The following is a 72,089-nucleotide window of genomic DNA, read 5'->3' as shown; positions in this document are numbered from 1 at the left end:
TAAAGTTGACCATACAGAAAAGACAGTAAAAAAATCATGAACAGAAATTTCAATAAATATGGATAACATGAAAAGGCCAAATGTAAGATTTGTTGGAATAGTCAAAGAGATGTAATATAGAGATGCAAACCAAAGGAATGCACAATCTTTTCAGTGACATAATATCAGAAAAATCCCCAAATCTAAAGATTAAAATGAAGGGACTGGGGCTGGGGCTCAGTGGTAGCACACTTTCCTGGCATGTTTGAGGAATTGGGTTTGAGTCTCAGCACCACATATAAATAAATAAAATAAAGGTCTATCACCAACTAAAAAAATATTTTTTTAAAAAAGATTGAAATGAAAAATCAACTAAAAGAGGCTGATAGGACCCCAAATGTACAAAATTAGAGACCCACACCAAGAAACATTACAATGAGAATGACTAACATACAAAATAAGGATATAATTTTAAAGGCTGAGAGAGAAAAAAATCAAATTACAAATGGGGGAAACCAATTCAGATCTCAGCTGATTTCTCAATGCAGACTCTCAATGCCAGGAGGTCCTAGAATAACATATACCAAGCTCTAAAAGAAAATGGATGCCAACTGAAAATTTAATGTACAGCAAAATTAAGTTTCAGATTTGAAGATGAAATAAAAACATTTCATAATAAATAAAAATTAAAAGAATTTAAAACCAGAAGTCTGCACTAAAGAACATTCTCAGCAAAATATTCCATGAGGAGGAAATGAAAAAAAAAAAAAAAAAAAGAAAAGAAGCAAAGGGAGGAACTACACTAAAGGAAAAGTCAATCAAAGGAGAAACTAAGTCAAGTTAAAAGCCAAAACTAAACCAAAAATAACCAGAAATACAAATCGTATCTCCATAATAACTCTGAATGTTTATGGCCTAAACTCATCAATCAAAATACATAGACTAGCAGATTGTATTTTTTAAAAAAAGACCCAACAATATGCTGTCTTCAAGGGACTCACCACCTAGGAAAAGACACCCACAGACTGAAGGTAAAAGAATGGGAAAAAACATATCACTCACATGGACTGTATAAACAAGCAGGGGTTTCCATATTCATATCAGATAAAGTGGACTTCAAGCCAAAGTTAGTCAGAAGGACATTTCATACTGCTTAATGAAATCATAAATTAACAAGACATAGCAATTATAAATATATGTGCCCCAAACAATGGAGCATCTACCTACATCAAACAAATCCTTCTCAATTTCAAGAATCAAATAGACCATAACACAATAATACTGGGTGACTTTAATATACTTCTCTCACCATTGGATACATCTTCCAAACAAAAACTAAACAAAGAAACTGTAGAACTAAATATTACAATCAATAATTTAGACTTAATGGACATATAAAAGAGAATTTCATCCATCATTGAGCAAATACACTTTTTTCTCTATTTTCTCTAAAATAGACCATATGGCACAAAGTAACTCTTAGCAAATTAAAAAATAGAAATACAACCCTGCATTCTATCAGATCATAATGAAATAAAACTATAAATCAATGATAAAATAAAAAATAGAAGCTACTCCAACACCTGGAGATTAAATAACATGCTATTGAATGACAAATTGAGAGCAGAAGACATTAGGGAGGAAATAAAAAAATACTTAGAGGTAGATGAGAACACTGATACAAGATATCAAAATCTATAAGACACTATGAAAGCAGTGCTAAGAGAAAAGTTCAAGGCATTGAGCTCATTCATTAAAATAATAAAAAGCCAACAAATAAATGACTTAACATTACATCTCAAAGTCCTAGGGGAAAAAAAAAGAACAAATCAACACCAAAAGCAATAGAAGACAGGAAAGAATTAAAATGAGAGCTGAAATCAATGAAGTTGAAACAAAAGAAACAATTCAAAAAATTGACAAAACTAAAAATTGGTTCTTTGAAAAATAAATTAGATTGATAAACCCTTAGCTACACTAGCAAAGAGAGAGAAAACCCAAATTACTAAAATTCATGATGAAAAAGGAAATAAAGGAATCACTAAACCAAATTATAAATTCAATAGAAAGCATCATCAACAGTCTAGACCACTTGGAGACAGAACCTCAGGCAATGAAGACAAAATATATACTCTTGAAAATAAAGTTGACCATACAGAAAAGATGGTAAAAAATCATGAACAGAAATTTCAAGAAATATGGGATAGCATGTCTGTCAAGACAGACACTACTGAAATACAGAAGATAATTAGAAACTATTTTGAAAACTTATACTTCAATAAAATAGAAAATCTCAAAGACATTGACAAATTTCTAGAAATGTATGAACTGTCCAGACTAAATCAAGAGGACATACACAATTTAAAAAGATCAATTTCAAGCAATGAAATAGAAGATGCCATCAAAATCTTACCAACCAAGAAAAACCCTGGAACAGACAGACTCTCAGCTGGGTTCTACAAGACCTTCAGAGAATTAACACAAAACTTCTCAAATTATACCATGAAATAGAAAAGGAAGGAACCCTTCTGAACTCATTCTACCAGGCTAATATCACCCTGATATCAAACCAGACAAACACACATCAAGGAAAGAAAACTTCAGACCAATATCTCTGATGAACAAACATGCAAAAATTCTCAATAAAATTCTGGCAAATTAAAAAACATATTAAAAAGATAATGCACCATGATCAAGTGGTGTTCATCCCAGGGATGCAAGGTTAGTTCAACATATGGAAATCAATAAACTTCATCACATCAATAGACTTAAAGATGAGAATCATATGCTCATCTCAGTAGATGCAGAAAAAGCATTTGACAAAATAGAGCACCTCTTAATACTTGGGAATCAACCTAACAAAAGAGGTGAAAGACTTCTACAATGAAAACTACAGAGAACTAAAGAAAAAAATTGAAGAAGGCCTTAAAATATGGAAAGACCTCACATGCTCTTGGATAGATAGAGTTAATATCGACAAAATGGCTATACATGTTTCTGCTTCTTCTATTTCTATGAAGAACATAGAAAAAAGTAATGAAAGTCATTTAGAAAACCCAGAATAGCTAAAGAAATCCTTAGCAAGGAAAGTGAAGTGAGATGAATCATAATACCAGTCCTTGAATTATACTACAGAGCTATGGTAACAAAAACAGAATGGTATTGGCACCAAAACAGACATGTAGACCAATGGTACAGAATAGAAGATACAGAGAGAAGCCCACATAAATACAGTTATCTCGTATTAGATAAAGGCACCAAAAAACACATTGGAGAAAAATAGCCTCTTCAACAAATGGTGATGGGAAAACTGGAAATCCATATGTAGCAAAATGAAATTAAGTGTCTATCTTACGTCCTGCACAAAAATCAACTCAAGTAGATCAAAGACTTAGGCACTAGAACAGAGACATTGTGCCTAACAGAGGAAAAAGTAGGACCAAATCTCCACCATGTCAGCTTAGAAACTGACTTCCTTAATCAGACTCCTAAAGTGCAAGAAGTGAAATCAAAAATCAATAAATGGGACAGATTCAAACTAAAAAGCTTCTTCTCAACAAAGGAAAGAATCAATAACATGAAGAAAGAGCCTACAGAACAGGAGAAAATCTTTACACTACCTCAGAGCACAAATCTCCAGGATATATAGAACTCAAAAAAAACCAAATAACCCAGTCAACAAATGGGCTAAGGAACTGAACAGAAGAAACATAATCGATCAATAAACATATGAAAAAATGTTCATCAATCCCTATCAATTAGAGAAATGCAAATCAAAACTACTCTAATATTTCATCTCACTTCAGTCAGAATGGCAATTATCAAGAATATAAGCAACAACAAGTGTTGCCAAGGATGCCAGGGAAAAGGTACACTCATACATTGCTGTGGGGCAGCAAATTGGTGCAACCACTCTGGAAAGCAGTATGGAGATTCCTCAGAAAACTTGGAATGGAACCACCCAGTTATCCCACTCCTTGGTTTATAACCAAAGGATTTAAAATCAGCATATTACAATGACACGGCCTCATCAATGTTTATAGCAGTTTAGTTCACAATAGTTAAAGTATGGAACCAACCTAGATGCTCTTCAACAGATGAATGGATAAAGAAAATGTGGTACATATGTACAATGAAATATTACTCATCCTTAAATAAGAATGAAATTATGGCATTGCAGGTAAATGGATGGAGCTGGAGAATATCAAGCTAAGCAAAATAAGCCAAACCCAATAAACCAAAGGCCAAATGTTTTCTCTAATAAATGGATGCTAATCCATAATGGGAGTGGTTGGATAGAGAAGAATGAAGGAACTTTGAATTGTGCAGAGGGGAGTGAGGGGAGGAGAGGAGGTGTGGGGATAGGAAGGACGGTGGAATGAGACAAATATTATTACCCTGTATACATGTATGATGACATTACCACAGTGACTCTATACCATGTTCAGCAACAGGAAGGAGAAGTTGCGCTCCATGTGTGCACAATGTGTCAAAATGCATTCTACTGTCATGTATAACTAATTAGAACAAATATTAAAAAAAGAAAAGAAAAAACAACCAAATAAAAGTAATAAAACTGATATATTTCCTTTTTACTATACCTACTTCCAAAGTTAAAAAGCATTTTTAATGTAAAACTTTTTCTTATTCTTAACTGATATAATAGAAAATAGTTTGTTAAAAATAATGGAACATGGGGCTGGGGTTGTGGCTCAATAGCAGAGTGCTTGCCTAGCATGTGTGAGGCACTGGGTTCAATCCTCAGCACCATATAAAAATAAATAAATAAATAAGGGTTTAAAAGTAAAATAACAAAAAGTTATTTAAAAAATAGTGGAACAGTATATCCAGTCATGTATTCTTCTATATATATTACATATGTAAACTTAATTATATGCTCATATATAGGCAATATGAATGATAATAATGATACAAGAGATGAGAGGGAGATATTAGGGTTATTTAATTATCATAGGGTATGCACATCTCCCATGAAATGGTATTATAGTGTTATGTGGGCTTGGATCAGCTGTGAATGTACACTGCAAACTCTAGAGCAACCTCTAAAAATATGTAAAAAAAGTGATAAAAATGGAACATATAAAATACTCAGTTAAGACTATAAAAGGCACCAAGAGAATGAAAGGCAAATAAATAAATAAATAAATAACAAGGACAAAAAGTAGAAAACTGGGGGCTGGGGCTGGGGCTCAGTGGTAGTGCACTTGCCTGTTGTGTGAGACATGGGTTCGATTCTCAGTACTGCATATAAACAAAATAAAGGTCTATCACAACCAAAAATTTTTAAAAAATATTTATTTTTTAGTTGTTGTTGGATACAATACTTTTATTTTATTTACTTATTTTTATGTGGTGCTGAGGATCGAACCCAGGGCCTCGCACATGCTAGGTGAGCGCTCTACTGCTGAGCCACAACCCCAGCCTCCCCAAAATTTTTTTAAAAATAGAAAACTGTAACAAACCTGGTATATGTTAAAAAATTTGGTATATGTTAATCTAACTGCTTCAATAATCACTTTGTCAATGGTCTAAATGCAAAAATGAAAAGATAGAAACTGTCAGGGTGGATTAAAAAAACAAGATCCAACTATATATTGTTTAAAAAAAACCCACTCTAAATGTAAGGACATGTATAGATTAAGAGTAAATTGATAGAGAAATATATACTATGCTAACACTAATCAAAAGAAAGTGGAAATAACTATATTTACTTAAAATGAAATAGCCATCAAAGAGAGGAAATTTATCAGGAGTAAAAAGTAGCATTACATAATGATGAAGGGGTTATTTCTCCAGAAAGACATAATGATCCTACAGTATATGTACTTAAAAACAGAGCATCAAAATATATGAGGCAAAAACTGATAATACTGCAAAGGAAAATAAATAAGTCCACTGTCTTAACTGGGGACTACAATACCCTTCTATCAAAAATGGAGAGAAAAATCAGTAAGAACATAGTTGAATTCAATGACACCAACCATCCAGCAACTGGGTAAAAATGACATCTATAGACTACTTCTTTTTTTATTTATATATGACAGCAGAATGCATTACAATTCTACACATATAGAGCACAATTTTTCATCTCTGGTTGTATATACAAAGTATATTCACACTAATTCGTGTCTTCATACATGATCTCCATCATGTGGGATTAGGCCCCAACTTCCTTAATAAGACTCCTGAGGCATAAGAATTAAAATCAAGAATCAATAAATGGGATGGACTTAAACTAAAAAGTTTCTTCTCAGCAAAAGAGACAATCTGTGAGGTGAATAGAGAGCCTACATCTTGGGAGCAAATCTTTACCCCTCACACATCAGAGCACTAATTTCTAGGGTATATAAAATACTCAAAAGCTAAGCATCAAAAAAACAAATATCCCAGTCAATAAATGGGCCAAGGACCTGAACAGACACTTCTCAGAAGATGATATACAATCAATCAACAAATACATGAAAAAATGTTCATCAACACTAGCAATTAGAGAAATGCAGATCAAAACTACTCAAAATCAAAATCAAAACTACTAGATTTCGTGTCAGTCCAGTCAGAATGGCAGCTATTATGAAGACAAACAACATTAAGAGTTGATGAGGATGTGGGGGAAAAGGTAGACTACCACTTTTAACAGCTTCAGAATACATGTTCCTCTTAAACTCAAATGGAAGAGTCACCAAGACAGACCACATAATGATAGTTGGATAATCCCCAAATACATAGACATTAAAAAACATACATCTAGGCTAGGGGTAGAGCTCAGTGATAGAGTACTTGCCTAGCATATATAAGGCGCTGAATTCAAACCCCAGTGCTGAAAATGGTTGGTTTTATTTAATTACTGAAAATGTGTTTTCTTTTAACAGTGGTGAGGATCGAACTGAGGATTTCCTGTCTGCTAAGTAAACACTCAACCACTGAGCCTAAACATGACTGGGAAGGAACACCACCAATACCTACAATAAAACTTCCAATTAATACATGAGTCAAGAAAGAAATATCAAGAGAAAATTTAAAATATTTTAAACTAAATGAAAATGAAAACTTATCAAAAGTTGTGGTATGCAGCCAAAGCAGTGATTAGAAGTAAATGTACAGCACTGAATATATATATGAGAGAGAATATATATATATAGTGTGTATATATATATATATATATATATATATATACACATATAACATATATATATATATATATATATATATATATATATATATATGAAAGAAAGATCTAAAATTAATCATCTTAGCTTCCACCTTAGAAAAACAGAAAAAGAAGAATAAATAAATTAAACACAAAATAAGCAGAAGAAGATAATAAAAATTAGAGCATAAATCAAATCAATGAAATTGAAAACAGGAAATGGAGGAAAACAGTGTTACCAAAAGTTGGTTCTTGGAGAAGATCAATAAAATCAATACACCTGCCTATTCAGGCTAACTGAGAAAAAATTAAAAGGCCACAAATTTCTAATAATATAAATGAAAGATGGGAACATCAGTATGGATCCCATGCACATCAAAGAGGTAATAAAGGAATATTATGAATGTCTTTATGCTCATATATTTGATAATCAATATAAACCAATTTCTTGAAAGACATAATCTGCTAAAATTCACACAAGGAAAAAAATAATCTTAATAGAATTTTATTTATTAAAGAATTAAATCAATAATTGATAACTTTCCAAAAAGAAAGCACCAGGCCCAGATGGATTCAGTGGTAAATTTTGCCCAACATTAAGGAAGAAATCATAACAAATATTTACAAGATATTTCAGAAGACAAAAACAGAGAGAATATTTCTTAACTTATTCTGGGAGACCAGTATCACCCCATACCAAAATCAGAAACATTACAAGAAAAGAAGAAATGACAGACCACTTATTGCTCATGAACACATACACAAAAATCCTCAATAAAGTATTATCAAAATAAATCCAACAATGCAGAAAAAGAATTATACAACAAAATCAAGTGGGGTTTATCCCAAGTATGCAAGGATAGTTCAACATTCAAACATCAATTTAAGTAACTGATGGCATCAATGCACAAAACAGAAAAATCACCTTATCATATTGACAGATACAGAAAAAAACACTTGACAAAATCTAAAGCCCACTCATGATTTTTAAAAAATCTTAGTAAGCCTGGCATGGTGGTGCATGCCTCTAATCCTAGCACCCCAGGATGCTGTCAGGATAATCGCAAGTTCAAAGCTAGCTTCAGCAACTTAGTGAACCCTGTCTCTAAATAAAATATCTGAAAAGGGCTGGGATGTGCCTCAGTGGTTACGCACCTCTGGATTAAATTCCCAGTACAAAAAAAAAAAAAAAAAAAAACAAAAACACAACTCAGTAAACTAATAATAAAGGGAAACTTCCTTAATTGATAGAGATTATCTCCCCAAACCCTATAGCGAACATCATACTTAAGGGTGATGAACCTGAAACTTTCTCATTAAGATCAGAAACAAGGCAAGGACGTCTTCTTTCACCATTACTTTCCAACATCATATGGAAGCCTAAGCTAATATAATAAGACAAGAAAAGGAAAAAAAATTATAGAGATTGAGAAGGAACAAGATGATATAATTATCCATGTAGAAAATCCAAAATATTCAACAACAATAAAAACTGTCCTGGAATTAATAAGTGATTATAACAAGGTAGCTAGATACAGGATTAATATTCAAAAGTCAATTTTTTTCCTATTTGACAGCAATGAAAAAGTAGAATTTGAAATTAAAAACACACTACCCGGGGCTGGGGTTGTGGCTCAGTGGTAGAGTGCTCACCTAGCACATGCAAGATGCTGGGTTCGATCCTCAGCATCACATAAAAATAAATAAAATAAAGTTATTGTGTCTAACTACTATATCTATATCTATATCAATCAATAGACAGATAGATATATCACAAAACAAAACACACTACCTGCTGTGGAGATGGAGTTTAGTAGTAGAGTGCTTAACCAGCATATATGAGACTCTAAATTCAATCCCCAGCACCACAAAAAGAAAGAAAGGCAGAAAGAAAAACACACCAGGTAGCATGGTGAACACCTGTAATCCCAGGAGGACTGCAAGTTTGAGGTTAGTTTCAGCAACTAAGCAAGACCCTGTCTCAAATAAAAGGTTAAAAATGGTTAGGGATGTAGCTCCGGGATAGAGCGTCCCTGGGTTCAATCCCCAATACTGGGGCAGGGGAAGCTATTTACACTAGCACCCCTCCCCCCGCAATAGAAATCTAACAAAATATGTGTAGGATTATATGAGGAAAACTGCAAAATACTTATGAAAGAAATCAAAGAGCTAAATAAATGGAGAGGTATCCCAAGTTCATGGATAGGAAAGACTCAATATTGTCAATATATCAAGTTCTTCTCAGCTTAATCTATAGATTCAATGCAATCCCAATCAAAATTCCAGCAGGTGCTGGGTGTGATGGCACACTCCTGTAATCCCAGCAGCATGAGAGGCTGAGGCAGGAGTATTGCAAGTTCAAAGCCATCCTCAGCAACTTAGCAAGGCCCTAAGCAACTTAGTGAGACCTTGTCTCTAAATAAAATATAAAAAAGGGCTGGGGATGTGACTCAGTGATTATGTGCCCTTGGGTTTAATCGCTAGTATAAAAAAAAAATCCAGCAGGTAATTTTGTAGATATTGACAAACTGATTCTAAAGTTTTTGTGAAACAACAAAGGACCCAGAATAAACAACACAATATCAAAAGTGACAATGAAAATTGAATGATGGAGGGCTGGGGATGTGGCTCAAGCAGTAACACTCTCTCCTGGCATGTGCGGGGCGCTGGGTTAGATCCTTAGCACCACATAAAAATAAAATAAAAGATGTCATATCCACCAAAAAATAAAAAATAAATATTAAAAAATTCTCTCTCTCTCTCTCTCTCTCTCTCTCTCTCTCTCTCTCTCAAATAAAGAAAGAAAACTGAATGATGGAAACCACCTGACTTCAAGACTTACTATAAAGCTAAATTAACAAAGATAGTACAGTACTAGCAAAATAATAGACAAACAGATCACTGGATCACAAAATATAGCTCAGAAATAAATTCACATAAAAATGACATTTGACAAAGGAACATAAGCAATACAATGGAGAAAAGACAATCTTTTAAAAAAACATGCAGGAACAACTGGACATCCACATGCAAAAAAAATTAAAATGTAGACAAAAACATTACATTCTTCACAAAAATTAACTCAAAATGGATTACAGGCCTAAATATAAAACGCAAAAATTCCTAGAACAAAATTCTTAGAAGATAACATAGGAGAAAATCTAATACATGACTCTAAAGGCAAGATTGATGGAAGAAGAAATAACAGATAGCCTGAACTTCATTACAATTAAAAATTTTGCTCTGTGAAATATTTTCAAGTGAACAAAAAGGCAAGTCACAGACCAGAAGAAAAATAATTGCAAAAGACACACATGACAAATGACTCTTATTCAAAATATACAAAGAACTCTAAAACTCAACAACAAAAAAGGGTCAAAGACCTTAACAGATAACGCCCCAAGGAAGGTGCATTTGTATGGCAAATAAGCATATAAAATGATGTACATCATATGTCATCACAGAAATGCAAATTAAAACAACAAGGAGAAACCACTATAACCTATTAGAATCGCGAAAATCCAGAACACTGACACCACTAAATGCTGTTGAGCATTTGGAGCAACAGGAACTCTGATACATTGATGTTGGGATGACAGGATTATACAGCCACTTGGAAGACAGGTTGTCATATTCGTAACATATAATCTAGCAATTGTACTTCTTTTTTTATATTTATTTTTTAGGTATAGATGGACACAACACAATGCCTTTATTTTTATGTGGTGCTGAGGATCGAACCCATGTCCCTCTCATTTTAGGCAAGTGCTCTACCGCTGAGCCACAATCCCAGCCCCATAGCAATTATACTTCTTAAACACAAAGAAGGTGAAAAAAATGTCCACACAAAAACCTGAACATGGGGCTGGAGTTGTGGCTCAGCGGTAGAGTGTTCATCTAGTATATGCAAGGCCCTGGGTTCGATCCTCAGCACCACATAAAAATAAATAAATAAAATAAAGGTATTATATCCAACTATACCTAAAAAATAAATATATAAAAAAATCTGAACATGGAAGTTTGTGAAAGCTTTATTCATAACTGCCAAAGCTTCAGTAGGCAAAGGAATAAATAAACTATAACACATTCACACAATAATATTACTCAGTGCTAAACAGAAATGCACTACGAAGCCACAAATACTGAAGAATCTTAATTAAATATGTATTACTAAGTGAAAGAAATCCATCTGAAATCAGGTTACATATTATGTGATTTTAACTATATGACAGATGGAAACGTCAAAATTACGGAGACAGTGAAAAGGGTTGGGGGAAATGTTGGGGAAAACAGAACACAAAGAATTTAGGGGGCAGTGAAAACATTTTGTATCATACTATAATTGTAGATATATGTTATTATACATTTATACAGACCTACAGAATGTACAACACCAATAATGAATACTAATGTAAATTACAGGCTTTTGATGATAATGTGCCAATGCAGGTTGATCAACTGTAACAAGTGTTATGGAAGACGGTGATAATAGGGGAAGACATGCACAAGTAGGGGTAGAGGATATATAGGATATCACTATAACTTTCCCTCAATTTTTCTGTGAAGCCAAAACTGTTCTAAAAATAAAATTCTTTTTTTAAGCTAATTACAACCTATATAAAGAGTAATGAAAAAGAACACTTTGCCCTGAAGTGTATGGAACACAATACAAAGCTACATTCAGAGGCAATTTTATAACCTTAAAATGTCTTCACTAAAAATGAGATTAAAATAAAGGATCTTAGGGGATTGGGTTGTGGCTCAATAGTAGAGTGCTCGCCTAGCTTTTATGAGGCGCTGAGTTCAATTTTCAGCACCACATAAAATAAATAAATAAAATAAAGGTATTGTGTCCAACTACAACTAAAAATTTTAAAATTAAAATGAAGGATCTTAGAAAAAATTAGAAATGAGACAGTAAACAATCAGATGAGCAGGCCAAATTAAAGAATTACAAGAGCATTCCTCAATAACAACTAATTTGAAAAACCTTAAAATGGGTGATTACCAAGCAATACAAATTACCACAATTGAACCCAGAAAAAGTATAAAAGTTGAATACTCCAATTACCATAGAATAGAGACATGACTATAAATCAATCATATAATACTACATCATATAACAAAATAGTTTCACAGACAAATTAGCTATTCAGCTTTAAAAAAGGAGATAACTCTAAAGTTACTTAAATTATTTCATACTATAGAAAAACATAAAATGCTCCCTAATTTATTTTGAGGAATCTAGTGTAACTTTAAATATCAATAGCTGATTAATACAGTAGGGGGAAAAAATCCTACATACCAATCTCACTCTTAAGAGATCAAATATACAAATAAATGGAACATAATAGTGTATCAAAAAATAACATACTTTCATCAAATAGTTATTTGGAAAGATCCTGTTAATATTTTAATAGTCATCCTATCAAAAATTTTTTTATTAATTTGCAATAGATTGATATCTTTACAACATGGGGTTCTCCCATCCTGAAACATAAATTCTCAAGTTACTTAAGCCTTTAATGTCTTTCAATATTTCACATTTTCCCACAAGTCACATATATTTTTCATTTAGCATATTCCTAAGTACTTGATATTGGCATCTTTGGATGAATTCCTTTTTTTCTGTTTTATTACTGGTATAGAAGAAAAATATGTTTTATATGTTAATCTGCTTAGCCACCTTGCTGTGCCATCTAACAGTTTGTCATATCTTTTTCTTTTTGGTATTGGGAATTGAACCTAGGGGTGCTTTACCACTGAGTTACATCCCCAGCCCTTTTTCTTTTTTGAGATAGGATCTCACTAAGTTGCTTAGGGCCTAAATTGCTGAGAACAGCCTTGAACCTGCAATCCTCCTGCCTCAACCTCCCAAGTTGCTGGGATTACAGGTATGCATCACCATGCCCAGCTTCACTTTATTTTTTAGAAAGAAAATCACATTGTTTGAAAATGGCATTTTCATTTCTTATTTCCTTAATGCTTTTTCTTCTTGTTTTATTGCATTGAGTAGGAAATCTAACACCATGTTGAACATTAGCAATGTTGTCTTTTCCCTAACAATATTAGGATTGCTTGCATTCTATTACTAAGTACAAAGTATACTATAGATTTCTGATAAATGCATTTTATCAAACTATTTATCTATTCCCATTTTGCTAAAAGTATGTGTGTGCATTTATATGGTACTGGGGACTGAACCCAAGGCCTTACACATGCTAAGCAAACATGCTAATGTTGAACTACTTTCCCAGCCCTTTTCAATTTTATTCTGAGACAGAGACCCACTAAGTTGTTCAGGCTGGCCTTGAATTTGCAGTTCTCCTGCCCCTGCCTCCTAATAAGTTTTTTGAAATCAAAGTAGATATTGAATTTTTATTTAAAACATTTTTTTTTCTATCCACTGAGTCAGTAATACAGTATTAAATGTTTAATTTATTAATATGATGACTGTTGAAGGCTTGGTACCAGTTGGTGGCGCTATTAGGAGGTGGTGGAAACTTGGAGGGAAAGCCTCCTTGGAGGGAAAGCCTCCTTGGAGGAAGTAGGTCACTGTGAAGAACATATTTTTGTCCCTGCCTTCTTGGCAGCCATGAGATGAGCAGTTTTGCTCCATCATTCACTCCCAGCAAAATGTTCTGTTTCAGTACAAGTCCGCAGCAATGGGGCCAGCCAAATAACTATAGACTGAAACCATGAGCCAATCTTTCTTTCTGCTTTTCTCATTTTGTCACAGCAAGGGAAAGCTGACTAACACAATGATTTATAGTAACAGATTATCTTTCTTTTTTTGTTGTTTGCTTGTTTGATACTTGGAATTAAACCCAGGGGTGCTGTACAACTGAGCTACATCCCCCAATTTTTTTAGATTCTGAGACATGGTCAAGTTGAGGTTGGTCTTGAATTTGTAATCTTCCTGCATTAATTAGCCTCTCAAGTTGCTGGGATTATGGGTGGGCATCACCACGTCCAGCAGTAATAGGTTTTTTTTGGTACCAAGGATTGAACTCAGGGGCATTTGACCCCTGAGCCACATCCTCAGCCCTATTTTGTATTTTATTTAGACACAGAGTCTCACTGAGTTGCTTAGCATTTCGCTTTTGCTGAGGCTGGCTTTGAACTCATGATTCTCCTCCTGCCTCAGCCTCCTGAGCAGCTGGGATTACAGACATGTGCCCCGATGTCCATCAGTAATACGTTTTCTGATGTTAAATCATTTCCGGGACAAATCTTTTCTTGTTCTAGATATAGGATTGAATTTACTAATAGAGCTTTGTATCTACCTTAGTTTGGCCTAATTTTCTCTCTGCTAGCTATCTTTGTCAAGTTTTGGTATTAGGATATTAACACTGTAAAGTCAAATGAACACCCCCCATGCTAAAATATAAAAACCACAATAGTAAAACAGGCAAGTGAAAATTGCGCAGCTTGACAGCAGCATTCCAGGTAGAGAAGACAACATATGCAGACACCAGGATGAAAAAAAGCACAGGTTATGCCTATAGAACAGGATTTAAATATTCTTAAGCTAGAATAATTAACAAGTAGGTTTTGGCTTAAATTGGTAACAATTTAATCTTCAAAGCACAATTCTTCTGCCAAAACATTTTAATTTACTCTGAATTTTATAGAGACTAGAATCCAAATTCTTGAATTCAAGATCCTTCCTTCTTTAACCTGTTTTGTTTTACAGTGCAGCCTGTACTTCCTTGTCTGTGATGTTTCTTTTGCCTATAATACTGTCTTGGGACATCCAAATCCTACCCACCTTTCAAGGCCCAAATAACTGTGAAAATGTCTCGAGTCCAAATGAATTACGTTTAAATACATTTGATCTACAGCTGTTTATTGTTAGTTCTTGGTTTGCCCACTTCTTAAGACTCAGCTGAATGAGGTTGGTTAGTGTCACCCCTAAAATTCATGTCCTGCCTAGAACTCTTTATTGAAACAGGGTCACTGCAAATATAAGTAGTTATGACCAAGTCATATGGGAGTAAGGGCCTGCTATCCAATAGGACTGATGTCCTTATAAGAAAAGACACAGAACCAGAAGCAAAAGCTGACAATAGAAGGAGAGTGGAGTGGTGCAGTTAAAAGTCAAAGAACATAAATGACTGTTGGCTACCACCAGAAGCTAGGAAGGGACAAAGGAATCTACTCAGAATCTCAAAGGAAGCATGACCATGCTTGTGCCTTGATTCCAGAAAGCCAGAAAACAAATATGTTAAGTCATTCAGTATGTGGTACTTTCTTATGGCAATCTCAGAAAATTAGTATAAAGACAATTATTTCTTCTACGTTTTTTCCTAGCCCCATGTCCAGTGCGCAGTCCAGGTTGATGCAGGCTCAGTGCCTCCTATGGTAAACAAATGGCTGGGCTGGGTATGTGGCTCAAGTGGTAGTGCGCTCGCCTGGCATGCGTGTGGCCCGGGTTCGATCCTCAGCACCACATACAAAGATGTTGTGTCCGCCGAAAACTAAAAAATAAATATTTTTTTTTTTTTTAAAATGGCTGTTTGCACCAGTGGTAATGAATTACCAGACGCTTAGAAGCTTCTACTACTCTGAGATGACAGGATGACAGGAAGCCAATGCGCAATGTAAGTTGGCCATCCTATGGGGCTACAGGATAAACAATAAGAAATTACATACAGAGAAGGTGGAGCAAAGTGGAAAACTAGGGCAGCTGAGGTTAGGGAGTCTCAATTCGAGTGGATTTCCGCGGGGTCACGAGAAAGGTCCTGCGGCTCTCCGAGACCCCACGGAGAGATCCAGGCCACCACTCCACTCCCTATGACTATGGACAGAGAAGTACGAGCCGAGGTTCCGGTCTCCGGAATCGCCCCTACGGTCCCTGACAGAACACTCTGATTCCTTCCGACCCTGCGAACAGAACTCTCGCCGCTCCCGTTGCGTCGTGTTGTTACGTGGGGCGGGACTTCCTGTCCACGCCCCGGAAACCAGAAGAGGATCTTGTCCGCCGGAAAGAGAGGAGTTATTACCGAGACTCTACAGCGGGTCGTTGGCTGCAACTGTAGTGTAGAGTAAGGCTAGCTTCTGGTAACCGGCGAGAGGAGTGACCCTGGCGTCCTATCAGGAAGGTTGGCTGCCTTATCGGGTTTTAGGGGAGTAGAGGTGAGGGGAGTGGGTAGGTTAAGTACCACCAGCCAACTGGGCCTCATGTTTGGTGCGCTGTCCTCGTTTTCACCACATCTTTTGAAAACTGAGGTTGGTTGCACTTGGAACTGTGATAGGAATCAATATGGAAGGGAGAAATACGCACTCACACAGAAAAAAAAAATTAAAAAATAGTTAAAGCCGTTCGCGGTGTCGCATGCTTGTATCCTAGCTACTTTGTAGGCTGAGGCAGGAAGATCGCAAGTTGAGGCCAGCCTCAGCGAGACCCTGTCTCGAAATTTTTAAATGGGCTGGAGGTGTAGTTCAGTGGTAGATTCCTTGCCCAGCCCATGCGAGGCCTGAGTTCACTCCCTGTACCCGAAAATAATAATAATTATAACAATAATACTTTTTTAGAAAAGGAGAAAAATCAGTTTTCACATATGCAACGCGCATATGGGCCTGTAGAAACTCAGGTAGTGACTCCTGCGTGAACAGCAGTACCTGTTGGACTAATTTTAAGCACTCAGATGTAAGTTGAATTTTTTTTTTTTTAATATTTACTTTTTAGGTGTAGATGGACACAACACAATGCGTTTATTTTTATGTGGTGCTGAGGATCAAACCGGGTTCTGCCCGTGCTAGGTGAGCACTCTACCGCTGAGCCACAATCCCAGCCCAATAGAATATCTAATGAGCCATAAATAACAATTTTTTTTTCTTTTGGTGCTGGGGATGGAACCTAGGGCCTTGCCCGTACAAGGCAAGCACTCAACCAACTGAGCTATATCCCCAGCCCCCAAGTTGAATTTTTAAGCTTCCTAAATCTGCCTGTAAGTCGGTAAGTCGTTTGATATTAGAGGTGGAACAAAGCCATCTTAATTATTCCTGTTATTTCAGCTTAGAATGAAGCATAAGGAGAGGACACAGATGGAAAGTCACATTTGGTTCATTACAAAGCCTGATCTGAAAGTACAATTTCTCATTTCCAATTAAGAAGCCTTTTTTTCTTCACTGTGCTCTGAATTGCTAATGATTTGTCTTTTGGTCAGAAGTGAAAGGTGTGGAGTGAAGAGAATGGTGATATATGTTCAGATACAGTATGAATCCATCAAAGGAAATAAGTCGTATGTGTCAGGAGAACTGTCAATCATCTGTCTTTGATATTCTATAGATGCTGATAAGGCTGTGAATCTTTTTGTTATTCTATAGATGTTGATGAGGCTGTCATGTCACTTCTGTCATATCCCATTTAGCAGTATATATGTTATAACAGTGTGAAGATGGGACTTTCATTACTTGTTTCAGACTTCTGTCTAGGAAGTACTGGAGATCAACAAGATATGTGTTTGTCATAGAAGACTTAGAGCTGACTACTTGTCTGTCCTTTTGCTGTGACTATTTGCTTAAAAGAACCTGTAGAAGTTTACACAAAATTCTATGTGAATGAGACCATCTATAAAGAACTTGTAAGTTATTCGCAATCTGAGTGAGGTGTTGTAGAGTATACTACACTTAAACCTCTGCTGTCTTTTACAGTAATATGACATTTGGTCTTTGTGCAGTTCAAATGTGTTTTTGCATTATTGCTGTCTTCTTTCTCATATCAGAAATGTAAATGTGGTGCAGGAAAATGGCAAGCCTGTGGAGAAAGTAAGGGAGCGTAAGATGTCCAGAAAACAAATTGTACCTCAGCAAATATTGAAAAACTCTTAGCAAATGGAAAATCGTAACTACTAATGAACTAATTCAACTGGATGTTCATTGTGGGGGAGCCATGGCTACTTTATACAAACAAATTTCAACCTTTTTGGTCTTAAGATGCCTTTAAAAATTATTGAGGACTCCAAAGAGCTTTTGTTTTTGTGGGTTATTTCTATCCATATTTATGGTATTAGAAAGTAAAAGATGAGAAATGTTTGAAAACAAGAATATACAAGCATACACTTTATTAGTCGTCAGTGATAAATGTTCTCACACATCAGATAGCCTTCAGTTAAATTGCTGTTACTCATGGAATGAGAAGGAAAAGGGCAAGTAATGTCTTAGTATTCTTATGAAAACAGTTTTGACCTAACACCTGAAGGGCTTTCAGAGGTCCTCAGAGGGACATATTTTAAGAAAACTGCTTTATGCAAATGTTTCAAAACTTTTTATATTATTTACATAAATGATTGTATTTGATTATGACATGAACAGAAGTATCATATAAAATGCAATAACAAGCAGTCTTGTGTCTCCAGAAACTGTATAATTGAAGGCACAAGGAACACAAATAGGTATACATTTTGTGTTCTTTTTTATCGTGTTGGGTTTTCTTGGAGGGTGAGAGAGGTTGAACCCAGGGCCTTGCACAAGCTAGGCAGGCACTCTACCACTCAGCTTTAACCCCAGCCTTGACTGCTTTTTTTATATGGCTTCAGACAGTGGTTGAGACCAACTCCTGGAGAATCAAGGGCTGAGAAGACCACCAGTTCATTGGCTTTGGCAGTTTTTATTTTTGCTCATTCCCTTGGCCAGTTAACTCTTGCTCACCTTCCTTGCCAATAACCACTAGTGTGTTACAGCCTCCCTCTTCCATGTTCTTTCTCTCTATCCAAAACTAATGATTTTTCAATGGATAAGTTCTGCACGAAAACATTCACTATTAAATATAATTGTTATGTAAAATAGGGTAAATGGTATTTAAAATTTCTGGATGTTAGGCTGGAGATATAGCTCAGTGGGGGAGTACTTGCCTAACATGGGCAAGACCCTACATTTGATCCCCAGCCAAAAAACAAAACTATATATTACATAGAAATCCTGGATAAATAGTTATATATGGTTATTTTGTGGGAAAATGGCTTATGGTCCTTTGAAAAGCTGAGAAAACATATATTTCTGATTTAAAATAATGGAACACAGGATCCCACTAACTGAAAATTTTAGACATCCATCCTCCTCCCCTTTTTTTTATAGTTGTAGATGGACAGAATGCCTTTATTTTATTTTATTTTTATCCATTCCCTTTTTAGAAAGGTTGAGATTTTAATAATGATAAGTGCCCTCATTTGATTAAAATTTTTTTTGTTAGTTGTTGATGGAATTTTATTTTATTCATTTAAATAAATATATGTGGTGCTGAGACTAGAACCCAGTGCCTCACACATGCTAGGCAAGTGCTCTACCACTGAGCCACAACCCCAGCCCTTCATTTGGTTTTTTTTTTAAAGAGAGAGAATTTTAATATTTATTTTTTTAGTTTTCAGCAGACACAACATCTTTTATTTGTTTTTTTTTTTTTTTTTTTTGAGAGAAAGAGAGAATTTTTAATATTTATTATTTATTTTTTTTAGTTTTCGGTGAACACAACATCTTTGTTTGTCTGTGGTGCTGAGGATCGAACCCAGACGCACACATGCCAGGCCAAGGCGCTACCGCTTGAGCCACATCCCCAGCCCAACATCTTTTATTTGTATGTGGTGCTGAGGATCGAACCTGGGCCACACGCATGCCAGGCGAGCACGCTACTGCTTGAGCCACATCCCCAGCCCCCCTTCATTTGATTTTTACCCTACAAAAATATATATATAAATTTGGCCAAAGTTGTTTAGAGAAGGACTGTTAGTTAGGTACTGACAATATCTTTTTTTTTTTTTTTTTAACCCCAGTACTTAAACCCTAGGTGCTTTACCACTGAACTGCATCTCAGCTCTTATTTTTTTAATTAATATTTTTATTTTTAAAAATTAATACAGATTCTCAGAAAAGTTGCCAAGACTAGCCTGGAACTTGAATCCTCCTGGCTCAGCCTCCCAAGTTGCTGGGAATAGAGGTGTACACTACTGTATCTGGCTGCTACTGAGCTACTTTAATTGTTGCTTTGTATCATTTGTGAAGGAGTCTTTCCCATGAGTTTTAAAGATACTTGACATTTGAGAAGGAATCACCTATGATATTTATAAATACCTAAATTTGTTATTACCTCTACAGGGTATAATTTTCTCTGTAAAATTCTTAGATTCTGCATCTAGCTTAGAGTCACATAATTGTGTTGTGCTATAAATACCAGAGAAACAGTCAAACTTAGTGACCAAGTGGGCAACTTCTATGCACCAACCATCTAGGGATTATGTGCCAAATGTTTAATTCAGAACATTGAAAATACACACAGGTAGGTCTTTGGGCTATCTTAGAATAGTTAAAACTATATTAAATGTGAGTGCTCAAGTTATCTTACAGTAATGGGAAGAATGTTCTAAACTACATGCCATCTTTCCCACTACCTGGATTCTTCTATGCCCCTTCCCAGTCTTCCCAGATTCGAAGTCACCACAATGTGCAATTACCGATGGGACTTTTGTGTCTGATGTCATGGGTGTTTTGAGACAGAAGAAAGGTTGAAAATGACTGTTCCATGTTGTTAACCTCACACTCTCCACCCACGGATTTGAAGGATGCTTTGCTTTCCGTTGAAGAGGCTTTTACTTTGATCTGGAACAGGCTTTGATGTCTCTTGTCTTTTCAGGTATATGAGCTCTCTGAAAGCTGAAAGCAGTTGTTTCCATATTCTTTATCATTCAGAGATCATGGAGGCACAGCCCTTGCCTTTTGAGCTGCTTATAGTCAAGTGGAACAGAGAAGCCAGTTTAGCCATTGCATTTTTTGTTTGTTTTTGTGGTGGTGGTGCTAGGGATTGAATCTGAGGCCTTGCACATGCTTGGCAAGTGCTATACCACTGGGCTACCTTCCCAAACCTTTTTATTTTTTAAATATTTAAATTTTAGTTGTAGGTGGACACAATACCTTAATTTTATTTTTATGTGGTGTTGCTGTTTCGAACAGCACATGAGGATCGTGCCCAGTGCCTCGTGTGCTAGACGAGTGTTCTACCACTGAGCTACAACCCCAGCCCTTCCAATCCTTTTTATTTTATTTTGATACAGGGTCTTGCTAAACTGCTGAGGCTGGCCTTGAACTTGCAATCCTTCTGCCTTACTCTCCTGAGCCACTGGAATTACAGGCATACACCATTGCAATCCAGCTCCCACTTAAGTATTCCAAAGTAGGTGAGTATGTGGTACTCAACTCAGTTTGGGAGAGAGAGGAATTAGGCAGTACTTCCCAGAGGTGATTTTTGAGTTATACAGGCAGTAAGTAGACAAGGATGGGAGTTCCATTTTGAATGCCTAGGAATTTGTGACTGGTTTGTAGATTGTAAATGGTACAAAGGATTGTAATCAAGTATTTTAACAGGTTTTTCAAAGTGTTTTCCTTCTTCTGGATAATGCTTTTGTTTTTTTCCTTCTCTGTTTTACTCCTTTACCCCTTGATTAGAAGGATGTTTGGAATGTGAAAGGAAATAGAAGGGTAGGAATCTGGGTGACAGAATAATAGGTTTACCAAGAAGTAATGCAGATCCATCTCTAAAAACTGTGTTCCTGCTTTACTAAAATGCAGTTCTTTTGGTTGGTTACTTTCCTATTGAATATGTTATATTCCTGTTGCCAATCCAGACTGCTTGAATTTAAGGGCATCTCTTAAAAGATTCCCATTTTGGCTTAGGAATGAGAATGGGGGAAACAGCAAGACTAGGATCCAAGTTCATGCGCAAAAACATTTTTATTGGCTGTCTGAGTCACTGCATGTTGTTTAAATTAATTACAGGCTATTTATTTTGTACATTTCAAACCAATGAAGATTTAATTCCACCAAGATTTGAGTAAGTAAAAATAGAATAGAAAACCCTGATTCTGGCATAGTCTGAAAAAATGAAGAAAAAGCTGTCCATCTGTGAATTAGGCTTGGTGTTTTCTGTGATTGGCAATAGCAGAAAACAAGAAGCAAATCAGCACCTGTGCAGAAATGACTCCAATAAAATCACCACTACTTCAGGAGCAGTTGCTGTGCCCAGGTCATAGTCATGTTCCTTCTAGTAGACTTCCTACTGACAGAAAAGTTGCCAACTAGCTGGGGTCTTCTTTCCAAATAGCTATTATCTTGCATTTAGATAAATTAACCATTAGTTGCAGTGACATGAGCATATGTAAAGAGCTCAGTGCTCTTAAAACTTGAAGTTGTAAATTATCTTTCATTTAATATCTTGACATATTAAAGAGCGATATTTTAAATGCTGGACTTGGTCATATTCTGGAGACTAAGAAAATAGAGTCCTTGAAGTCAAGCTGATTCTGTTTTTAGCCTCCTAAATGAAAAGGTAGATTGAACAGGTCTTGTTTGCAAAAAAAAAAATTCAAGACCTACTTATCTACCAACAGCAGTTATATGTCATCAAACTATAGCACATAGAAAAAAAAATATTGGATGAGAAGAGTGGAGAAAGGCATAAGGAACACAGAATCTTAACTCTATTAATTCGTAGGAAGGTTACTAGAAATTGGAGAAGTGGTATTGGTAAGTTGAGGAGAGGATGTTTTCTCATAGTGCAGGCTTCAGAGAGTTCAGAAAGTTTTCTGGTACCTGAACCTCCTTGGATGGAGGCAAATGTGGTCTTACTTACAGAATGCCACAACACAGTGAACTGTGCTGGGGCAGTTTCCAGGGTGTGAGTTGTGTTAAGATTTATGATTTTAACAAATTTTGGAGGATGAGAAGTATTAAGAAGGTCCCACTGCCCACTCATATACTCTGTTTTATACTCCTGACCAAGTACATGTTTCAGAAATATTTTACTGGGTATGTACAGGTCATTGTGTATCATTTGAACCAGCAGGAAGTCAATTATTAAACATGTACTTTGATAAATAAAAGACAATTTAATTTTACCAGGAACCAATGTCATTTTATGTCCCAAGTTGCTAAGCAACTTTCCAATTCCATCTAGAAATGTATTTTAAATTCTGAATATTTGGATTACTAAACCCTTGGTGGTTTTCACCAGGATTCTGTAGTTGTTCATATTCTCTTTCCCCTTCATTAAACTAGGAAACCAAAGCTTATGTAACAAGAGTTATAAAGTGACACAGGTAAAGCTAAGAAAAAAAAAGATTTTAATTTTTTTTTTAAATTGCCCAATATTAGGGATTGTGATTACAGTGGTCTAATTTTTAAGAAATCTTTTTTTTTCTTTTTTTTTAAACAGATTTACCAGCAGGTTGCAAGTGTACATGGCCATGAGGTAAACCCTGCCCCTTGTTGAAATTTAGTTTCAGCTGATTGTTCAGTAGTATTTTAAGGAATTGAGTCTTAGGAAAAGCAAAAGTTTTGTTTGACTTTATTCTTGAATGTTTGGTTTTTTCTTCTTCTAGAAGATGAAATGATACTTAAACAAAAGTTCTTTTCTTCTTCCTTTGTGTGTGTGTGTGTGGGGGGCAGTTACTGGAACCTAGGGCCTTGGATATGATAGGCAAATGCTCTACCACTGAGCCACATACTTAGCCCTTAAATAAGTGATCTTTATGCTGAATAATTGTGATAATTGAAATTGTTCATATTTCTTGTTTAAGCGGTTTTTAAAAGTCAAAGATAATTCTAGACAGTTTTTTTCTTGATCAAATAAAATTTTATTAAAATCCCATAGGTGTCAAGTTTTTATCATTTTATCCATTCATCCATGTTCTTATTACATGTGATGTACTCTATACATAAAACCTATTAGAACTCTGAATTAAAATTTGCCTAATATATCATACTTCCTGTTTGGTTGTTTCTATTTTAGTAGCTGAGAACATCTTTAAAAATACATATGGGTATTTTAGTTGTTTATAACTTGAACCATTTCTGAGCTTATATCTGCTGCACCTTTCTTATTTCAGAGTAGGTGGTAGAGCTTGGTAGGGCAGGTATTTATCTACGAAGAACTGTTGCACGGTAAGTGGTTAATTCAGGAATCTTAGCTGTTCTTTATACCAGTAGGCAAAGTTCAGTAGGAGGTGAGAGGTGTTTGGTGTGTCCAGTTTTGAGTGTGCTGGCAAGTGTGAACATTTCAAAGTGAAAGGTTTTTTTCATTTACAGATCCTTAAGTGATGAGAGTTAGGCATATCTTGTGTTGTTTAGAGAGCATCTGGAGTTGTTACTTTGCAGTTTGACTCAAGCTTTGAAATGCTGTGTGTGCAGAGTTTAAGTGGCATCTAGAAACTGGAACTGAAGAACAATGTACTGACAGAGCAGGGCACCAAGGTTACTGAATGGCACCAGGACCATGAGACACGATGCCCTGGAGCCACTGGCTGCACACCACTCTTCCCACCAGTACTCAGCTCTGTCCTGTGGTGGGTGGATTTCTTTTAAAAATTGTATATTTGCTCTGTGCCACATATTGTTAAACACTCTCAGTTTGTTATTAAGTCACCCAGTCCTATGAGACAAGTATTATTTTTCCCTTTGAAGGGAAATAGAAGGTCTGGATAAGGTGACTTTTTTCCAGGTCATAAGGCGAAGTAGTAACAAAGTAGCAATCAAACCCAGGTTCCTGTTTTAAAATCTGGCTCTTTATATTACAAGACAATTCCTAGAATCAGTTGCAACTAATGTTTTCTAATTTTTTTCCCATCTATTCCCTCAGTTCTCCACTTAGGCACATGCACACAGTGAAAGCACCACGTTTGTGGTTAGTGTTTAATAGTAAGTAGTGCTCTGGTTTTCCCTGTCTTGCTACCAAGACATATATATCCTTCTGTTCCTTCTTAATATTTCCCTTCAGATTTTGCTCGTCTCCTGGCTATATGTAGGTCCTTTGCTATAGTTTTGAAAGAGCCCTGCCAGCCCTCATGTGGAGAGCAGTGAGCAGCCAAAGAGCAGTGGTTAGATGAAGAAGATATTCATTTACTCAACAAGTATTTGGTGTGCACCTGTTACATGTTAGCATTTGAGGATCAAATGATGGACAAGAAAGATCCTTTTGCATGCCTACCTTCATGGAATTACTCATTATAGGGGTAATTTCAAAGTTAGTAATGTGAGCACCACGAAGGAGAGTGCAAGGTATTAAAGCATACAGTGGTTGGAATCTCACCACAGTGCTGCTGTTGGGAAACAGGGAGATTCTACTTCCAGAAAGGCACATATCTTCCCTTGCTCTCTTTGGCCAGCTTCTTGTCCTCTCAAATCTGTTCTTTATACTAATGAAATGTGATGAATATGGAGAGGCTGCTGAAACCATGGACTTTCCTTATCCTCTGCCAAGCTCCATAGGACTTAGAGATTCATTACAGTTTGCACATATACAAATTGACAAATGGTAGTTTGACTACTTGAAAGCCCTATGAGTTCATTTAGTGCAATCCATCATTTCACAGCTGGACCTGACAGTGACTACCCTAGCATCTTGCAAATAACTCTCCTCAGGACTAGAATCCAGGTCAGGTGAGAAGAGTGGCAGCACACCAGTCTGCCATATAATAACATGAGCCAAATTATGCTCAGCACATGGTGCTTGGATGCCAATTTTGGCCAGTGGAGGATGAGTGACTGAGAGGGTTAAATACAGAAGAGAGACAAGAAATGACATCAGAGGGTCTAATAGAAAGTGACATGCATTGGCATTAAAATGCCATTATGTATCTTTAGACACCCTGGCTTTTCCAAAGAAAAACAGGGATGTACAAATTGGTGAAGCTGACAATTGAATGTGTATAGATGTTGAGAAATGTCTACGTTGAAAAATGACAATTTTGAATTTTCATAATCTAATAGAATGCCAATCTTCTTCGGGGAAACTGTTATTCGTATATCTGGAGTTGTCCTGTTGTGCAGAAATTCATACTTATGCCTGAAAGTTAAACATTGACACAACAAAGCTTCAGAAATTCTCTACGTGAAGTATTTATAAAATATCTCATTAACTTAATAGTACTTCTGTACTTTTGCTATTTTCTTTTATTAAATGACTACCAAATAGGCCATCCCCAAAGCTATACTCTTTTCAAACATATCCTAAGACACATTTTCAAACTATTGAGCAACTTGTTAACCTAAGAAACATAAAAAATCATGATTTCATACTGCATCACAGTACAGAAATAGAACACATTTGAAACATTTGGATCTCAAGGCTTAAATGTACAGATCATTTATAATAAAGACATTTGAGTGCAACCCTGTGGTCTTTCAGGTGATAAAATAGGCCTTTGGGTCTAAACTCTTAAGTACACAGATACTTGAAGCATCTAGTTCTTAAAGTAAGCAGGGCATCTGCTGTCACTAGGACTATTTTTTTGGTGTTTGGTAGCACGAGCACCCTTTATCCATATTCTGTATCCTGTGTGCTTTTGGAAAATGGCTGAAACCCAAATCAACCATAGGCATGTCCTAATCCTACAACATGCAGACATCTGAAGAGGTCTGTGCACCAGCATGCCAGTTCAGACTCCTGGGATGTATGCTTCGAACATGATCTAAATGTGTCAGAGCAAGCCAGCCTGTCTCCATCCAACTCACCTTATCTTGTCTCCTTTTTTCACCTGAACAGCTACCAGAAGTTAAATGAGTCCTTTCTCTACCTTTCCTGTCACCACCAATAGAGTACAAGACCATGAATCAAAAAACTATAGCTCACTAGCAGACCTTATCCTCATTCTCCACTCCTGCTCAAGCTGCAGGCTTTGTTTTTGCTCTCTTTTGTCATTGCTTCTCCTGTCTTCTCATGTCCACACCTTTCGCACTACACACAGACTCCTGTTTCTTTTATACTTCTTCCATTTCACTCTGCCCCTTGTCCCCACCTCCCATAGTGGAGATTGAACCCAAGGCTTTGCACATGCTGGGCAAGTGGCTCTGCCACTGAACTACACCCCTAACCTTTTGAAATTTTGTTTTGAGACAGTCTTGCTAAATTGCTCAAGTAGGCCCGGAACTCATGATCCTCCTGTCTCAGCCTTCCCGGTAGTTGAGATTACAGGTGTGTTTGCCACCAAACCCAGCTGACCTTGTTCTTACCTTTCTGAAACGAGACTTTGAATTTTATTCTTACTTTAGGCAGAATCCCCATATCTGGCTTAGTACATAGTAATTCTTGCCTCCCGGTTGTGGTTTAGATAGGAGATGTCCCCCAAAAGCTCATGTGTAATACAATGCAAGAAAGTATAGAAGTAAAATTATTTATTTATGAGAGCTTAGACCTAATCAGTGCATTCATCTCCTGCTAGGGATTAACTGGGTGGTCACTGTAAGCAGGTAGGAGGTGGGGGCATTGGGGGCTTAATTTTGCGGTATCTATTTTGTTCCTGGAGAGCACAACTCTCTCTGCTTCCTGATGACCATGTCCTGAGTTGCCTTCCTTCACCACACACTTCCACCTTGATGGTGCCTTGTTTTGGGCCCAGAGCAATGGAGAGTTGGCTGTCTAGGACAGACCTCTGAAACCATAAGTCCCAAATAAACTTTTCCTCTTCTAAAATTGTTCTTGTCAGGTCTTTTGGTCATGGGCAAAAGAGCTGACAAAAACATGCCCCAAACTTATTCTGAAGTTCAGTAGAGTCCAGTATAATCTAAATCTCTTATGGGGGAAAGCTAGCCTTGCCATTTATGCTTGGGCATGACAATAAGGTTTTAAATAACCACGATAGAGAGTAGCAGAGAACACTGGATGAACATTAGGATTCATCAAGCCAAGGCGGGTCCAAGGCTCCATATTATAAGAGGTGCTGGGAAAGCAATGTGGGGTTTTGTTGTGGGGTTTTTTTGTGTGTGTGCGTGTGTATGTGTGTGTGTGTTCAATTTTTGAAGTAACGAAGGTTGTAACATAGCCCTTTAAGACTAAAGTTTTGTCTATTGGCCTGCATTCTTTCGGAGTTTTCTTCCAGCAACACTGAACTATTCCACATGTAAAGACAGCTCAGCTGCAGAAGCTGTAGTCACTAAGCCTCTTACATTTACTTAAAAAGATGGAATTGGGGCTTCAAATCAGACTGCAGCCACTTAACACTGATGCTGAACATAAATGAAAAAGCAATCACTTAGTTGGTTAAGAATTCAGTTGGTGAAGCCAGACTGCCTGGGTTTGAATTCAAGCTCAATCTATTGGGTAGACTTATCTAACACCTATGAGGTGCAGCCTTATTTTTAAAATGGGGTAATAAAATTGTGAAAAGTAAAGATAATGCATGTAAGAGGATAGAACAGTATTGGCACCTAAATGAGTTCTCTATGAATTTTATTTATGTTATTTTTGGAGACAAGTTGCTTGCTATCCTCTCATTTGGACTTAAGAAAAGTGGATGACAACAACTCCCAGGTGGGAATATTTTATAAAACATAATGTGGGCCTTAATTATTGTTAGTGAAAACCTCTCACCGAAATTCAACTTTTAATCTCCAGTATTCAGCTTTTACTTTACCTTGATGATGCAAATGTGTGCCTCATGCACCAGGAGTAGCAGTTTGCTCCCAGGTCTTCCTGCTTAGGGACATCTTCAAAAGCCACACCCACTGTGTAGTCCAAACACTCATCCACCTCCACCTCCCAGTAGTGGCGCCCTCGGACTGGAATTAGATTTCCCATGACAGCAACACACCTGGTTTTAGAAAGTGGAAGCATGTCTGATTTGAGGGTGTCCCAAGCCTGACTGTGCAGATGAGTGACACCATCTGCTGGTGTCAGTAAGCAGGTAGTCTGTGAATGTGGATGTAGGTGCTTGACACATCACTTGTAAAGCTGTGAAAGCTCAGTGGCTGATGCTAAAGGTTCTAAGAGAAACATACACTGTTTGATGATGGGAGAGGAGAAGACAACCCACAGAATAGGTTCTGCTTGCTCTTAAAATTGGGGTTTTTCTAGTAATAAAGGTTAGATTCATTTGTTCACTTAAAAAAGGGTTTAAAACTCAAGAGAGGGCTGGGGATGTGGCTCAAGCAGTAGCGCGCTCGCCTGGCATGCGTGCAGCCCGGGTTCAATCCTCAGCACCATATACAAAGATGTTGTGTCTGCTGAAAACTAAAAATAAATATTAAAAATTAAAAAAAAAAAAAACTCAAGAGAATGCAGCCAAGGGAATGATACGCTTGAAGTTCATTGGCCAGCACTTGCTTATGGTACCAAACAAACATGAAGGGGGTCTGAGGTAATCCTATGTTATGGATGACTCCAGGGAGAAGATAAGAATTCAGAGGCTGCCCCAAGAATTGCAACATAGCAAGCATCCCTCACAAATCCTCAAACTCTACCTCCAAAGTTCCACTGAGATTTATACTGACAAAGGTCAGAGTTATGATATGTTCTATAAAAAGTCAGATCACATCATTATTTCCAAAGGAAAATCTGAGTTAGATCTGGGCCCAGACAGGCCTCTCTCCCAAGTCCAACAACCTCAGCAACAAATGTCTTACTGAACAATGGCTTACTGGATCCTTGATACACTCCTACAAGGTGGATAAGGTAACCTTCAACTTAATTGTGTTTGGTTCTGGGGATCAAATCCAGGGTCTTGTACATGCTAGGCAAGCTCTCTGCCACTGACCTACATTCCCAAACTTTTTCATGTTAGTTTGAGACAAGGTCCCACTATGTTGCTCTTGCACAGCCTGACAGCCTAACTCACATCTCGGTGCCATGATCTCAGCCCAGGCCTCAACTGCCCATATCATCTCCTCATCTTCATCCCACCAGGCTCCTACCTTGAACTTGGGATCTTCCTGCCTTAGCCTTCCAAGTTGCTGTTATAGGCATGTGCCACCAACACCGGCTTGAGAGGCCATGTTTAATGGAAACTGAATTAACCTTTGAATTTAACCAATCTGTGTTCTTATTCTCCTGTTGCTTTAATGTTTCTATCTCTATTTGCCCTTTTTATGCATCTTTGGGAAGGAGGATGGTATAAATAAGTAACTTCAACATCGAGTACTAAGCTCTGGATGTAGCTAGAGAACTCGATAGCCAACCAGCGTCTTTGGTGAAACCCGTCATTCAGGTCACATACAAGCTCAATGATGAGCTTTAGGGCCGGCCATTCCATCGCCCAATATCCTATAGGAATTTTGGTACCACAGTGTAGGAGGAAGCACACTGGACTAGTTAGTAGGAGACAATAGTGGTGTTTGTGCTCTTGCACAGTCTAACAGCCTAACTCACATCTCTTGGTGTCATGATCTCAGCCCAGGCCTCAACTGCCCGTATCATCTCCTCATCTCCCTCCACCAGGCTCCTACCTCTTCACTCATTTCTTTTCCTCTTTCTAGGCTGCATCTGTTTAACATAATCCAGTTCTCCCTGAATAACAGTGTCATTAGGGAATTTCAGTCAATAAAGTACCTGGTAAACTGGGTCTTGCTGGGTAGCAGCTCTCTTGTAAGGATTTTCCTTTCACTTCGCACCACTGTAAACCCATCTTTAGAAATGGTCAACCAGGAATGGCAGGTGTTCTTGTTCAGGTGAAAGTAGCTTCCTGTGGAAGAAGGGAATACCTGAACCCAGATGATTCCCCTCCTGGCGCCTCCTCCACCCCCCCATCCCCTGAAGCCAGTCATTTTACTCCACAGCATGGTAGGATTAGCTTCGTGTGGGATCCGCTTAAGCCTGCTCTTTGCAGTTATAGCCATCCTATGAGTTCAGGATGACATTTACCGTGTATGGGGTAGTTCTTGCGTGCTTAGCACAGCCCTAAGCAGTTTGCAAGACTCACTTCTTTCAGTCCTCATGATTACTCTTAGAAACAGGTGTTACTAGTTCTATTTTGTAGATGAAGATACTGAGGCACAGGTAGTTAGGAAATCAGCTGGCACATGATAGACCACAGATTTGAACCCCATACTTGATTCTAGAGGCTGTGCTCTTAATTTGTAAGCTGTAAACGCCTGCACTTGGATAAGAATTTCCAGCTTTTTTACCAAGAGAAACAGAAATTGAAGGAATGACCCCCCTTTGCCATTCCAGAGAGTGAACCTAGGGGTGCTTTACCACTGAGCTACATCCCCCTAGCCCTTTTTAAATTTTATTTTGAGACAGGGTCCCACTAAGTTGCAGAAATTGGCCTCAAATTTGCAATCTTATTGCCTCAGCCTCTATGTAGTTAGAGGTGTGTGCTACGTGCCAAGCCTTGAGGCAATTTATAATAATCCACTTGACAAAGGTTAGCAAAATCAAAGTTTCACTTTGCAATTAGGGCAGGAGATCATTCATCCCCAAGTCATGATGAAAAGAAAGCTCATCAAAAAGTGGTTCAAAATAGATCTAATTAAAAATTATCAGTATTAAAAACCCCCGTTATTTTAGGAACATAGCAACTCATTTGCCATTACTGTCCCTTAGTCAAGCTTTTCTAAGGTCCCATTTTGTCATTTCTAATTGTCTCAGATGAGTTCAAGCATCACCACCAAACTGTTCACGATTATTTCCCACAATCTGATGCTATTGGGAACTTCATTTACTATCTGAGCTGACTGGTGGGGGAGCCGTGTTTCTACCTCACAACTAACAATGTGTGGCCCTTATTGGCTGATTTCTGGTCCCAAACATACATATGAACATTTATGTATGAATGTGTATATATATATATATATATATATATATATATATATATATATATATATATATATAATGTATACAAATGTATGTATATGTGTTTTTTGCTGATTCATATTCATTTTTTAAAATATTTTTTTGTTGTAGATGGACACTATATCTTTATTTGAATGTGTTTCTGAGGATTGAACCCAGTGCCTCACCCGTGCTAGGCAAGTGCTCTACCACTGAGCCACAACCCCAGCCCTGATTCATATTTATTTTAGTTTTCCATTAATAGTGTGCATGCTATGGGGCTGGGGATGTGGCTCAAGCGGTAGCATGCTTGCCTGGCATGCGTGCGGCCTGGGTTCGATCCTCAGCACCACATACAAAAACAAAGATGTTGTGTCCGCCAAGAACTAAAAAAAAATAAATATTAAAAAAACTCTCTCTCTCTTTAAAAAAAATAGTGTGCATGCTAAAAAATTATTTAAACAAATCAGAGATTACTGAATAATTGAGCTGGCTGTACTTTTGCTCTCCATTCTCTTATTGAAACAGAATTTGGTATTTCAAAATACCAGATTGGCTCAAGAATTTGAAGCACTAGGCAACTGAAGGAAGGCCCAGCACTAGATGAAAGAAAAACCCAAATCCTAATGCTAGCAGTAATCTTTTCCAGCTCTGTGTCCTTAGGTGGCCCTTGAACTTGTTTTTCCCATCTGTGTGGAAGGAATATAAATGGGGGTTAATTGCAAGACCTCTCCTCCTAGCATTGGTAATGAGGACAAAATAACACAATGTGTCTCAGTGAAATATCCTAGTTAAGGAAATGTCCCTGACCCGGAGCCAGGCTCCCTGCTTCTGCTGCTTACCTGTAAATCACTCACTCAGCTGGCTTGGCTGGTTCTGCTCTAAGGTGTGGGGAGACCCGCCTGGCTTCTGTGTACCTTGGCAAATCTCAGAGAGCAGAGCCAGGATAATAGGAGATGTGTGGGTATTTCTAGTGAGGTCTCTGCTAACTCAAGACTTGGATGTGAGATGTGACGGTTCTCTGATAGAATAATGGCAAATGAGAAGGAATATGAGTATCCCCTAGGGCCAAAGAGAAGGCTGGACAACTGACTTTTAAGTTGGTCTTGAGCTAGGGAGATGGCTTGGACCCAAAGCAGGAACAGGGAGGTAAGCAGAGGCCAGTAACTTTTGGTAATTCCATAAAGACCTGGTCTCAAGGGAGTTATTCAATTTGTATAAGATATATGATGTGCTTGAGCCACCCAGATCCAGTGGGACAAGCCTCTAGTCCAACTTGGGCCTGAAAAAAAAAGCCTTGAGTTCTGGGCTGGGATTGTGGCTCAGTTGCAGAGTACTTGCCTAGCATAAGTGAGGCACTGGGTTCGATCCTCAGCAAAGAAAACAAATAAAATAAAGGCATGCTGTCCATCTACAACTACAAAAAAAAAAAAAAAAGGGAAAACCCTGAGTTCTAATGCTCACTCGGCCACAAAATAGTGTCTTGGGCCTTCAGTCTTTCATCTGTTAAATGAGAATAGAGGGCTTTGATTGCCCATGAGCTCCTTCCAGGCCTGACTTGCCATGTGTTCATATCTACCTATATTCATCTGTATTTTTTTTAAGTCATAGCAGCACTGAGTGTGCCAAGAAGTGGCCACCTTGGGTCACAGAGTGTGTGGGCCAGGGCACAGACCTGTGGTGTGGACTGTAGCAGGCTCACTCCTGGCGCTGGGACCCCCAACATTGAGGGCTCTCACGTAGATGATATAGCACTGCCTGGGCTGTAGCTGTATCAGGGACTCACAGGTTGGGATGCCCACAACAGACCTGGGCAAAGAAGCAGAGATGCAGTCAGCATGAGGTCAGGGCATCCAGGCCCAAGTGCCACATGTCCCTTTCAAAACAGGGATTTTAAAAACACTCTTGTTTTCACCATCTTTTGACCTGCAGCAGTATAAAGTATTGGCTCCTCCTCAGTTGCCCTTAGAAAACCTGTGGTCCACTTTCTTACTTGTGTCTGTTGCTGTTTCCCTTCCAAACTCCTTACCCAAGTCTCCCAGGCACCCAGCACCAGGCTTGGTAAATGCAGCATCATGGATCATTCATGTAGTAAAATCCAGCATATCTCCATCTGGCTATTAGGATCATGACCTCTCTTGAGGGCAGTGACTGAGTACTATTAACTGCAGTACCATGCTGGGCCCAAAGAAAGTTCTCAGTATGTGTCTATGAACAAATGACTGATCAGAACCAAAGGGTCCACTGAAGTCCACCTTGATACCCACGCTCTTGGAGGAAAGCTGCCCATTGGGAATAATCCAATTCATTACTATTGTATTATTCAATAATATAAGCTCACAATTGCCACTGTCTGTATTCCTGTGGTTTTAACCCCATTTCAGGCCAGTGGGCAAGAGAAATCTTCAGAGTTATGCTCATCTACAGATATAACACTCTCATCCATACAGGGCCAGGATGTTCACACCATCTTGGAGAATGCAGCTTCAGGCCAAAGAGGCACTTTTGCTTATTCTTTCAGTAGATATTAACTAAGCACCTTAGGTTCTAGATACTGTATAGGGAAGCCTGGGGGAAAACCAAATGCAATGCCTGCCTTCCTAGAGCTTGCAGTCTAGATGGGAAGAAAGGTGTTCCTCAAGCAATTACTATGGTAACCTTGACAAGTCCACAGTGTGCTGTAGAGTATCTAGGGGAGGAAGTTGAGTTCCAAAGAATGACTAGGAAATAACTGGAGAAAAGGGGGATAGAAAAGTCTTCTACATGGAAGGCAAAGCATATGGAAAGGTCACATGGCATGGAGGAGCAAGGAAAGTAAGAGGAACTAAAATATGACCTATGTGACTAGAGCTGAAGAGGGAGGAGGAGCCAGTGTGGGATGAGCTGGAGAGGCAAAAGGGTCCAAAGCCTGTGAAGGAGTTTTGCCTTTCCTTCCACAATGGGAGGTCAAAGCTGTATTTGTACTGGGAGAGTAAACACCACCCAGATCACTCAGGCCACTGACAAGCCCTCTGAGTGCCCCATCATTAAAGGTTTGTCCCAGGTGTCTGGTGCTCTGAAGGTATCAGCACAAACTGCAAAGGAAAACTTAAACCACTAGAGTGACCAGAAGCAGTGGACACCTCTACCACCCTGCCTGATTTCTGAGTATCTATAGGAGTAGAAAACCAAGGTTAGCCTTAATGGGGCTATGGACACAGACTTCACCTGGAAGAGCTAGATGGTATAAATGGTCAGGTTCCAAGGCCAGCATTTAGCACAGAAGAATCTGCTTCCCTTACAGCTGACTCCAAACTCCTCCACCATTTCTCCAGGTCCAGCTCCATGCACCCCTATGCTTCACAACAGGCTGTCCTACATGCAGTGGCTGGTGCTGTCCTGCCTAGTGGGTTTGTTCCCTTTCTACAAGGTTCTGGACTCCTGGTAGCAAGACAATGGAACATCTATGTTTCCTCTGCTGTACACAGCTGACTTATCAGATCTGTAGACCCTGATGGTCATGGAGTCCAGGCCTCATCTACTTGCGAATGATTTTGCTCTGAAAAGCTGGGTGAACATGAGCCTCCAGACAACCCTCTACAATAGACAATATTCTTTGTATATTGAACTGCAATACCTGGTCTTTCCTCATTCCCCTCTCACTCTCCTCCCTGAATTCCAGACAGATGGCTTCTTAGTTCCTCTAGCATTTCCAGCTCACTCCTGCCCTGGGGCCTGTGTCAGGTAGCTCCTGTCCAAGGATGGAGAAGCCAGGTGTCAACTACTCTCCAGCTCAGTCCCTCCCATCTGTCCTGCTCTCAGTTTAAATTCTACTCTATCCAAAGGTGGTTTCCATATCCACCTCCATTATCTAATTAATTACATTTCATTTTTCTTCCTAGCATTTGAGTGCTTCAGAGCACTGAGTATTTTACACATGGGTGTTTTCAAGGTATTGTTTGTTTCTTCAGTTTGACTAATATAAGGGCAGGGAGTGGTCTTTCTAGATTCCCAGTGTCTCCCCTCCCCAGGACCTGGTACCACCTAGGCTCTCCATATTTGTTGAAATGAATGAATGGGAAACCATACTGGGAATGGGAGGGGGGAGTAAACATGAGATTTATCCATTTATTTACTTACTTGGTCATCATTCACTTTCAATAATAGTATTTCAGCTACTTCTCATGAAAACCAAGCAATCTAAAATTAAAATTCCTATGTGTCACAAATTCTGAACTTCTCTCCAGACTCTACACACTTTCTAAGTAGCCCAACAAATGCCCTCATAACTCACTCAGTTACTCCCAAGGCTTCTGGTGTTTCTGCTTGGGTCAGCTCCACTGTGTATGAGTCCACAGGATTCAGATTCCCAGACTCCCAGCAAATGAATGCAGCCTCTTCACAGCTCCTTATCTCTTTGCTTTTTATAATGGGAGGAGATGGGGCTAAATGTAGGAGAAAAAAGAGATGAAAAACCATTATGTTCATTTCTAGTCATTTTGTTCAGAGCCGTGGACAAATATCTTAACCACCCTCTTCCTCCCACAGAAAAGATACAATGCAGTAAAAAGTACCAAGAAGGGGTTGGGTATGTAGCTCAGTGGTAGAGCACTTGCCTAGCATGCATGAGACCCTGGGATCCATCCTCAGCAACACACACACACACACACACTCACACACACAGCGCCAGGGAATCCCTGTTGATATTCTTGGAGCAGAGGATATCTCGATGCTCAAATGTCAGTGTGGCCAAAAGTATAACATTTTTTGAGATCAGCCATAAGAAAATGTTTCTGCTGTATCAGGCACATAGATTTGGTGTATTAAATAAAACCACACACACATAAAAATCACACAGCCCTTTCTGTCATTTCAAATGAAATCAAGAGCCCTATTACCTATAGAAACCTGTACCCTGGTGTACCCTGCTATAGAAAATAAGTGGTCCTCATTACCTGTCATGTATACTGCACGCTCGCTGGAAGGACTGGGGCCAGCTCTGTTCTGAGCAATGACCCAAAATTCATACTGGGTATTTGGTTCAAGGTTTGCCACTGAGCAATATGTTTCTTTGATGGTCACTGTAAACTCTGTGGGGGGAAAAAGAATTCAACCTTTAATAGGCCAAGTGGCTCCAAGTTCATTGTGCTGAATTCCACTGTAGTAGATTATAAAACTGGCTGCAAATTACACCCATCCTTATATGGATGGCTCTCTGCAATGTGACTTTGTTGTTCCTCCTTTTAAGAGGTTCTTTCTTGCTATTATTTAAAACTGGACTTACCTATTTGACTTGCTTTCGATGATAAGGCAATGACAAATATGATATAAACAGAGGCTTGGGAAGTGCCAGTGCACAGGGGCTGCTAGGAATGCTTCCACTACATGGGAACAAGTCCAAGCCCATCTCTTGGAGGTTGTGAGACAACATGGAACAGCCCTAGCACCCAAGTCATTGCAGCCATCCCAGCTGAGGCACTAGATTAGTGAGGTCACCCTAGACAATCCAGTCCTACTCAAGGTGGCTCAGACCAGAGTTGTCCAGTCAACCCATAGAGTTATAGGAAATCATAAATGTTTTTTTATTTGAAGCCACTAGGTTGCAGGGTAGGGGGGTGTATTATTATGTAGCAAAAATGAAATGATAACAACTCCATTCCTCCTCAGAAACCTGCAAGGCAGGGATCAAATCCACCATTTGATACCAGTTTTTTTATGATAGCAGGGTCCATTTAAAAGACCTTCAAAAAATTTCCACGACATAGCCCCCACACAATGGCCTCTGCATGTCGGCAGAGGGTGCTAGCATGGTTAGTTTGTAGCAAAAGCTGTGATTATTCAGGTTTGACTTCCTTTTTTTTCTTTTTTTTTTGTTTGGGGGGGGTGGTACAAGAGATTGAACTCAGGGATACTCGACCACTGAGCCATATCCCTAGCCCTATTTTGTATTTTATTAGAGACAGGGTCTCACTGAGTTGCTTATCACCTTGCTAAATTGCTGAGGCTGGCTTTGAACTTGTGATCCTCCCTCTGCCTCCAGAGCTGGTGGGATTACAGGTGTGCAGGTTTGACTTCTTGATCCCCATCCCCCCTTTTCCTTTCCCTTAAAGTTCTCTTGTTCATATAATCCACCCTCCTCCTCTCTCATCATCACATAAACTTACTCTTTTCTCAAGCATTTCACTTCCTTCCTGGTCCCTGGATAGAAATATCATCCTCACCTTCTGGAATTCAGAGCTCTCCACTTGCATGGCCTGGTATAGTAGGCAGGGAGCCTTCAAACCTGTTCTCACCCTGGTTCTGCCAAACTCCCTGGGTCCACACAAACAGCTCATTTCTCTCTAGGTCTCAGCATCCTCATACACAAAATGGAGATCCTAAATTTTCTTCTAGCAATCTCATTAGAACCCCAGGTGCACAGGACAGGTCCTGTTGGGCCAGACCTGATCCTCTGATTCCTTCAGATACTTAGTGGGGTCTTTTGGGCAGTCTGATTCTTCTTTTTGCTATGGTTTAGATAAGTGTCCCTTGAACGCCCGTGTGTTGAAGGCTTGGTCCCTAGCCCATGGAGCTATTGAGAGGTGGTAGAACCTTTAGTAGGTAGTGCCTAGTGGAAGGAAGTTAGGTCATTGAGGGTGTGCCCTTGAAGGGGATATTGGGACCACAACTCCTTCCTGTCTCTCTGGGCTCCCTAGCTACCATGAGGTGAGGACAAGGTGAGGACTGCTACCATAATAAACTACCACCATAGGATCAAAAGCAATGGAACCAAGTGACCATGGACTGAAACTTCAAAAATCCTGAGCCAAATAAACCTTTCCTCCTTTAAAGTTGATTTACTTCAGGCATTTTTGTTACAGTTATGGAAATTTGACTAATACTGCTAAACAGGAGAATAGTTTATAAATTATTGAGGGATAGACTACTCCAGCCCTAAACCCATACCAGCCATTTCCCTGGGTAAAAGATGGACCAAGAGCTGCCAGCAGGGGAGGTAGGTGGCCATTCCCAGGAGCTGTCTCAATCTGAGGTGTAGATCTGACAGCAGCATTCCTTATAGTTTGTAGAGATTCCCTCACTCTACATGAAATCTGCAAATGGATCCTCCAGTTTCTCCTGTAGCACAGGATTACTATGGGAAGAGCCAGTCTTAACTTTTACCTGCCAGGACATGCTAGAATTCAGCCCAGCTGGTTATCCTTAACAAGGGGCATCACTAGCCTTTCCTGCACCCAAAGCGGACACAGATTGATCCCAAGGACAACTCTGACCCCATGGCTTTATGGTCTTCTTTAGTCAGGCCCCAGCTTGCCTTTCTAGCCCTTTCTAGCCCTTTCTGCCATACTCTGGGCATTCCCAGATGCTCCACATTCAGACTCCTCTCTTCTTCACCATCCCAGCTGCCAAGAAGGCAGTGTCTGGTCCTCTGAGGGGCCTGAACCATTCCCATGGATGTGAGCATATTCCTGGTAGAGCCTCACCTGCTTGGTCCTTTCCAAGTGAGCTGTCTTGCACTGGCCGGTAGGATAGCTGATAGCTCTCCACAGTGTCATCAGAGTATAAGCTCCAGCACACCCGGACCGAGGAACCTGTAGCTGAGTTGGGGGCCTGTGGATTTATCACTGGAGCAGAAGGAGCTAGAAAAGGAAAAAATAGAACAACAGCAACAAATGAGGAGGCTTAGGTGGTATGAGATGGCCCCTTTTATAGGATCATTGATTAGCAATCCCCCAATGAATCATGGTCTTTGGGAGCCCAAAGTGGAAAAGAATGGAGACACAATGCCTTCCAGCCATGAGCCTGCAAGAACAACCAGGGTACCCATTTTGGATAAATGCAGATAAGTTTGGGGGGCAGGGGTCAGTGATAGGGTCTCAGGTTGGGGTACAGTTTGCATATCCTCAGGTTGTGGGTCCTCTAGCTCTTCCATGGCATCTGAAAAGATAGGACAGCCAGCCCTGGAGTGAACAGAGAGAAAGACTTTAGCTGAGTTGCTCTGCTTTTCCTGAGGTAGGGGTCCAATGGCCATTTCCCAGATGGCAATCAGAGAAGATTGGGGTGGCTATATTGTACTTTTCAGAATAAATTTCTTCAGAGTCTTCTTCTCTGTATGTTAATCCTTCTTCCACCTCCATCCCAACATACAACACAAATGAGAAGAAAACCAAGTAATGCTTTTTCTCTGCTCTTCTTCCATGCCAGCACCTCCCTTTACCCCAGTCTTTTAAGAATGCCCTTAGTTTCAAAATTGAAAATTGAAATTGAACAATGTGGATAAGGGTACAGTTATCTTTTTTAAAAAATATATTTTAATTGTTAATAGACCTTTATATATATATAGTTGTGGGTGGACACAATACCTTTATTTTATTTTTATGTGGTGCTGAGGATCGAACCCAGTGCTTCATGCTTGCTAGGCGAGCACTCTACCACTGAGCCACAACCCCAGCCCCTAGACCTTTATTTTATTTATTTATATGTGGTGCTGAGAATCAAACCCAGTGCCTCACCCATGCCAGGCAAGTGCCCTACCGCTGAGGCCCAGCCCAGCCCCGGTACAGTTAATCTTAAAGGAGCTTACCTAGCTCATCCTTTCCTTCCTGTCCAGAAACTCACAGACCACAAAGTGACAAGGGTAAGGAGGGAGACAGAGAATCTACATTCCAAGAGGACAAAGTCCAGGGTCCCAGAAGATGCCCTTCTCTACACTGTCAAGAAAGCCCAATCAAGAGATGCAGTGTAAGAGGAGGGATGATTTGGGAGCTTTCAATCACCCAGGATGCACCAGCTGCAAGCAGGAGGGGAGTCATCTCCTTGGGAGCCGAACACTGAGGAAAGTGTCAATGCCTCTCAAGTGCTAACTCGTACCTTTGTGGCTTTCCTTCCAAATGACTAGGCCTGATTGTTTGGGTAGCACCCATCCTTAGACAAGAGAAAGGACCATCCAATGAACATCATAAATCAGTGAAATCTTCTCTTGAGCCAGTAATTCTAAGAATGACCCCAAGATTTGTGGTTAAAGATACTCATCACAGTATGATTTATAATGGCAAAAACTAGAAACATTCTAGTCCCCAACAATTGAGCATTAAGTAAAAATGATTAAGGTACATAGCCATTAAAATGATGTTGAGGAAGAATCTATCAGTGTGCAAAAATACCCATCATAATTAATTTACTAAAAAACCCCAGCAGATTACAGAACAAAATCATTTTATTTTTATAAAAAATCTGCAAATAAAACCCTAAAATGATATATACAACATTGTTCGCAATGTTGCTGGTGGTGAGAAAGGGAGGGTGTGAAGTTAAAAAAAAAAAAAAAAAAAAGCTGAGTTCTAGTATTAGCCTTAGAAATAAATATTACAATAATATTTTTGAGAGCTACTTGGCACCATGTAATGTGTTCTCTGTGCATTACCTCACTTAATTTTCACCATAGTCTTATAAGCATGATGATGTGCATTTTACAGGTGAAGAAACCAAGATGACTCAGAGAAGTTAGGTAAATTGTCCAGAGTTACACAGCTAGGTTGGGATTCTCACCAGCTCCATAGAATTCCAAAGTTTATTTTTTAGCTACTCTGCTAAAAACAGCTGCTCAGGAACAACATAAACACAACATTTAAGGAAACTAAATTCAGACTTCTCACTTTGTCTAAATTAAGCAGAAAGGCAGATGTTTAGAAAGTTAGGCAGACTTTACACAGAAAATATTTCAAGGTTGCCTAGAGCCAGATGTTGGCACCTTGGATAGATTAGCCTCTCTTATACTTACATGCCATAAAGACAGAGTAGTAAGTTGGAGGGGAAAAATACTTATTTCTAAATCTTTGACTTTATAGACATCAAAGTTTCTCACTCAAAGGTCAAGGAGTCTTTAGGGTTTTCTACAATAAGATTATGTTATATCTACAAAACAGACAATTTACTTTCTCCTTTCCAGTGTAGATACTTTTATTTATTTTTCTTGCCCAATTGTTCTGTCTAGGACTTCTAGTACTATATTAAATAGAATGTTGAGACTGGGCATCATTGCCGTGTTCCACCTCAGAGACAAAGGCTTTCTGTTTTTCATTTTTAAATATGAAGTTAGCTGTGGGCTTGTCATAAGTGGCCTTTATTATGTTGTGGCACATTCCTAATTTGTTGACCATTTTATCACAAAAGAGTAAAATGTCAAATATTTTCTTTTCATATTCTGACATGATCCTGTGATATTTATCCTTCATTCTGTTAATGTGGTCTATCACATTTATTGATTTGCATATGTTGAACCATTCTTGCATCTCAGAGATAAACCCACTTGATCATGGGTTTATCTTTCTTTTATTTTCTCTCCTTCTCTTTCTTTCTTTCTTTTTTTTTTTTTTTTTTTTTTGCTTCTTTCTTTCTTCCACTTAACCTCTGAGCCACATCCCCAGTCCTTTTTACATTTTTATTTTGAGACTGGATCTTACTAAGTTGCTTAGAGCCTCACTAAGTTGTTGAGGCTGACTTTGAACTCACTATCCTCACAGGCATGCACCACCAAGCCCAGCATATAATCCTTTAAATGTACTGTTTAATTCAATTTGTTATAATTTTGCTGAAAATCTTTTTTATCTGTGTTCATCAGAGATAGAGATGTGTGATTATTTTCCCCTTCATAGTGCCTTTGGGTTTGGTAAGAGGATAACGCCGGCCTCGTAAATGAATTTCAAAGTGTTTCTCCCTCTTCAATTTTTTGGAAGAGTTTGAGAAGGATTGACATTGATTCTTCTTTAAAATTTGCCACTGAAGCCCTCTGGTCATGAGCTTTTCTTCATTGGGAGGTTTTGATTACTGATCTAATCTCCTTACTTATTAGTATTCTGTTCAGATTTTCCACTTTTTTGGCAGTACTGAGGATTGAACTCAGGGCCTCATGTTTGCTAAGCAGGCACTTCTACCACAGAGCTATAACCCTGTCTCCAGATTTTCTATCTCTTCATGATTTAGTGTTGGCAGTTTTTATGTTTCAAAGAATTTATCCATTTCTTCTAGATTACTGAATTCTACTGGTGTAGAAATCTTCATAGTATTTTTTTATAACTTGCATTTCTGGCCTCAGTTGTAATGTCTCCTCTTTTATTTCTAATTGTATTTATTGGCATTATCTCTCTTTTTAGTCAACTTTGTGTATCTATTCAACTAAGAAACTCTTTCATTAATTTTTTTCTATTGCTTTTCTACTTTCTATTCCATTAATTTTGGCTCTGGTACTTATTATTTCTTTCTTCTGTTACATTTGGAATAGATTGTTCTTTTTCTAGTTCTTCAAGGATTAAAAGGCCATTTATTTGAGATTCTTCTTTTTTTTAAATACTTTTTTAGTTGTCAATGGACCTTTATTTTATTTATTGATATGTGGTGCTGAGAATCAACCCCAGTGCTTCACACATGCTAGGCAAGCGCTCTGCCACTGTGCCCCAGCCTCAGCCCTCTTCTTCTTTTTTAATGTAGGTACTTACTGCTGGAAATTTCCTTTATACTACTTCTTTTGCATCCCATGAGTTATGATATGCTGTGTTTCATTTTCATTTGTTGCATATTTTTTAAATGTCCTTTTTGGTTTCTTCTTTGACCTATTGGTTGTTTAGATGTGTGTTGTTTAATTTCCACATATTTGTGAGTATACACAGGCAAAAAGACTTAATTTTCACCCTTACATTATACTGTACTCAAAAATAAACTCAAAATGTATTAAAGACTTGACTATAAGACCCCAAGCTGTAAAACTCCTCAATGAAAACATAAGGGGAAAATTTCTTGACATTGGTCTTGAAATGAATTCTTGGCAAAGGGGCTGGGGTTGTGGCTCAGTAGTAGAGTGCTTGCCTAGCATATGTGAAACACTGGGTTTGAGTCTCACACCACATAAATAAAATAAAGGTCCATCCATTAGTAACTAATAAAATATTTTTTAAAAAGATCTGTTTTTTTTTTTTTTTTTTTTTTAAAGCACAGGGGCTGGGATTGTAGCTTAGTGGTAGAGCTCTTGCTTGCACATGTGAGGCACTGGGTTCGATCCTCAGCACCATATAAAAATAAATAAATAAATAAATAAAATGAAGGTATGTTTAAAAACCCACAGACAATAAAGAAAAAAAATAGACAAATGTCCGACTACACAGCAAAGGAAACAATCAACACAGTGAAATGACGTTCTACAGAATGGGATAAACTATTTGCACAGTATTTATCTGATAAAAGACTAATAATCTCCTACAACTCAATAGCAAGCAAACAAACAAACAAAAATAAGCCAGATGAGGTGGTGCACACCTGTAATCCCAATGATTTAGGAGGCTGAGGCAGAAGGATTGCAAGTTCGAGGCCAGCCTGGGCAACTTAGTGAGACCCTGTCTCAAAACAAAAAAAATTTTTTTTAAAGGACTGGAGATATAGCTCAGAGATAGAACATTCTTGGGTTTAATCCCTAGTACTGTATTAAACAAACAAACAATCAAACTCCAAATAACTACATTTAAAACGAGCAAAGGAAATGGATAGACATTTCTCCAAAGACATACAAATGGCCACCAAGTATACAAAGAAGGTGTTTAACATCCTTAATCATTAGGGAAAAGCTGATCAAAACCACAGTGACATATCAATCACCTCATTCCTGCTAGGATGGCTATTTTCAAAATACAGAACACAGAATATAACAAGTATTGGCAAGGAGATAGAGTATTATTGTTATTATATTATTATTTATTTTTTGATATTAGAGATTGAACCCAGAGGCACTTTACCACTGAGCCATATCCTCAGCCCTTTTTATTTTTTGTTTTGAGACAAGATCTGGCTAATTTGCTTATGGCTTTGCTAAGTTGCCCAGTCTGCCCTCAAATTTGGGATCCTGCCTCAGCCTCTCAAGTTGCTGAGATTACAGGTATGTGTCACTATGTCCAGCAAATTGGAACCCTTATACACTGTTGGTGGGAATTCAAATCAGTGCAGCCACTGTTAAAAAAAAAAAAAAAAAACACAGTATATTGGTTCTACAAAAAACTAAAAATAGAACTGCCTATGCCTATAGTCCCAGCTATTTGAGAAGCTAAGGCAGGAGGATCACTTGAATCCAGGAGTTTAAGATCAGCCTTGGCAACAGAGTAAAACCATCTGATAAACAAAACAAACAGACAAAAAAAAAAACACTTGCAGATGATTCAGCAATCCCACTTTGGGGTATATATTCAAAAAATTGAAATAAGAAATCTCAAAGACATATTTGCATACCCATGTTCACAGTAGCCAAGATATGGGAACAACCTAAATGTCCATTGATAGATGAATGGATAAAAAAGTATAATAATTATACACAATGGAATATTATTTAGCCTTAAAAAAGAAGAAAGTCTTACCATTTGTGACAACACAGATGAACCTACAGGACAGCATGCTAAGTAAAATAAACCAAATACTGCATGATTCCTTTTACATGAAATATCTAAAGTAGTCAAAGTCTTAGAAGCAGAGAATAGAATGGTGGTTTCCAAGGGATGGAGGAGGGAGAAATGGAGAATTGTTACTCCGTGGATATTAAGATTCAATTATTAGGGGGCTGGGGTTGTAGCTCAGTGGCAGAGTGCATGTGTGAGGCACTGGGTTAAAGACTCAGCACCACATAAAATAAAGAAAGAAAGGTATTGTGTCTGTCTACAACTGAAAAAAAATTTTTTAAAGATTCAATTATGTAAGATGATTATGTTGTAAAGATGTGCTGTCCAATATATGATTTACAGTAAACAATATGGTATTGTGCACTCTTACTTATATTAAGAGGATAAATCTGATGTTAAATGTACTTTTTTCCTTATTTTTATTGGTGCATTTTAATAGTGGGATTCATTAATATGTATTCACATAACACACACAGTGTAACAATATAATTTGGTCACTATTTTTCCCCATTACCTTCCCTTCACTCATTTTCTCCCTCCTCCTGGTCCCTTTCCTCTATTCTACTGGTCTCCCTTTAATTTTCATGAGATCCTTGCCTACCCCTACCTTTCTTTTCCTTTTCCCTCTCTACCTTGCATATATGAGAGAAAACATAAGTAACCTCAGCTTTCTGAGTCTGGTTTACTTGGTTCAACATAATGCTTTAAGTTACATCCATTTTCCTACAAATGACATAATTTCATTCTTCTCTATGGTTGGATAAAACTTCATTGGGTATATATACCATATTTTTTTATTTATTCATCTGTTGCTGGACACCTAGACTAGTTGGCTACTATAAATTGTGTGACTTTAAACATGGGTATTCATGTATCATTATAGTATGCTAGCTTTATTTTTTTAGGATAAATACTGAGGGGTGGTATAGCAAGATCATATAGTCTTCTGAGGTACACCCATACTGATTTCAATATGATACTAACTGTTCTTTTTTTTTTTTTTAAGAGAGAGAGAGAGAATTATATTTATTTTTTAGTTTTCGGCGGACATAACATCTTTGTTTGTATGTGGTGCTGAGGATCGAACCCGGGCCGCACGCATGCCAGGCGAGCGCGCTACTACTTGAGCCACATCCCCAGCCCTGATGCTAACTGTTCTTAACACACACACATTCTCCTGGAAATCTGAGCTTGCTGTGAAGTATGCACACAGGTAAGATACATACCTGGAATGGTGTTAATGGATCCCATCAGCTGCTCCACATCAGAGAAGTCCAAAGTCTGGTCTTCAAAATCAGGCTGTGCAGAGATTTCCACATCTGTTTTGGTTTTTAGGAATTTCCCAAGTCTGTTGGTGTTAAAACACATGCACACAAGAATGGAGGGGGGCTGGGCTGCAGTTCATTGGAAGAGTACTTTCCTAGCATGTGTGAGGCACTGGTTTCAATTCCCAGCACCACATATAAATAAATAAAAAATAAAGGTCCATGTTAAAAACAAAAATCAAAAAACAGCACTCAGGGGACAATCCTTAGGGTGAATCTATGGTGCTGATCCTTAGTAATAAACTAAAGAGACTGCTGAATTTTCATTTATTAACATGCTGCTGGCTGCCTTTAACTATCTGACTTGGTGACTGCCCTAGGAGGTCACCAATGAGGATGGGTGTGTTTTAGTCAGCTTTTTTGCTGCTATGACTTAAAGACCTGACTGGAAGGAAGAGGAGGAGGAAAAGTTTATTTGGGTGCTCACAGTGTCATGTCTCAATCCATAGAAAGCAGGCTCCATTCCTTAGGCTCAAGGTGAGGTTGAACATCATGGCAGAAGAGTGTGGCAGAGGGAAGTGGCTCACATGATCAGAAAGCTGAGAAAGATCTCCACTTGCCAGATACAAATACATATCCCAAAGCCACAGCCCCATTACCCTACCTGCCTTCAGTTACCATTCAATTAATCCCATTGGGTGATTAAAACACTGATTGTGTTAAGGATCTCATAACCCAATTATTTCTTCTCTGAACCTCTTGCATTGTCTCACCCATGAGTTTCTAGGGGACATCTCACATCCAAACCATAACAATGTGGGATTGGTTTATGCCTACAAGGGGAATGAGAAAATATAGGATTTTGTCAGAGGTTTTGGGAGGACATCTTCTGATGAGATGCATCTCCACACCTTCTGGTGGATCTCAGAATCTAAACCGGAAACCCCCACACCCACATTACCTCAGGCCCCGAAAGGTACAGAGGGTTCAGACCCTAGGAGCTTTCTCTCCACTTGGCCAAGTACCCTCAAGTTGCTAATCTTAGGGCTCTGGGTCTTCTCAAACTACTTCCTGGCAGACACAGATTTTTAAGTGGCAAAGCCAGAATTTTAAACCAGGTCTATTTTTGCTCAAACCCTGTGTATAACCCTGACATAATTAAGTTTGTGTGTTCACATTGCTTTATAGACATTGTCTTACTAGGTTTTCACAAAACTACCCGTGTTTGTACATAGGGAAAGTGGGTCTTTAGACTGGTTGGACCTGCCCACAGTCCTGGGATATCAGGGCCTGAATTCCCACCTGTCTGATTCTAAGTGTGTGCATTCTGCAGCCTCACAGTCTGTGTCCTAGAACATTTGGGGATGATGGAAGTACTCTACAGATCTCAGTCCTCCTGATAAAATGAGGGGTTTGTGGAGGAGATTTGATCAAGATGAGCTGGCTGGGCCTCAACATTACATGCTCCTTCCAGCCATAAGATTCTGAAATTCAATACTAGAGGGCTCTCATGATCCCACACCATCATTCTGAAGCCAGTGCTATTTTACCCATAGGATCAGGCACAGAAGCTAAAACTAGAAGCATATAACCCAGTGGAACTAAGTCTAGAGGTGAAAGGAACAGAAAACAAAAATAGATGTTAGAACAAAAGTATTACCTGTCAGCCATAGCCACTGCATCCTACAAAGGAAGGGAAGAGGAAAAAAAAGTAATTGGACTTTGGAAATAAATTTCCTTTTAAAATTGTATATGTTTTTAAAAAACTTGGAAATTAGGAAAAGGAAAAAAATCTGCCATACCCACATCCTAACAAAGCCACACTTATACCTGTGTGTTTTTCTTTACAGTATTGCTTCTCCCCATCAACAGTATGTAAGCACTTTTCATGTCACAAATGGTCTTTTGGACCATTGATTTGAGGGACTGCAAACAATTCATTGAATGGAGACTCCATCATTTACTTAACTGTTCCTCTATTGTTGGACATTGGTTGCTTCCGATCTTTTATCATAAATAGTGGTGAGTAAAATAATTTCATGTGTATCACCCTCCACATTCTGGATTGTGTCTTTGGGACACAGTGGCACTGTAGAACAGTTGATTCAAAAGGTATTAATTGTTTATGGCTCTCATGGGGCCTGCAAATTGTTCTTTGGCTTTATTCATGGACCCATGTCTGGCAGGAAAGAGGTGTGACTTGGCTTTGAGGGGCAACTGTGGGCTTGGACAATGTCGGGGAACACACCCAGTAACTAGGAGGCTGGAGGTCCCTTCCCCACATCCTGAATACCACATCTACCCCATAGTCCTATGGGGCCTTATGAAGAAAGGGGACCCTACCTCTGACTGACATTTAAATTCCCACAGCCCTGCATGGGGCTCATATCAAGTTTAATTCAACTGAAAGAAAATTAAGAAGTGGATTTTTTAAGTTCATGTCTGAGTTTATGAAGTAAAATTTATAATTACTACTCTTATAATGGAAATTTAAGGTAACTTTTTATCCTGGACAACTTTTTCCCCAGAGCTCCAAGAAGAGGCCATCTCAGGTGACCATAAAATGCTCAGTACACTATTTTTGCTCAGCTCCAGGTTAAGGGGATAGATCTCTGGGTAACCAGAACAGAGGAACAAAGACTGGTGCTACCTCAACAATGGTAGAGGGGAAGGGTCAGTTGTATATGAGCCAGCTTGGCCATCATGGCAAAACTATGCAGAAAGATGGAGTGACAGCTTTTCCATCATGAATACCCAATGGAATCAAATGAATGCTGACCATAAAAGTCAACTCCAATATCTCCAGATGGAGAGAGAACAGCCTAACCTACCCTAACTATAACTGTCATTTCAGTTCATGATTTCATTTCTTTCCTGTTTTATTTCATTACTGACCTTTAAGAAATCAACCTTCTCCTCATGACACATCTCCTCTATTGTTTCCATCAGTTCTTTACAGGTGTCAAGGTTCTCTCCACAGCTGACCAGTTGTCCATACAAGGCTTCCAGCTTCTCTTTCTTTTTCTGCCCTAGAGTTTGTATTTTTTCTTCATATTTTTGAGCCAGCGTTTCCAAGATCTCATTGTAATGTAACTCAAAGTTTTGTTCTTGTCTTCCAAAATTCTCCTGTAAGACAGTTGATCTCTACCGTCATTGAAGGGCATGTGATGTTGACTAGAGTCATTAGGAGGAGGAAAATACATCCTCTCAGAGCTGTTTTAGTCCCTCTGTTCCTCTGCTTTGTCATCTATTGTCCTGATGCTGGGGTGAATGCTTTGGGGGGGGGGGGTCTCCATCCTAGATTCCCAAGAATAATCTTACAAAAAAGCACTGCTGTCTTTCCTGGTGGCATTTTTTAATTCTCTCCCAGTTTCAGCTATCTCCTATCACCTTGACAACCAGCCAGGGAGATTATCAATGATCAATCAGCCTGTTCCCGGAAACTTTGACCTTAAGGTGGAAATGCTTGCCCTGAGAGATCCCCACCTATCATTCCCTCCTGAGCTCTTGATAGCTCATGATGCTCATTTTCACTTCCTCATATTTGAATCTTACAGACATCACAATTCCATCTACTGGGATTATACAACTTGGGGAAAGAGGAAAGCAAAGAGGAATAAGCACTGTGGCTAGGTGGCACTCCCTGAAGGATGAGAAAATATAGGAAGCAGAAGAGTAGGTACCTACAGCATTTAATCCAGGAGCACAATACTTGAAAAATAGTAAGTAGAGCATATTGGCTTCTGGTTCCCATTACTTATCTTGGAAACCCAGAAGAGCTTTGTGGGTTTTGACTGATGCCATTCTTGTCAGATGATGAGGACATTTCTGAAGAAGCTCTTATCAATCATTCAGAGTCATTAATGAACACTTACTATGTGCATAAGACTTGCTAAAAATGGTGAGAAAAAGCAATAGATGACTCCCCAGTGTGAATTATAAAAGATGGCCTCGAGTCCTCTCTGAGGATGAAGATACTCTGCTGTGAAAAGCTGGCAGAACAATATATAATGAGTTTTGTCCTCATACCCCTCCTACTACCTCTCATACACTCTGCTTTGAAGGGGAAGCTTTGCCCCTTGTGTCTTTCACAGGGGATTAAGGCAATAGTTCTCTTCCCTTTTAAGGTTGAGGTTGAAGCCCTCTTAATCCATGTGAGGTGATCCTGTTGATATAATCTGGTGCTGCATTAATAGAAGTAGAACATCCACATGAAGAGGAGAAGGAAAGTCCTATAGTCCTCAATCCTGGTCTACCTTGGCAGGAAGAGTTGGTCAGGCTCTGGTATTGTATTGAAATGCTATGTACCAACTAGGGCGCACCCAGGGAAACATTAATCTTATGAGAATTAGATAGCAAAAAAGGTAAAAAACAACAAACAAACAAACAAAAACACTTATCTAAGATAGGATGGGTGTCTTGCAATGGCCTGTTAAGGCAGGCCTAGAAAAGGGGGGACAGCCTTGTTCTAGCTCTAGGGGCTAATCCAATCCATGAGCAGAGTTACAGAAGAGCAGCTTCTAGCTCAGTAATCTTGGCTCCTGGATCAAGAGCCCACAGACTTCCCTATTTCAGAATGGGCAAGGAGACAGGCCTCAAAGGATGGGATGTCCCTTCCAAATTCAGCATGCTAAATTCATAATTTCTCAAGAAAATCTACAAAATAGCTAACTAGAAAGAGAAAACACATTAACTTATTTTTTGAAACCCATGCAAAGCTAACAGAATGTCTGTGTTTGAGCAGTGATAACTGGCAGAATGAGCATATTACCTCATAAAACAACTAAAAACTCTTCAACAGTCCACACCTGACTTTATGTGGTAAACATGATAGGTACCCAAAGGCCTGTAAGTAACAATCCCCAAGAACAAGGGAACGACATGGAACCCCGCCATGTCTGGTGTCATAGCCAGTGTATCAGGTACCGCCCAGTGTGTGAGGAGGAGGAGGAGGAGGAGAAGATGAAGGAAGAGAAAGAGAGTAAGGAAAAAGAGAAGGAGTGGAGGAGGAGGAAAAGGACACTACAACAAGAACAACAAGCAAGCAAAAAAACAAGGGCAAAAGAAAGCTGTTCCTTTCTTTGACACCAGAGTGCAAATGTTTATCTGTCACTAACTGGCTGACACCACCACGAAGTGTCTTTGTTAAAAAAGTACAGGAGTTCTAAACCACATGCAATTGGTGATTAGGGTAAAGAGACACAGGGAGAAAAAGTAGCCTGTGAAGAAGCAGGACTGCAACAGGGAGATTCTTCCCTCTTTTATCCATACAACAAATATATAAAGTGCCTGCTTTGAAACATACCTTGGAGTGGGACTGGGGATGAACAAATTCAGAAAAAAAAAAAAAAAAAGCCTCCCCACCCAGAGCACGCAACTCAGTAGGGAATGCTAACAGGTAATCAGTACCACCAGGCTTATGGCTTGGTGCTAGGAGAGGTCAGAGGAAGGGCAAGGGGCGGGGGCAGTACTGACACCTCACATTTTAAAGAAAAGACTCTCTAACTTCTATTAGAAACAGTTGCTTGCCCAGTCATTGATGGAAGCCATGTGTCTGTCAAGGTCATCAGCCACACTCTTACCTCCACGGTGATGAAAACCTCTTCCAAGTGACTTGCAAAATTTTCCATCTCAATAATCTGCTTTTCCAATTTGTACATGTTTTTGTGAATTTCATCCTGTCCAACAAGCATCACAAAGAAGGTGTTAATGCTGGGCTAGGGTTGTGGCTCAGCGGTAGACCACTCTACTAGCACGTGTGAGGCCTGGGTTCGATCCTCAGCACCACATTAAAAAAAAAAAAAAAAAGGTATTGTGTCCGACTACAACTAAAAAATAAATATATATTTTTAAAAAGATGTTAATGCTACATCTGCTCTCTATCTCTCTTGGAGAAGGCATTTTAGATTTATTCCCTGTCTCAAGACACAAATGTGACATCAAAACAGAGGACTCAGGAGATCTATTTACCTTGGCACTTTCCAGTGCTTTATTGAGAGGGGTCACTTCATGCTCCTTGTGTTCATCAAAAGCCTTCTCAACAGCTCTGATTGGAGTTTTGCAAGTGACACAAAAAACATCCTCAGCTTCTTCCTCGTCTTCCTCCTCTGGGATAACGTAGCATTCGTACTCTTCACTGGCACGGCCATGGGCATACCTGTAGGCTTCCCGCAAGTCCTGGCACTGGCCAGCCAAGCCCCACCCTTCATAACCCAGGTCCTCAGCCTCAGCTGCCTCTCCTCCAAGTCTCCAGTCTCTCTGCTCCCTAGTTGGGTCTCTCCTCTTCATACCATAAGGAAGATATCCAGAAACTCCCATTCTGCTTTCCTCAACAAACTCATCCCCTAACTCCTGTTCATCTTCAAGTCCATATAAATGGACAAGATCATCCACTTCCTCTTGAAGGTCTCTTTGAATCTTCCTTTCCCCTGGCCCTCTTGGGTCCTTGGTCATTTCAGCTTGGACTACTTCTCTTCTCATTCTAGTGTTTTCTTGTGGAATGATCTGCATTCTGTCTTCAGAGTCATACAGATCCATGTTATAAAAGTGGAAGTCCTTAGGGGCAGTAGACCTGTCTAGCCCAGGTTCCTCCCCAGCTTCCTCCTCCATTGTTACTCTGGAAACCCTAGGAAGTACCTTTGAACAATCCTTCCTGGACAGTTAATAGTGAATATCTTAGATCCTACAACACAAAAACAAGGGAAAAATCAGTGCCTGAGAAGGTCATATCTTTGGTTTCTACTACTTCACACAAAATATTTTTTTAAAAAAATTATCTGAGCAGGGCTGGAGTTGTGGCTTAGATGTAGAGCACTTGCCTAGCATGAGTGAGGCACTGGGTTTGAGCCACATAAATAAAATAAAGTTATTATGTCCATCTATAATTGAAAATATATTTTTTTTTTAAAAAAGGAAAGCTATGATTTCTCTGGGAGGGTGGACTTTCTAAGCTTTAAGAGAAGAAATTTAAAGAGAAATGTCAATATATTTGACTAACAAAAGACTCCTATGCATTAAAAAAAGCCTAAAACCTACAGCTGGGGTTGTGGCTCAGTGGTAGAGTGCTTGCCTAGCATGTGTGAGGTGTTGGGTTTAATCCTCAGCACCACATAAACACAAAATAAAGGTATTGTGTCTACCTACAACTACAAAATAAATATTTTTTAAAAAGCCTAAAACTTCAAAGAGAAAATAATGGGAAGAGTTTCAGGATATAATTTTATTTTGTTGTTTTTCTTTATTTTACAGTACTAGGGAATGAACCCCATGGTACTTCACCACTGAGCCACATCCTTAGCCCTTTTTGTTTTTTATTTTTAAGTAGGGTCTCACTAAGTTGCTGAGACTGGCCTCAAACTTGTGATCCTCTTGCCTCAGCCTCATGAGTCACTGCAATTAAAGATGTACATCACCACAGCCAGCTATTTATTGTTATTATTTAGGGGGTTAAACTCAGAGGTACTCAGCCACTGAGCCACATCCCCACCCTTTTTTTTGTATTCTATTTAGAGGCAGGGTCTCACTGAGTTGCTTAGTGCCTCGCTGTTGCTGAGGATGGCTTTGAACTTTCAATCCTCCTGCTTCAGCCTCCCCAGCTGCTGGGATTACAGGCGTGCACCTCCGCACCTAGCTTAATTATTCAGTTTTAAAATGTGTGTAACTCATTGAAAAATTAAGATCTAAATAGATGAATGTACAGGATAATTCACAGGATTATTACTTTTTATATATTAGCTATAAAAAATATTTGAAAAGCTGTCCATACTTATGAGTAACAGAGAACAAATAAATAAGAAGTCATTTTGCCTTTCCAGTTTGTAAATATTTTTAAAATATGAAAATGATACCTGAGGGGCTGTGGTTGTGGCTCAGCAGTAGAGTACATGCCTAGCACATTCAAGGCCCTGGGTTTGATCCTCAGCACTACATAAAAATAAATAAATAAAATAAGGGTATTGTGTCTAACTAGGAAATAAAAAATATTAAAAAAAAATAATACCTCAGGGGCTGGAGTTGTGGCTCAGGGGCAGAGCGCTTGCCTAGCATGTTCAAGGTTCTGGGTTCGATCCTGAGCACCACATAAAAATAAAATAAAGATCTTGTGTCCACTGAAAAACTAAAAAATAAATATTAAAAAATTCTCTCTCTCTTTATAAATAAATAAATAAATAAAATGAAGGTATTGTGTCCATCTACAACTAAAAAATAAATGTTGTAAAAAAAAATCATACCTGAAGCTGGGTGAGAGTATGATGAGGTGAACACCATCATGTGCTACTGATTAGAATGTCCCACATCTGGAGAACAAATTTGGCAATGATCGTATTTTTTAGCCTAGCAATCCTCTTTTGGAATTCAAGGGGGAAACCCCACATACATAGAAAACATTTATTTCTATATATAAAAGTCCACAACAAAAAAAAATTAAAATAACATAAAATACCTTTTTTAAGTCTTAATGGTTAAGAGAACAGTTAAGTAAACAAGAATATATATACACTGTACAGAATACAAATCATCCTCAAAACATTTACAGAGAACAAATAATTACTTAGAAAAAATTACTTAGAAAAAGACTTATAGTAGTATTAAATAAAATGAACATAATTTTCACTATATGTAATGCCCACTATTTTAATGGAAGTACACAAAGTCTAGAAAAATAACAACAATAATAATAGTGCTGGGTGCAGTGGCTCAAACCTGTAATCCTAGTAGCTCCAGAGGCTGAGGCAGGAAGATTGTAAGTTCAAAGCCAGCCTCATCAACTTAGTGAGGCCCTGAACAATTTAGTGAGACCTTGCCTCAAAAAATTAAAAGGATTGGGGTTATAGCTTATAGCACCCCTGTACCAAAACCAAACCAAACCAAAACCAAAACACTATAATAGTAATAGTAAATACACTATTACTAGCTGCTACTTATTAAAAAGCATTTTCTATGTGCTCTTTCTGCACTATGCAGTATATATTTTAATATCCTCCCTCAACCCTATGTGGTAGGGCCGGTATTATACCCATTTTATAGAAGAGGAGACTGTGGTTCCAAGAGGGGATCTCAGGCAAGTGCACAGTAAGTTGTTGAACAGGGATTTGAGCCTTAGTCTATGTGGCAGCCAGGAGACAGATATCCAACTACAAGGGAACATAATTAACCAGAGATTTTAGTTTTTCTCTAAAACCTATTGCCACATTGCACAAAGGACACACTCCTCACAAACAGCTGCCATCCAATGACAAAGTGCGTAAGTCAATGTTTTGTTTTTAAGAGAGAGAATTTTTTTTTAATATTTATTTTTCAGTTTTCGGTGGACACAACATCTTTATTTTCTTTTTATGTGGTGCTGAGGATCGAACCCAGCGCCCTGCACATGCCAGGTGAGTGTGTTACCACTTGAGCCACATCCTCAGCCCAATGGTTTTTAATATATTCACATACGTGTTCAGTAATCACTGGCACTTTTAGAACATTTTATCCCCTTAAATAGAAACTCTACCTTTTTAGTAATCACCCCTAGATTTTCCCCAGCCTAAGCAAACACTAATCTACTTTCTGTCTCTACTGATTTTCCTGTTTGGACATTTTACATAAATGGATTTTATAATATATGATCCCAAGTGCTCCAGTAGTGCAATTAACACATGTTACTTAGATATCCTATATTTAGCATATAGTATATATATATATATATATATATATATATATATATATAGTATATCTTAGATATAATGTATATAAGTATATTTTGTGGCTGGCTTTTTTCACTTAGCATAATGTTTTCAAGATTCATCCATGTTGTAGCACACACATATTAACATCTCACACACACACACACACACACAGAGAGAGAGAAGTTTTTCAAATATTCTAGATCTTAGCCTATTTATTACTGGATTCTTCATTTAAAAAATATTTTCCCCTATATTTAGTGTGAGGATGGCCTTAGGCCTGAGCCTAAGCAACTCCATTTTAAAAACTCCAGTTTGAAACCTGCAGTCTCACCAGGCATACCCACAGAGCCCTCCAGGATGGCCTCAAACAAGTTACTTCCCCTCACCCTGATAAACAGAGTAAAGCCCCTGGCAGGCTGTCCTCATCTGATAAGAGGGAAAGGCTAGAAGATCAGGGTGGAGACCACCAGACCAGATGTCTCTGACCCCAGGGTAAATGATATCACTGAGAAATCCAGTGGTAGCTGATAAGGATTAAAAGGGGGTCAAAAGCCCCAAAATTTAGTATAAAAGAGCAAATGAACAGGGATTCAGCCAGCCAAAACAAGGATGCACTCGAGCTGGAGAGCCTGATGAGGACCTGACATCCCATTACTTGTCATTGTTCCTGATCCTCTGCGTGATCCTCACTGTTCTCAAACTCTACCGCCTTGTCTGGACTCTGGTGAGAGAGGCAACCTTCTCCTCAACGGGTCCACTCCATGCCAGGAAAAGCCTGCCTTGGTTCCAGATCTGACCACCACAGTCTAAGTGAGTGTGCATCTGCTGGACATAAAGCCTAAGGCTTGAGACTTTTGAACTTAGCATGCAGAGGGAATGTCTGTCATTAACCTGTCATGATTAAGTGTGTTTTGCTGTGCTTAGAATTAATCTAGAATTGTTTGCTGTAAATTGATTATGTCTATTGCAGTGCCTAGCATTAAGGATTGTCGTTTTCTTGATTAAGAACCTATAGAGTGAAATTGTATTGAGTAATTTGAGTGAATAAAGCATTGAAAGGGGCAGAAGTGTGTGGACATTCTTTATTTCTCCCCTCGACTGCATACATCGCAATTTTGCCCCCTCGAGACACTTAGGTTGCCTTTTAATTTTCTTGATGGTATTACTTGAAGCACACAAAAAATTTGGGGGAAGTCTAATTTATCTTTTTTTCATTTTTGTTGTTTGTGTTTGTGATGTCAGATCTAGGAACCTAATGCCAAATCTTGCATTCCTGGGGTAAATCTCACTTGGTCCACGTTAAATTTTTTTGCAGGGTTTTTTTTTTTTTTTTAATCTTTCTCAGGTTTTGGTATTGGGGCAACATAGCTCAGAAAATAAGATGGAAAACATTCATTTTCTTCTTGAAAGAGTTTGTGAAGAATTGGTACTAATTTTTTTTAAATGCTTGGTAGAATTTACTACCATAGTGAAGTCATATGGTCCTGAGCTTTCCTTGTGGGTAGATTTTAATTACTAATTCAAAATCTTTTCTTATTATAGAAGTTTTCAGATTAACTATTTCTTCTTAAGTCAGTTTTGGTGGCTTGTGTCTTTCTATGAAATGCCCATTTCATTTAAGCTATCTAATATATTGAAATAAAATTGTTCATAGTATTTCTTTTTAGACTTTTTTTTGTGTGTGTGGTTTCTGTAAGCTTGGTAAAAATGTCCCCTCAATCATTTCTGATTCTAGTCATTTGGGTCTTCTCCCTTTTTTTCTGGGCCAATTTAACTACAATTAAATTGGTCAGTTTGTTAGTCACTTCAAAGAATCATTTTTTTTTTTTTTTGGTTCTTTGATTTCTCCTATTGCTTTTGTATTTTTAATTTCACTCTAATATTTATTAATTCCTTCCTTTTGCTTGCTTTTTTTGGTTTGATGTTCTTTTTTTCCAGAGTCTTCAGGTATTGATTTGAGATCTTTCTTCTTTTTATTTTTTTAGAATTTTTTTAATATTTATTTTTTAGTTTTCGGTGGACACAACATCTTTATTTTATTTTTATGTGGTGCTGAGGATCGAACCCAACGCCCCGTGCATGCCAGGCGAGCGCGCTACTGCTTGAGCCACATCCCCAGCCCTCTTCTTTTTAAATATAGATATTTATAGGTGTAATTTTCCCTCTAAGTACAACTTTGGATGCATCCCACAAGTTTTGATATGTTTTATTTTCATTATTTATTAAGTATCTTCTAATTTCCCTTTAAATTTCTTCTTGTACATTTTGGTTATTTAGGAGTGTATTGTTTAATTTCCACATATTTGTGAGTTTCCCAAATTCTTTAGGCTATTGATTTCTAATTACATTCTATTGTGGTTGGAGAATATATCTTATAATATTTATATCCTTTTATAATTATTGAGGTTTGTTTTATGAGGTACTATAAAAATGGGCTAGCATAATAATGTTTTATGGGCTATCTTGAAAGATGTTCTGTATGCTCTTTAGAAGAATGTGTATTCTGATGTTATTGAATAGAGTGTTGTAGAGAAGTTTATTAGGTTCAGTTGGTTTACAATAATATTCAAGTCTTCCATTTCCTTGTTGATCTTCACTTAGTTGTTTTATTCATTATTGGAAGTAAAGTATTGAAGTTTTCAACTATTATTTTTATATTATCTATTTCTTCATTTATGTCAGTTTTTGCTTCTTGCATTTTAGTGTGCTCTTGATAGGTGCATATACATACATAATTATTATGTATTTTTGATGTACTGATTCTTTCATAGGGATAAAATGTCTCTTTTTATCTCTAGGAATTTTTAAAATTTTTAAAATCTGCTTTTTCTGATGTCAATATAGTCACTCCAGCTTTCTTATAAATGTTGTTTACATAATATGTCTTTTTCCGTCCTTTTAATTTCAAGCTATTTGTATCTTTGAATCTAAAGTGTGTCTCCTATATGCAGCATATGATTGGCTATCTTAGTTATTAATTTTTCATATCTATACATTATGACAAGCCTCCCTAGAATTTCTCAATGACAATGATTCATTGGAGTTAAGTTATTGTGACTTTTTCCATATCACAAAATGATATTTCCTACAAAATAATATATGACACCCTAAAAGAAAAGATAACATTCAAGTTAAAGAATGTTAACCTAACAGTTAACATTCCAGTCCTCAACTTTTTAGTAGGAGAGTAAACCAGATTGACATCTACAAGTCTGCTAAGGACTATACATACAACATGGAAGGAAGACAACTTACCATGAAATATTAAGCTACAGTAGAATAGTAACTATAAAGTTGGAGAATTTTAAAGGATACTGTAAGGCAGAGGGAAACATTCTTAACAAGGATAAACTTAACAGGGGTTCAGATCTCATTGAGAAAGTTGTGATTGCAACCCGTGTCATGGCAAACAAATTCACTGAGTTGTCCTGGTCAGAGCTGGTCCACAAGCAAGAAAAACAGAGACATCAGTAAACCAAGACTGGGTGGGAATGGAGGGAAAGTGGTCACAAGGCCTCATGAGAGATCCTGAGTCATAATCACCCCCAATAAACTACTCTCAATTCTCTATTTTATTTTATTTCATTTTTCAGTACTGGGGCTAGAACCTACCACTGAGCTACATCTCCAATCCTTTTTATTTATTATTTTGAGATAGGATCTTGCTAAATTGTTGAGGTGGCTTTGATCTTGTGATCCTCCTGCCTCACTGTCTGGCTGGCTATTCTTAATTCTTGACCCTCATAAACCATATAAGATAATAATAAAATATTTATTTTAAGCTATCAAGTTCTAGAATAATCTGTTCTGCAACAGATCATTATAGATAATATACATTATCCCAGCATAAAAAGTAACTTCCTTTTTTTAATATTTTTTAGTTGTAGTTGACACAATACCTTTATTTATTGATTGATATGTGGTGCTGAGGATAGAACCCAGGGCCTCACACATGTCAGGCAACAACCCCAGCCCCAAACTGAGCCACAACCCCAGCCCCAAAAGTAACCTCCTTTCCACCTGGCTTTCCACTCTTGATACCATTCTTTCTCTCATTTGTTCACATTCAGGCTCCTTTAGAGGGTGGCATTTGTACCACAGGTCTTCAGACTATGTCATGTGTACATGAAACTTTCCAAGGGGTATGCAAGCATGGATGGTTTTAAGGATTTCCAGATGCTCAATCTCACATTTAATCTTTCCCAGAGACACTTGCCTGGGAATGAGTATTTGAGGCTTCATGTGGATTCACTTGGCACAATAGCCCATCTTCTCTTTATTATAAAACTACCCTTCGTTCATCCTGAGTATTACATTGCACTGTAAGATTTCATTGCTTGGAAATTTAAAAAACCTCCAGGGGGCTAAATTAAAGGACAATTTGAAGTATTGGTAACAATGTTGAGAGAGTGAATGACATTAATGAATGCGTAAGAAAAAATTTTTCAAGCTAAGTGGTTTCCAGTTCTTTGCTTTCAACAAAATTGAAGGAGGATCTAATCAAGTTGTCAGCTGATATATTATTAAATTTTTTTCATGATAGATCACTATATAATTTCAGCATACATTTCAAAAAGAGTTCAAAGAGCTGAATGACATTACTATAACTTGCTTACATTTCCATCTACTTATACAGATGAGCAAGGTCACTCTGTGCTTACATCAACAAAGTGAAACAGGAAGACAAGTCACTATAATTTCTGTTGCATTCTAGAATAGGTAATAGAATTTTCATTCATGAGCACAAGAATTAAAAAGAAAAGTCCTATCCACCTCATTAAGAAGTACATTTCTGTTTTGTTTTATTTTTGTACTGGAGATTGAACCAGGGTGCTTAACCTCTGAGCCATATCACCAGCCTTTTAAAATTTTTTTATTTTGAGACAGGATTTTGTTAAGTTGCATAAGGCCTTGCTAAGTTTCTGAGCCTCAGAAAATTGTAATTCTCCTTTCTTGGCCTCCCAAGTTGCTAGTATAATAGGCATGTGCCATGCACCCAGCTCAGATTTATTTTTGTTTATTAATTATTTATCAAAATTTGTAATATATATATATATATAGTTATGTGTGACTATAAAAATTATATTGGTAACTTAATTCAGAAGGAAAAAGAGAGTACTATTTAGAGATGTACGATTCTAGGAAAATAATAAAAAAATTTAAATCTCAAGTAATACATTTGTATTTTTGTAGAAAAGTATAATAGATGATCAATAAATGATTTTCTAAGCTTAGCAAAATATTATCAGGACAAAATTCTGTTGAGAATAGAAATGCAAGTTTGAGGAGAAAAAGGAACAATGTAAAATTTCTAATATTACAGAACAGTTTGTTTTTACATTTCTAAGATACTTGATGAAGGATATCAAACTTCCATAGTATTTTTAAGAATCTAATGAATAAATTTAAAAGGGTTATTAAATGGGTTTATTTGAAAACATGAATATTTATGATATGTCAGAAACTCTTTTATAATTTTTAAAATGATAGCTTTATTAAGATATAATTTATATAAGATAATGTTCACCCTTTTAAAGTATAGAGTTTAGTAATTTTTAGTGTATACACAGAACTGAGCAACTATTACCACCATCCAATTACTTTCATCAAGTCAGACTGATGCACAAGGTACCAGATGCCCCATGTCCTGGTCCATGCCAACTGGCACCATCTTTTTCCTCATCTTTTTCCTCCTCCACTTCCTTTTCTTCCTCCACTTTCACCACCCCCTCCTGTTACCAGTAGCCAATCCAGGGACTCTCCGGATTTGCCTCCGGATTTTCCAGGACCTGGTCCATTGCCTGGGCAAGGAGAAGGGATGAATGAAGATAGGTTTCTAGAGGCAGCATCACAAACAAGTGGCTGCCAGGCCCCAAAGTCTGTACTTTGCCTCCAGAGCATCTATGATTTTTGAAAGTTCTATGACCTGGGTGTTTTGAGGGGTTATTGCTAAGAACCCTGCCCACCATTAGACCCTGGCTAGGGCAGTCCTACTCATCCTCACTAGTACAGTCTGTTCACAGGGCTATACAATTGTGGTTTGAGTTGTGCCAGGGCACATCTCCTTCCCACAAAAGGTCTGTATCCCTGCAAAACTAGTGCTGATCTGGACCAGGAAGTCTCCCCAGCCAGACCCAAAGGATTCCTAGCTCCTCCAGGTTACCATGCGTATCACCTGCACCTTAGCCCACATCTCCTTTCAGTAGTTCCCAAGGTCAGTGTTGCCTTTCAGCTACAGAAACACTACTTTGTCTCCTCTCACAATGATCAATCCTAGGTCCTTAAGTTCCTTATTTAGTGGAGAATTCTCAACAAAACCCTCAGAGCCTATTGTCCTAAGAGGCTCTGGGTCCTGCCTTCACACTCTAATATGTCTGATTTTCCAGCTAATCACAATTATTCCCACTGCGCAGAAATAATGTCTTATTGCTAATGTCTGCTATGAGCTCAGACTTGGCATTACATGGAACGGGGAGTCGGAACAGAAACTTTGAGATTAAAAGTTCTGAATAGTTTTAGCTCCGGATTTGCCTCATGCTGAGAATGGAAACAAAAAACTACCTACTGGCCTGTGTGTGCATCAAGGGAGCTAAAACAGACCTGTTCTCTGGCTGGCACAGCCTAGCTAACTCCACGTATGTATATCTCCTGGCTCTTGTTTTTGTAAATCCTAACCAATTCTATAGGACTGGTAGAGAAACCATCTAACTGATTCCCCCCAGTTTGCTCAAACTGCATAAAATTCATTTTTCTTTTTTACATCATTTGTTTATTTCTTTTTTTTTTTTTAGGAGTTAAAAAAAACTTTAATAGTCCATTAGGCCAAGCAGAGGTCAGTGATCCAACAAAGTTATTCAACTTCTGCAAGTTGGAAAAACAAAAAAGCAAACAAACAAAAATTATCAGGACAATGAATGACAAGGAAGCCAAGAGAGGAAAATGGTGTTTATAGTAGTTAGAAGTAAAGTGTGCTTAATGCTCAATAAGAAAGAGACAGTTTTCCTTAGATTTGGAAAAACAGAGTCAAGATTTAGGTGATACTAATGTGTTTCAAGAGTATAGAACAGTGATACGGCCACATCAATGTCCATAGGAGCTCAATGCACAATAGTTAAGCAACCTAAGTGCCCTTAAACAGATGAATAGACCAAGAAAATATGGTAGGCATACACAATGGAATATTACTCAGCCATAAAGAAGAATGAAATTATGCCATTTGCTGGCAAATGGATAGAACTGGAGACCATCATGTTAAGTGAAATAAGTCAATTCCCCCAAACGAAAGGCTAAATGTTCTCTCTGATATGCAGATGCTAACATACTGTAAGAGGGTGGGGGGAGGGAAGAATAGAAGTTCATTGGATTAGAAAAAGGTGAATGAGTGAAGGGGGGATGGGATAGGAAAGATAGTAGAATGAATTGTACATCACTTTCCTGTGTTCATATATTACACAGCCAGTGTAACTCCACATCATGTACAATCTAAAGAATGGAAAGTTATACTCATGTATGTAAAATATGTCAAAATACATTCTACTGTCATGTATAACTAAAAATTAAAAAAAAAAACACAAGAACGCTCTTGATTGAGTAGAAAAGTGGAGGGCTTCAAGTGGAGACAGGTTTCACAGACAATTTCTTTAGCAGAGTTATCCATAATAGGCATTTAACATTGTCTTTTGATGTTCAATAAACAATTACAGAATATCAGCAATGTACGACAATAAACACTTGTTTATTTCTTACTTATACATTCATAGGTTAATTGGGGCAGTTCAGTTTCAGGTTCCATGTCAGAAAGTTGACTGGGTGGCCCTATATGTACTACATATGTCCTTCAGGAAGACACTGGAATAGAAGGAGCCACCTGAGTTACATTGTGGTGGGGAGGCTGGGAGTTCCTGCTGTGTAAACTTGAATTCACTCAAGCTTAGGCTCAAAACAAGCCCCTGTCAATTCTGCCCACCTGTTAACTGACAGCAAGTCACATAACAAATCCTAACCCCTGGGGAGACTGAGAGAGAGATGCTGCAGGTAACTGTTGGAGAATAATTTTATGTACCACAGATGTAGGTTAAGAAAAAGTCTTTTTGTTTGCATGTTATATAACTGCTAAAAATAAACTAAAAGGAGGTATGTATTTATATACCTATACCTATTTCATTTATTTTAGATACCATTATATTTGTGTTTAATTAATTTTTTAACTGTTATATGGCCACCAAAAATAAACTGAGGAAATAAATGTAACCTTGAAAACTTATACTGGAGATTGTTAAGATAAACACATTTGAAAGAACTGGAATAACACATATTGAATTTATTTTTCTCATGAAATCTCATGTCAAGGCAACAATCCCAAAATGTGTTCTTGGGAACATCAATTCCGCAGGGATAATCATAGGTGTTAAATGATAAAAAAAATTCAATGATACAAAAAAATTTGTATGAATAAGGAAGGGCTTAAAAAATTCAGTTTGTAAAGGTGGAATTTTCTTAAAATCCCTTGGTAGTAAATGCATATTATGATTCTCTAGAACATTGAGAGCTAGAATCCCTTGGAGCGGAGTTTGGGAAATTGAGGTATAAATCTCTTTTTCTTAAACTCTTGTGCTTTAAATTTATAGATTCTTAGAAACAAAGACCTTTACTAGCAAATAATCTTGCCATGAACCTTTGTTGGTGTACAGAAATGTGTTAAGAAAAAATATCTATTAAACTGTACATTTTTCTTCAGAGACAGAGTCAGTGAACACTACCAAACACAGAGTTTTTGTGTGTTCTAGCACCTGTATAAGGAGCCAGTCTGACTCAAACAGGAGATTTCCCATTGAAGACATTCTTAGTCTTTTAAAGGGGAATGGACACAAATAAACATATTCTAAAAGAATGCTCATTTCTGAAAGGGAGTTAGGTAAATCTCACTGGGAGTCTTGAATGAGGAGAGATTTCTCCCAGTTGAGGAGGTCACCATTAGCTCAAATAGCAAAGTTTCTGACCATCCTCGGAGAACTCCACTCACCAGGGACAAAAATGTAAACTCAGGGATATATAAATATACAAAGGCATAACTCCAGGAATCTACCTCCTCCAAACATACCATACCTACCTACAGTTACCAACTATTTAATCCATATCAGTGGGTTAATCCACTGATTAGGTTACAGCTCTGACAATCTAATCATTTCACCTCTAGACTTGGTTGCATTGTCTCACACATGAGCATTTGGAGGACACTACATCTACAAATCATAACATTATGCTTCAGTGGAATAAACCAGTCACAAAAAGACAATCATATGAATGGTTCGATTCATTCAAGGTGCTCAGAACACTCAAATTCATGGAGACACAAAGTAGGGTGGTGGTTGGCAGAAGCTGGCAGAAGGCAGGAATAGGGAGGTATTATGTGATGGGCACATAATTAGTAATTCACATGATGACAAAAGTTCTGGAGATGGATGTTGACAATGGTTACATAACAGTGTGAAAGTAATTAATGCTATTGGACTTTACACTTAAAACTAGTTAATATGATAAATGTTAGGTATATTTTATCACAGTTACTAAAAATTAATTAATTAAGGGAAAAACAACACAAATAGCATTATACTGCAGAAATAATCACCTGAAAATGAATTAAAGTAAAATACAATTTACAATCATACTAGAAATTATAAAGCACCTAAGAGCTACTTTTGTAAATAGTTTTCAAAATGTCTCTAAAGAAAAATCTAAAATTCTATTAGAGGACAGAAAATAAGAACTTATTAAATGAGGAAGCAGTCCATCATCTTGCTTGAGAAATCATAGTGTTATAAACAAAAATGTCCCTTGTGGACTCTTGGCTGGGTGGTTGGCTATCCATCCCTGGGCAGCTCTTCTCCCTCAACGTCACTGTGGCTCCTCATAACAAAGCTGCCACTGGCATGAATATATGTTTTTTTAGATAGTCAGCCCATTATGTATTTTAGAATAATTAATAGTCAGGGCTTGAATCAATTTCTGCAAAGGGATGTCAATTATTGCTAAAGCAGGTTCCTGGCATGCAAGTTATTTGAGTGAAGGAGATACAGTGCAGCATTGTAGGAACCATCACTCCTATAAAATTTTATAGTTGCATTTTCAAGAGGCCCAAGGTCATGTTTCATATAGAGGCCATAAGCCCAAAAGTAGCACATAAAACATATTTGTTTATTGTAAAGGCTGATGGAGAAATGAGCATGTCTAGAAGGGCAGACAGCCAAGCCACTTTAAAGCTGCCTCCCATTTTACGAGCTCCATTTGTTTATTTCTTATGCCAAATTCAGCCAGCTGGGATCCAGGCAGAGTCCCTGGATTGGCTACTGGTAACAGGAGGAGGTGGTGAAAGTGGAGGAAGAAAAGGAAGTGGAGGAGGAAAAAGATAAGGAGAAAACAAGTGATCTGTAAACAGAACCTGAGAAGATAGGAGGTTCATGCTTCCTCTCTGGGGACCTCTTGTCAGCCAGCAGCAGGTCTCCCAGGCTTAGGAGCAATTGTCTATCCTCACTCTACTTGGGCTCTGACATCTGCTTCTCCTGCTTGGGGCACTCTAGGCTCCATCTGGTCATTCTACAGTTTCCAAAATTCTGGTGCCTATATGTTATGGGGATCATGGAGTGACCTGCGAAGTCTGAATCCAAATAGAAGTCATCTGGGGAAACCTGGGGTACTTCTGTGACTCTGGATGACCCCACTGCATGCAGGGACTGTGGCACTGGGAATCATTCACTGCTCTAGCATGACTGTTCATGGGCCTGGTAAGGAGTGGATTAAAGATAACAGGATGGTGCTAGATACTGGGGGTGGAATGAGTGAGAGACAGGTCCTGCTCTCAAGGAGGCCCCAGAAAAGCAAGTGAGTGATAATTACCCCACCCAGGGATGGGGCACAATTTCTCCCTCTTTCTTAGGACCCAGGATTCCTCTCCTTTGTAAAGCACAGGCTCTGGTCATATAGACAAAAATCACAGTTTCTTTCTGGCTCCAATATCACCTGAATGTACCCTGTAGGCAGAAATCTTCCTGAAAACTACCTTGTCTCCACAATTTGCTGACCACGTGCCCTGTGGCTCTTCCTCTGAGTGTCCCTGCCAAGTATAAGCCCAGCACTCGCTGCTCTGCTCAGATGGAAGTGGTAAGTTCATGTTCTGAGATGTCCTATGTTCTCAGATCCTCATCATTGATAAGTCTTAACTCCCTTAGACATCAGGCACCAGCCCCATTCCCTAGCTCCTCACTCTCCAAGCAGCCTATGGACACCCTCTTCACCTGTGGACACCCTCTGTTCCTTCTGCTCCCTCTCAGTGTCCTCCCTGTAAGTCCCTTCCAGGCCTTGGCCCAGACACTTCTTCCTGTTGAGTATCTCCTCACTACTGTTCCTTAAGCCCCTACCCAGTCAAATGCCTGCCACAGTCTCCACAGAACCACTGCATTCCTGCTGCCCATTAGCATGACCCCCCTCCCCCAACTCCAGCACCCAAATCAGAGACCAGAAGCTTGTCCTTGATGTCAGCCAAACTAATGAATGATCAGTTCGTGCTGATTCTGGCCCTGTGTCCTGAATCTCTAGATAAACATCTGTCCTCCCTCCATCTTCACCCCTTCCCAATGCCACTGCCCTCTGGAGTTATACAGTCCTGTGTTTGCATTCTATCTTTGCTACGTCCTAGCAGAGTGACCTTACAAAACCACCTCCCCAGGCTTCACTTTCATGGACTATAAAACAGGTTCATTAACAGTGTCTACCTTATAAGGTTGACATTTAAATGAAATGGTATAAGTAGGTAAAATGCTTAGCATTGTACATGGCTTAAAGTAAGTGCTCAGTTATCATGCTAAGTGAAATAAGCCAATTCCCCCCGAAACCAAATGACAAATGTTCTCTCTGATAGGTGGATGCTAACATACAGTAAGAGATGGTAGGGGAGAATAGAGGTTCATTGGATTAGACAAAAAGGAATGAAGGGATGGGAGGGGGGATGGGAATAGGAAAACCAGAATGAATCAGACATAACTTTCCTATAGTCATATATGAATACACGACCAGTGTAACTCCACACCATGTACAACCACAAAAATGGGATTATAACTAGAAAATTCCCCATATATGTATAATGTATCAAAATATACTCTACTGTCATGTATATCTAAAAAGAACAAATAAAAATAAAATAAGATAAAATGCAAAAAAGCAAGCCCTCAGCAAATGTTAGCTACTGTTATTATTGTTTGTGTTTTGTTACTACTATTATCATTACTTGGACCAGCATCTGGCCAGTTTAGAAGCCTTCTATCTTGTTACTTATGCAGGGTGAGGACCGGGAACAGGAAGTAAAGGTCCACAGTGGTTGCAGCAGTGTGGTATTATCTATGGAGACGATGGGAACACTTGTCCCTTGAAAGAAGTTGATGATTGGCAAAACAGCCTCATCATAATCAGGCATGGACACTGCTATGGGGACACTCTGCACCCCAAAGTAACAGTTCCCAAGGCTTAGGAGAGATGTGGTATTCTAGGGTCAGAGGATCCTTAATTCAATATCCAGATTTTAGGATGGCAAAACTGACTTCCTATGAGGCCAAGAGCCTTGCTTATGGCCAATTTCACATAACAAGGATTTATCTGGCTATTCTGTATCTAGCCCTGTTCTGGCACTAGACACACTGCCAGGCAGATAAAGAGCTTGGATTCAAATCCAGGTTTCCATTAAATCACACTGCCTACAGACTGAGGAGCAGCCCACTAAAAATAACACATTTCCATGTGCTACCAAGAGAGAGATAATCAGAATTCTGTATTATCTATAAACCATCACAAGAAATTCTTTCAAATAGAAGCTGGGATGTGAAATACCAAGTTGAACTCTTAGGAACATTTTTTTTGAATGCTGAGGTAGACAGGAAAGAGACTGGAAAACATTTAACACACATGCTATTGAGAACATGTTTTTCCGAGCCTGTGTTTGCCTTTTGAACACATAAACACAAACTGGTCTGTATGCTTAGTTTCAAAGCAGGAGTTTTGCAACACAGCCCACAAATAATACATATTTTTTTTTTCTCAAAATCTATACTCTTGCACCTTCTTACCAGAATCAAAATTTGGGAAGAAAGGAACGTTGATGATACATTGTCATTTAAAAAGCATGAAATGAAGACTTAGAAAATAAAGTAATACATCACATTTGGGCAGATTGCCACATCTCTGTGCTATAATGTCAGTTAAAATTTTTTTCTTAAGTTGTATGAGAGAGGTATGTCTCTATGTTTTAATTTAAAAAGTCTTCCAACAATATTTTTTTAACCTTTTGTGGGTTATGGGTTTGTCTGAGAATCTTCTGAAACCTGCGAGTCCATAAAGACACATTTTTGTATATAATTATTGAAGCTCATTCATGTAGCCCCTAGCAATTCCTGAGCTATAGGTAAAGAAAACTGGCTATAAAGCATTAGCATTACAGTAATGCAAACTGGTTCAGATTAGCTTTTCAGGTACAGCACAGACCTGAAAACACTCTGTGGGAGGAGGTTCTCTGCACCCACAAGAAGCAACTACAATTCTATTTTTCAGTATTCGAATCAAAGAATGAAATTATGAATTTCCAGGATTCACATGCAGATTAAAATTTAAAAAGTATTTATCAACCCAATAGTATAGTATAGCCAGATAATATCAATATCAAACCATCTAGCAAAGAGGCCCTGCATTAAAAACATGCTAAAGACATTCCACGAATCATCAGCTTCTCCCTACTCATAACAGCTTTTCAAACTTGGTACCAACTCCATATTCAGTAAGTGCGAATTCCTGCTACAAGAAGTCACAGAAACATTTGCACTGTTAGGTGTAATTTAAACATCTGGGATTTGCCATGATATCCCTTTCCATCTAAAGGAAAGATATTGTACTAACAGTGGCATTTAGTTGAGAGTTTCTAATGATACGGTTTGCATTAGAAGAATATGACTACCCCAAAACTTGCCTGCTAATTTAAGGTTCCATAAATCCTTCTTTTAATTCAAAGGATCTGGATTTCTGCAAGAAAATCGATTCCATGTTCAGCAGGCTTTCTTTCCTGATGACCTCTGCATGCCCTGCGGGCTACCTCTGCCTATTCTACACCAGGATTCTGCAAGTGGGACACCAAAGCTGGATGGTAACATGAGCTGGCTCGGGCTGCAAATAGCAACAGGCCTGCTGGGAGTGAAAATCCAAATATAGACCTACCACTTCTTACTGCTCAAGTGTCATCAGGAGGGGTCACATGCTGTGCTCTGAGTTACTTCATTTACTGTGGGCATTTGAGACCTGTGACTCAGATAGCTGGCCACATGTAGAGGGGTGGGGCTGTCACAGCAAGACTAGGAAGGAGCTGTCTGGCAGCCCTTAGGCTGTATGCCTTCCTCCTGTGCTTTCCCAGAGTGTTCTGAACAAGCACAACACTGGAGGTAATCAAATGCAATTTATTTTATTTTTATTTTTCTCTGATCATTCCTTTAAAGTGTGTTCAAGGTGGGGATTATTCCCCTCTCTGGATGAAAATCTACAAGAAGCTATGATCTTCTGTTCCCTTTTAGTTAACACACAGTCTTATGGTCACTTGAAGCCATAGTGTCAATTCAGTAATGGAATATCCAATTCAATATATGAACCAAAAAGCCAAACCTGCTTTGTTAGCCAGTATCAAAATCTCCCCTCTCCAGCTTGGGCCTCTTTAGCAGGAAACCTCTCTGAGGAGAGACAGAGTGAGGTGGACCTCTCCTTCCACATTCCTCCCTGAGCTGCTGGATGTGGGTTCTAACTTTGGGTTTCTGGGGTCTGGGAGATACTTAGACCTGAATCTCCCATGGGGATCTTTTATACATCTCGAGAGATCCCCATTATAGAGACCCCTCTCCTTAAGTTCCCATCACGAGCTGACAGCTCCTCTCTTCCAGGCAATCTTTTTTATTTCTCCTCAGGGATCTGGAGGACCACCATCAGGATCTCTCAGCTGAGATCTCCTTCTCTAGGTAGGTAGCTCTTTTGGGCAGGATCTAGGTTACTTTTCCTGTTGGCCCACATTTGGATCTAAGACAAAAGTCCCCATCCATGGTCCTGTCAAACTCTGGGATGCAGGTGACTCCAATGCAGTCAGTCCCACTGGCTCTGTTACCTAAGAAGCCAAACCTCTCATCCCAGACCATCATGAGTTCAAATGCAGGAAACACATCAAGCTCTCTAAAGGGTCCCTTTGAGGACCCCTTCATGGGGCTTCGGGCTAGAGGATGGCATGGCAAATCTTCCCCAGCCTGAGCAGTTTCCTCCAGTGAAACTCCTCTAGCACTTTGTCTCAAATAGCCTCTTTTCTCTACTTGACTCCTATTTATTTCTTCAATTAACTGAGAGGTCTCAGAAGCGTGAATCAGGTTCTGGACAATTTCCTTTGAAAGACTGTATATGGTGATCTGATTTTGAATTTTTATATTTATATTTATTGTTTTGAAAGTATTTTAAATACATTACTGCCATGTATTTGTAAAATAAAAATATTAGAAGCAAAATAAAATATCAAAAGAAAAATTAAGAGAAAATTATGCAAAGATGGATGTGCAAGAATAGTCACCACAGCATTTTGTTTCTTTTTATTTTTTTTAATGGTCCTGGGGATTGAACCCAGGGCCATAAACATGCTAAGCATGTACTCTACCACTGAGCTACATCCTCATCCCAACATAGCATTGTTTATATGTGCAGAAAATGGAAATTAACCTATGTTTACTATTAGAGTATTCATTAATTATAAAATGGTCAACCCAATATTTTCAAGCATAAAAAATAATGATGTAGATACTTATTCTAGTTTTGTTTTTGATGCTGGGGATTGAACCTAAGGTCTTGTGCATGCTAAGCACACACTGTACCACCAAGTTATACCCCAAATTCTATACCTATTTTTTTTAATATGGCAAATGTCCATGATATATTTGTAACTGGAAAAAAACATGTAGAATATCATTCGGTATAGTACTACAGATGCGTGCATACATACATACATACATA

At 38.4% G+C, this 72,089-nt stretch overlaps 1 protein-coding gene, 1 long non-coding RNA gene and 1 other non-coding gene across 3 annotated transcripts; 2 read left to right on the top strand and 1 right to left on the bottom strand.

Annotated features, from left to right (window-relative positions):
- The first annotated feature begins 16,127 nt into the window (after positions 1–16,127).
- Positions 16,128–23,784, top strand: LOC114079583 (uncharacterized). The gene is made up of 4 exons (XR_003580500.2): positions 16,128–16,251; positions 16,685–16,799; positions 21,196–21,318; positions 23,352–23,784. It is a non-coding gene; the product is annotated as an uncharacterized lncRNA (long non-coding RNA).
- Positions 22,400–22,529, top strand: LOC114081363 (small Cajal body-specific RNA 15). Its single transcript, XR_003580788.1, has one exon. It is a non-coding gene; the product is annotated as a small Cajal body-specific RNA 15 (non-coding RNA).
- Positions 23,778–52,962, bottom strand: Fsd2 (fibronectin type III and SPRY domain containing 2). The gene is made up of 12 exons (XM_027921425.2): positions 52,324–52,962; positions 51,936–52,031; positions 49,249–49,479; positions 48,014–48,036; positions 46,315–46,436; positions 39,140–39,295; positions 36,614–36,748; positions 35,953–36,103; positions 33,355–33,488; positions 30,456–30,588; positions 28,546–28,722; positions 23,778–25,979 (listed from the first exon to the last, which is right to left on the bottom strand). The coding sequence occupies exons 1-12, from the start codon at positions 52,960–52,962 to the stop codon at positions 25,727–25,729; spliced, it is 2,250 nt and encodes a 749-aa protein (XP_027777226.1). The 3' UTR covers positions 23,778–25,726.
- Positions 52,963–72,089: the final 19,127 nt, after the last annotated feature.

Source organism: Marmota flaviventris, chromosome 2, assembly GCF_047511675.1.
Source record: "Marmota flaviventris isolate mMarFla1 chromosome 2, mMarFla1.hap1, whole genome shotgun sequence".
Taxonomy (NCBI): Eukaryota; Metazoa; Chordata; class Mammalia; order Rodentia; family Sciuridae; genus Marmota; species Marmota flaviventris.
The sequence above is the reverse complement of the archived record's forward strand: the minus strand, read 5'-3'. Positions and strand labels throughout refer to the sequence as shown.

Excerpts from the sequence above, each read along its gene's own strand:
- Fsd2 (XM_027921425.2), bottom strand. The coding sequence starts at position 52,962 with ATGGAGGAGGAAGCTGGGGAGGAACCTGGGCTAGACAGGTCTACTGCC. Across the intron at positions 49,480-51,935 it reads AGGTTTTCATCACCGTGGAG|GAGAATTTTGGAAGACAAGA; the intron begins GTAAGAGTGTGG and ends ACTGTCTTACAG. Across the intron at positions 36,749-39,139 it reads ACTTGGAAAGGACCAAGCAG|AGTTTACAGTGACCATCAAA; the intron begins GTGAGGCTCTAC and ends TTCCCCCCACAG.